Source organism: Pristiophorus japonicus, chromosome 19 (genome assembly GCF_044704955.1).
Source record: "Pristiophorus japonicus isolate sPriJap1 chromosome 19, sPriJap1.hap1, whole genome shotgun sequence".
Classification (NCBI taxonomy): Eukaryota; Metazoa; Chordata; class Chondrichthyes; family Pristiophoridae; genus Pristiophorus; species Pristiophorus japonicus.
The window spans coordinates 27,772,839-27,833,786 of NC_091995.1; the positions used below are offsets into that span (position 1 = coordinate 27,772,839).

The 60,948-nt window shown below is 45.0% G+C and overlaps 1 protein-coding gene and 1 pseudogene across 1 annotated transcript; both read right to left on the reverse strand.

Moving 5' to 3' along the window:
* Positions 1-29,520: 29,520 nt before the first annotated feature.
* Positions 29,521-29,847, reverse strand: LOC139230141 (histone H2A.V-like; the record flags this gene model as incomplete). Its single annotated transcript, XM_070861982.1, has 1 exon — positions 29,521-29,847. A coding segment is annotated over one exon (303 nt), but the record flags the coding sequence as incomplete, so codon positions are not given.
* A 12,632-nt stretch (positions 29,848-42,479) lies between these two features.
* On the reverse strand, positions 42,480-58,344 carry LOC139230401 (zinc-binding protein A33-like; annotated as a pseudogene).
* Positions 58,345-60,948: the final 2,604 nt, after the last annotated feature.

Genomic DNA, 60,948 nt, shown 5'->3' on the forward strand with positions numbered 1-60,948 from the left:
AGTGTCATAACCTGGAGCCTGGGGAATTTGTTTACATCAAAATCTTTAAAAGAAAAAGCAGTCTACAGCCAAAATTTGAAGGACCATACCAGGTCTTGCTGGCGACTAATACTGCAATCAAGGTAAAGGAAAGAACAACATGGATCCATGCGTCCCATTGCAAAAGGGCACCCAACCAAGAGGAAGGGAAGAAGGAACCAGAGGAACAGAAAAAGGAAGACTGAATAAGGAACTGTACGGACTATGGGGACTGATGGTGCTGGGCTTGACAGGGTTTTACTTTGCCTTATTGATTATACCAGGGGTACAGACACGCCACCGAAGGGAACTGCAAGTAAATGTATTTATGACACTGAGTCCTCAGTATGCTCAAGAAAGAAACTTGGCGAGTTGTTGGATATGTTCCCATGTACCTGTCCACTCCGAAGGGGGTATTCCCCTAAGATCTGTCCCCTTTAATGAATCAGAAATGGTAGAATGGTTGATAGTGCAAAATAGGACAAACCTAACCAAGGTGTCAGAAACGAAGGATCTAACAGAATGGAGGTCAGCAGGGTATAAACTTATAACCTTCCAGGGATGGTACCAGCCAAATTATAATAATAACCGTCAACCACCCTTCCTAAGTATTACTCGCGGAATAGGAAATCCTGAAGGTATAATATGCCTATTGAGTAATGAGACTAAAGGACCAGAAATGGGTCGCAGCAAGTGTTCCCAAATGACTAAATGGCAAGCCACAACTAATCCCACTGATGGGAGAAAGATAGCAACTGTTGGCTAACAAAGCCACAGGTGAAGGGTGGGAAGGTGAGACCACTCGAGTATGGATGGCGCGAAAGGAACAGGAGCTGACGTCCTATCATTGCACCTACTTTATTGTGGCCATAAAGCCTACCCATGGTTACCAGCCAACTGGACAGGGTCCTGTTACTTAGGATATGTGGTACCCTTTATCAGATCAATAAAGACTCTAAGGGATGCCTATGGAAGTCATAGATTTAAATGGGATTTGACCTGGCTAAATGGAATATTCAAGGTAATGGTGCCACCCTATGGAATAGCATCAACCGAATGGCAGTTACGGGAACTGGCTAACTTAGTTGAATCAGTAGCCAACGCAACTTCCCAAGCCTTCGAAGGTCTTCGCTCTGTATCTTTTATTTGTCTTGGTTAAGTGCTGCTGTGCCAGGCTGGGAAAAACCATGTTACCTCCCGAGACCACGGCTAGAGTTATAGTAGCAACAACTACTGAAAGCTCTTGTGTGGAAATGGAAATAGAAAGGCTGTACAAGATCAGAATAGATTAAGTTGTCCTTGTGAAGGACAAAATGAGGGAATGTGGAAATGTATTTTTATCTAAGCTGTACCACACGGTATTTTTGTGCCCCTTTTAATATATAACAAAATGGAGTCCTGGTCCTTCCAGAAATTTCTGCAACAAGCAGTTGGTTTGCATAAACAGCTAAACCTCGCTTGAAATGGCTGATAGCCACCAGACAGCTAGGAGACAAGTCCTGCTGAAGACAAGTACCATCCATGGTGCTCTCCTATTATCTATATGACACCAGTTCCACTCCACCCCACCCTTTTCGAAGTACTCAAACCACCTGCCATTATCTCTTGTACAGACCTCATTCATTTGATGCAAAAAGATAACTGACCAGGAAACTGGACCATCCTGACACAATGCAAGGCAGGTAATAGCTCATTACCACACTCTCATTGAGTAATGGCCGGCTGGCCAACTAATACCCCTGACAAAAGAAAATATCTCGAAACCATGACAGGACAAAGATGTAGTAATTAACTTTATCTGTATTCACTGACTGCGAGACAGAGCCAACACACAAGGAGAGGCTATAACTTGGGTTTTACTGTATAAATATCTCGTGAAATTTTTTTTAATTTAAAAATATACTTTATTCATATAAAAATTTGTACAGTACATTCAAAAGCAGTTCAGTACATGTATCTCGTGAAATTGTACCATTACGAAGGTGTTCACTTAGCCATTGACTGAGTGTGACTTTTCCCTTGCTACAAGTAAATTAAAGACATTTCTGCCGGAGCTGAAGGTGTCTGAGTCGTTTATCGGAGGTCGAGATTTCGACATGACCCAGCCTCCACAGTTCTCTGGGGCAGAGAATTCCATAGATTTACAACCCTCTGAGAGAAGAAATTTCTCATCATCTCAGTTTTAAATGGGCAGCCCCTTATTCTAAGACTGTCCCCTAATTTTAGTTTCCCCTATGAGTGGAAATATCCTCTCTTCATCCACCTTGTCGAGCCCCCTCATTATATTATAAATTTCAATATGATCACCTCTCATTCTTCTGAACTCCAATGTTTATCGGCCCAACCTACTCAACCTATCTTCATAAGTCAACCCCCTCATCTTCCACCAGTAGTGGAGGGAATAGAATACTAGTAGTAATAATCGATAGTACAGAAAGATGGAGTGTCAGACGTGGCTCAGTTGCTAGCCCTCTCACCTCTGAATCAGCGGTTTGTGCATGCAAATCCCACTCTGGAGGCTGGGTATCCTGGCCAATATTTATCTCTCAATCAACATCAAAACACAGATTTGTTTTCTCATTATCACACAGATGTATGTGGGAGCTTGCTGTGCACAGATTGGCTGCTGCGTTTCCCGCATTACAACAGTGACTACACTGTAAAAGTGCTTCATTGGCTGTCAAGCACTTTGGGACATCCTGAGATGCCATGAAAGATGCTATAGCAATGCAAGTCTTTCTTTACCAGTAGAAGTATTGGTAGACATAACAGATGTAGGGAAGTCTTTTTTGCACCTTCTCCCAGCCTCTATATCCATTTTTGTAATATGGAGACCAGCAGAACTGTTCACAGTACTCTAATCTAATCAAGGTAATATAGAAGTAGGAGGCCAAGTAGAATAGTAGATGTAGGCATAATACTAATTTTCAGCAGTGGCTCAGTGGTAGCATTCTCAGCTCTGAGTCAGAAGGCTGTGGGTTCAACTCCTGCTTCAGAGACTGGAGCACATAATGGTTGCAATTTTAACTTTGGGCAATATTGGATCGTCCACCCGTTATAGTTGACTTCAATCCGGTGGATTGTATAAGGAAAATTGGGAGAGGTGTATGTCCGATCAGTAGCACCTGTTTTACACTATGTTATTAATTACCCCCATGATATCTTGCTTGATATTGCACTGCAGCTCTGCAAGACTATGACATGTGCCTCCATTCTGGTGAGAAGGCCCCGCCTGCCTTCTCAGGGGCAGACAAGACATTCCCATGCACTGTTCAAAAAAGAGCAGAGGTGGGTGCGTGGATGGAATGTAACCTCCAGTGTCACAATGAATGAAATCTGATAAAGTACTTTTGAAGTGTAGTTATTGTTGTAATGCAGGAAAGGCAACAGCCATGCCCAGCAAGCTCCCACATAAATTAATGTGATAATGAGCAAAGTAATCTGTTTTTTGATGTTGATTGAGGGATAAATGTTGGCCAGGAGACTGGAGTATCAGCTTAGATTGTGGCGCTCAAGCCTCAATGGGACTTGAATGCACAAACCGCTGACTCAGATGAGAGTGCTACCCACTGAGCCGTCTGACACTCCATCTGTCTGTATTATTACTGCTTCTACTAATATCTATTATTACTACTAGTATTCTATTCCTTCCACTACTAGTGGCATTTCAAGTGGAAGTAAATGAATGAAGCAGATCTGGCGGTATTGGAAAATGCGGTGCAGAGAGCAGCGTGGCGATGAAGGAATCAGACAGCAGTCAAAACCGTGAAACGACCAAACTGCAATGACACAGACCTGACGAGCATTTAGCCAGAGCTGCCTTCCTGAATAAACATGTCCTTCCTGATTTAAAACACGCGAACACCCCTGCGCCGCTGACGCCCTGCAACATTTTCATTCACAACCGATCGGGAGCACTCCTCCCGTAACTATTCCGAGCAGCGGAATTTGCACAAAAGTCTCCTTCAACGTACCTGCGGCGGCGGCGGTGGCAACAAGTTCAACGAACAGAGCGAATTGAACAAACGTGGAGACTTTGAAGATGGACATTATTCAAAGAGCCGCGGTGTTCCGAACAACTTCTCGTTTCGCAACTTTATGAAAGCGGGCTGTAAATTGCAGGGCTCGCAAATGCCAGTTCTCGGCGCGCCATGCGCATGCGCCGCGGAAACCGGCTTTTGCAATCGGTCAAAATGTATTTTGACAGATCCAACCCATCCCCTGGAGGAGGGCACCCGCGGGGCAGAGATTGCACTATTTGCCCAGCGAATGTCCTTCAAACTCTTAAGCCTGGTAAACGCTTACTTTTACCAGCGTAAGAGTTTTAAAACATAGAATCAGAGTTACAACCATAGAAACTTACAGCACGGAAGGAGGCCATTTCGGCCAATTGTGTCCGCGCGGGCAGACCAAGAGCTATCCAGCCTAATCCCACTTTCCAGCTCTTGGTCCGGAGCCCTGGAGGTTCCGGCACTTTAAGTGCATATTCAAGTGTCTTTTAAATGTGATGAGGGTTTCTGCGTTCCAGACCCCCACCACCCTCTGGCTGAAGAAATGTCCCCTCATATCTCATCTAAACTTCCCCACAATTACTTTAAATCCATGCCCCCTGGTTGTTGACCCCTCTGCCAAGGGAAACAGGTCCTTCCTATCCACTCTATTATGGCCCCTCAATCAGGTTCCCCCTCAGCCTCCTCTGTTCCAAAGAAAACAGACCCAGTACCTCATAGCCAAAATGCTCCAGTCCAGGCAACATTCTTGTAAATAAAGAAAAATTCAATGTAATCACTTATTTTTATATTTAAAACCCTGTCCATTAAGGTAAGTTTATTTTTAACCCTATTAAAATATTTTTTTAAAAATTCAAAAAATATTTTTTTTCGAAAAGATTTAGTTAAATTCAATTTCAATTAATTTTAAATTTGTGAGATTTTTTTATTTATTATGTTATGCTGTGATTTTTGGGGGTATTCTCATTGATAGTTTGTATGAGCTCCCATTACTATCAGTGAGAATACTAGATGTTCATTGGTGGTCCAGGCCCACGTGATCCCAGGATACGCATACGATCCTGGAAGACATGTTCCCATATGTTCCCACTGCGAAATTAGGCCTTGGAGCGCAATCCTACATTCCTCCGGGACTACCAGGTATTTTTGTAAAAACAATTTTGGTCGGAGGTGTTCGCCCGCAGGAAGCCTCCGACCGCAATTTCCCCTGCCCCCCATTGTGTCAGCCGATTCAGTGGGTACCACCCTCATCTCTGAGTCAGAAGGTTATGGGTTCCCACTCCAGAGACGTCAGCACATACATTCAGGCTGACACCCTAGTGGAATGCTGCACTGTCTTTTGAATGAGAGGTGCTGTCTTTTGAATGAGAGCTTAAACCAAGTCCCTGTCTGCTCTCTCAGATGGACGTGAACGTTCCCAAAGCCACTATTTCCATGAGGACAGGGGAATTATCATAGTGTCCTGGCCAATATTTATCTCTCAATCAACATTAAAACTGATTTGGCGTGAAATCGCGGCCTCTCCGGGTGTGTACAATGTGTGCACGCACCCGGAGATGCCCCGCAAGTTCTGGGTTTAAGCGTGCACTGCGAATGTGCTTAAACCCGGCACTTCTTTTGACAGATCGCATGCATCCCCGGTAGAAGGGCCTTCGCGGGCAGAGATTTGGGTTATTGGCCCAACTTTTTCCCAGCGAATGTCCTTAAAACTCTTATCCCTGGTAAAATCAGGCATACAGGCCTGATTTTACCAGCGTAAGAGTTTTAAAAGATAGAAAAATAACATTTTATCTATAATTTTTATATTAAAAACCATGTCCATTAAAATACCCATATTAAAACATATTTAAAACATTTATTTTTTTTGTCTAAAACATTTAATTAAATTCAATTTCAATTAATTTTAATTATGTTAAGTGTTTTTCTTATTTATTTAAAATGTTAATGTGTTTTTGGGGTATGTCCTGTTTTTGGGGGAACTCACCATTACTATGAATGGGGATACACCATTTTCATTGGTTGATCCGGCCCACGTGATCCCAGGATGAGCATATGCTCCTGGGATGCGTGCGCCACTGCGCACCTAGGCCTCGGAGCTTCCGGGACCACCATGTACATTTGTAAATGTTATTGTAGTCAGAGGCATCCACAGGAAGCCTCCGACCGCAATTTCAGGGCCATAGTCTGGTCATTATCACATTGCTGTTTGTGGGACCTTGCTGTGCGCAAATTGGCTCCTGCATCTCCTACATTACCACAGTGACAACCCTTGAAAAAATGTACTTCATTGGCTGTAAAGGGCTTTGGGACGTCCGGTGGTTGTGAAAGATGCTATATAAATGCAAGCCTTTCTTTTTGTCTGCAATGGAGAATTTGTAATGTTCTGAGCCTATTCTTGGATGTCTCTCCCCCGCCACTGCCCCCCGCCCTCCCGTGCCCCCTGTTTCACCCTCCTATTAGATAATCAATCTTTGCTGTTAAAATCAGTGAGTATTAATACTTCCCCAGTGGCGGTCTAATAGGATTGCCAATTACTGACCTGCAATGCTCCTTCTAACATTTTAAAGAAAGAAAGACATGCGTTTATACAGTGCCTTTCACAACCTCAGGACATCCTGAAACGCTTTGCAGCCAATAAAATTAATTTGACGTGTAGTACTGTTGTAATGTAGGAAATGTAGTAGCCAATTTGTGTACAGCAAGCTCCTAAGAATAAATGTGATAATGACCAGATAACCTGCTTTCAGGTTTTGGTTGAGGGATAAATATTGGCCAGGACACTCGGGAGAAATCCGCAGCTCTTTTTCAAATTAGTGCCATGGAATCTTTTACGTCCACCTGAGAAAGAAAGAAGGAAAGAAAGATTTGCATTTATAATAGCACCTTTCACGACCACCAGACATTGCAAAACACTTTACAGCCAATGAAGTACTTTTGTAGTGTAGTCACTGTTTGTAATGTGGGAAACGTGGCAGCCAACAGCAATGTGATAATGACCAGATAATTTGTTTTTGTTGAGTTGATTGAGGGATAAATATTGGCCCAACCAAGCCAACATCCCCAGCACTACTGTCCGCATGCCAGACACAAGAGTCCCAAAGCAAGCGCTCTACTCGGAACTCCTTCATGGCAAACAAGCCAAAGGTGGGCAGAGGAAACATTGCAAGGACACCCTCAAAGCCTCCCTGATAAAGTGCAACATCCCCACCAACACCTGGGAGTCCCTGGCCAAAGACTGCCCATAAGTGGAAGAAGTGCATCCAGGAGGGTGCTGAGCGCCTCGAGTCTCATCACCGAGAGTGTGCAGAAATCAAACACAGGCAGCGGAAAGAGCATGCGGCAAATCAGTCCCACCCTCCCTTAACCTCAGCGACTATCTGTCCCACCTGTGTCTCTCGTATTGGACTGTTCAGCCACCTAAGGACTCATTTTAAGAGTGGAAGCAAGTCTTCTTCAGTTCCAAGGGACTGCCTATGATTGATTGATTGGCAAGCACACCAGGGATATCTCCCCTGCTCTTTGAAATAGTACCATGGTATCTTTTACATCCACTTGAGAGGGCACACAGGGCCTCAGTTTAACATCTCATCTGAAAAACAGCAGCTCTGCCAGTGCAGCATTCCCATTGTTTTAATGTGCTCAAGCTCCTGGAGTGGGACTTGAACCCATAACCTTCTGACCCAGAAGCAAGTGTGCTACTCACTGAGCCACAGCTGACACACTGATGGAAGAGGTGGACCTGTCAGGTTTAATGTCTCAACCGAGAGAGTTGTTTCCACGGAATAACTTTGTGAAACGTGCAATATAAATCCCCCTTTATATGGGTAGCAGAGTTTCTACTGCTCTTTCAGTAAATTACAGTGGCCTGGAATTTGCGATAGGTAATTACAGCGAACGAACAGCGTTCGCCGTCATTTCCCCTCTGAAACTGACCTTAACTTCAGGATATATGTGAAAATCCTGTTGCATTCAGTCGTTCACTGCACCGACACATGCTGTGTGATACAAAGATGGGTAGGAAAGCAAATTGTGAGGAGGACACAAAAAATCTGCAAAGGGATATAGACAGCCTAAGTGAGTGGGCAAAAAATTGGCAGATGGAGTATAATGTGGAAAAATGTGAGGTTATCCACTTTGGCAGAAATAATAGAAAAGCAAATTATAATTTAATTGAGAAAAATTGCAAAGTGCTGCAGTACAGAGAGACCTTGTGCATGAAACACTAAAAGTTAGTTTGCAGCTACAGCAAGTAATCAGGAAGGCAAATGGAATGTTGCCCTTTATTGCAAGAGGAATAGAGTAGAAAAGCAGATAAGTCCTGCTGCAACTGTACAGGGTATTGGTGAGACCACACCTGGACTACAGCATCCAGTTTTGGTCTCCGTATTTAAGGAAGGATATACTTGCATTGGAAGCTGTTCAGAGAAGGTTCACTAGGTTGAATCGGAGATGAGGGGGTTGACTTATGAGGATAGGTTGAGTAGGTTGGGCTTATACTCATTGGAGTTCAGGAGAATGAGAGGTGATCTTATTGAAACATAAGACAATGAGGGTCTCGACAAGGTGGATGCAGAGAAGATATTTCCACTCATAGGGGAAACTGAAACTAGGGGGACATGGACTTGGAATAAGGGGCCGCCCATTTAAAACTGAGATGAGGAGGAATTTCTTCTCTCAGAGGGTTGTAAACCTGTGGAATTCTCTGCCCCAGAGAGCTGTGGAGGCTGGGTCATTGAATATATTTAAGATGGAGTTAGACAGATTTTTGAGCGATAAGGGAGTAAAGGGTTATGGGGAGCGGGCAGGGAAGTGGAGCTGAATCCATGATCAGATCAGCCATGATCTTATTGAATGGCGGAGCAGGCACGAAGGGCCAAATGGCCTACTCCTGCTCCTATTTCTTATGTTCTTATGCTGTGCTGTGCACCCCCCACCATCATAGCTGGTAATCAGTGTCATCTGTTGAATCAGGGAAAGTGACAAAAACTTTGGCTCGTCTGCAGTAATACTGCTGTAAAATACCCCATTAAAAGTTAGGCCCCATTGAAATAGCTGTAACTAGGGTTTTAACAGTCGTTTGGCTGCTAAACAAACGTTACTGCCCTGAAAAACTAATTTTAATTTTGTGGGGTGTCAAATTTATCCATGTTAATAAAAATCTAAATTTTAAGAAGCTTCAAATTAAATGTTTAATTAAAAAAAATGTTTTCAGGTTTATTTCAGGTTTGTCTTTTTCCCATGTGAGAGCCCAAACTTTGTTTTGCTCTCTATAACATTTTTTAAAAGTTAGAATCAAAGGAGCTCCTTCACTTCCTGGTTCCCAGTCTGAGAGAAGTCTGCAATGTGATTGGCTGCTTAGAAATATAGAAACATAAAAAATAGGTGCAGGAGTAGGCCATTCAGCCCTTCGAGCCTGCATCGCCATTCATAGCTGATCATGGCTGATCATTCCCTCAGTACCCCTTTCCTGCTTTCTTTCCATACCCCTTGATTCCTTTAGCCGTAAAGGCCATATCTAACTCCCTCTTCAATATATCCAATGAACTGGCATCAACAACTCTCTGCGGCAGGGAATTTCACAGGTTAACAACTCTCTGAGTGAAGAAGTTTCTCCTCATCTCAGTCTTAAATGGCCTACCCCTTATCCTAAGACTATGTCCCCTGGTTCTGGACTTCCCCAACATCGGGAACATTCTTCCCGCATCTAACCTGTCCAGTCCCGTCAGAATCTTATAAATTTCTATGAGATCCCTTCTGATCCTTCTAAACTCCAGTGAATAAAGGCCCAGTTGATCCAGTCTCTCCTCATATGACAGTCCAGCCATCCCTGGAATTAGTCTGGTGAACCTTCGCTGCACTCCCTCAATAGCAAGAATGTCCTTCCTCAGATTAGGAGACCAAAACTGATCACAATATTCCAGGTGAGGCCTCACTAAGGCCCTGTACAACTGTAGTAAGACCTCCCTGCTCCAATACTCAAATCCCCTAGCTATGAAGGCCAACATACCATTTGCCTTCTTCACCGCCTGCTGTACCTGCATGCCAACTTTCAATGACTGATGAACCATGACACCCAGGTCTCATTGCACCTCCCTTTTTCCTAATCTGCCGCCATTCAGATAATATTCTGCCTTCGTGTTTTTGCCCCCAAAATGGATAACCTCACATTTATCCACATTATACTGCATCTGCCATGCATTTGCCTACTCACCTAACCTGTCCAAGTCAGCCTGCAGCCTCTTAGCTTCCCCCTCACAGCTCACACCACCACCTAGTTTAGTGTCATCTGTAAACTTGGAGATATTATACTCAATTCCTTCATCCAAATCGGTAATGTATATTGTAAAGAGCTGGGTCCCAGCACTGAGCCCAGCGGCACTCCACTAGTCACTGCCTGCCATTCTGAAAAGGATCCGTTTATCCCGACTCTCTGCTTCCTGTCTGTCAACCAGTTCTCTATCCATGTCAGTACATTACCCCCAATACCATGCGCTTTGACTTTGCACACCAATCTCTTGTGCGGGACCTTGTCAAAAGCCTTTTGAAAGTCCAAATACACCACATCCACTGGTTCTCCCTTGTCCACTCTGCTAGTTACATCCTCAAAAAATTCCAGAAGATTCGTCAAGCATGATTTCCCTTTCATAAATCCATGCTGACTTGGACCGATCCTGTCACTGCTTTCCAAATGCGCTGCTATTTCATCCTTAATGATTGATTCCAACATTTTCCCCACTACTGATGTCAGGCTAACCGGTCTATAATTACCCATTTTCTTTCTCCCTCCTTTTTTAAAAAGTGCTGTTACATTAGCTACGCTCCAGTCCATAGGAACTGATCCAGAGTTGATAGACTGTTGGAAAATGATCACCAATGCATCCACTATTTCTAGGGCCACTTCCTTAAACACTTTGGGATGCAGACTATCAGGCCCCAGGGATTTATCAGCCTTCAATCCCATCAATTTCCCTAACAAAATTTCCCGCCTAATAAGGATATCCTTCAGTTCCATCTTCTCACTAGACCCACTGTCCCCTAGTACATTTGGAAGGTTATTCGTGTCTTCCTTCGTGAAGACAGAACCGAAGTATTTGTTCAATTGGTCTGCCATTTCTTTGTTCCCCATTGTAAATTCACCTGAATCCTACTGCAAGGGACCTACATTTGTCTTCACTAATCTTCTTCTCTTCACATATTTATAGAAGCTTTTGCAGTCAGTTTTTATGTACTCTATTTTCCCCCTCTTAATTAAACCCTTAGTCCTCCTCTGTTGAATTCTAAATTTCTCCCAGTCCTCAGATTTGTTACTTTTTCTAGCCAATTTACATGCCTCTTCCTTGGTTTTAACACTATCCTTAATTTCCCTTGTTAGCCACGGTTGAGCCACCTTCCCCATTTTATTTTTTACTCCAGACAGGGATGTACAATTGTTGAAGTTCATCCATGTAATCTTTTAATGTTTGCCATTGCTTATCCACCGTCAACCCTTTAAGTATCCTTTGACAGTCTATTCTAGCCAATTCACGCCTCATACCGTCAAAGTTACCTTTCCTCAAGTTCAGGACCCTAGTTTCCGAATTAACTGTGTCACTCTCCATCTTAATAAAGAATTCTACCATATTATGGTCACTCTTCCCCAAGGGCCCTCGCACAACAAGATTGCTAATTAGACAGCTTGTGGACGTCGCAGCAGCTCGCATTTGGGATTCCCCATTAACTTACGATGATTTGAATTACACGTCAGAAAAGCCAAACTTCTCGCCACAGAGATTGCGAGATCTTTGTGGGATGCTTATTTCGGGGCCAATGGCAAACATTTTTGCTTCGCCACTGACCGCAAATTCCAGGCCCATGTAGCAAATCACTGACAATGCTTTGAGATTCCAGTTTGCAGGCCTCACACCAAGGGTGGCACTGTGGCGAGCGACCCAGGAGCATCCACTGTGATCCAAAAGCTAATCACTGCAGATGCTGGAAATCTGAAATAAAAGCGGAAAGTTTTGTAAATACTCAACAAGTCAGGCAGCATCCGCAGAGCAAGAAACAGGATTAATGTTTCAGGTCTGTTTCTCACTCCACAAATGCTGCTTGACCTGCTGAGTATTTCCAGCATTTTCTGTTTTTGTAATCACCATTATGTTTTGTCTTGCTTTGCTTGCAGGTAAGTTTCAATTTTCATTATGTCCATTTCTTTTGAGCTTTTAATTTTAGGAACATAGGAACTGGAGTAGGCCATTCAGCCTGCTCTGCCATTCCATGAGATCATGGCTGATCTGTGACCTAACTCCACCTGTCCTCCTTTGGTACATATCCCTTAATACCTTTGGTTAACAAAAATCTATCATTCTTTGATTTAAAATTAACAATTGGTCTGTCATTTGTGGAAGAGAATTCAAAACTTCTACCATGCTTTGTGTGTAGAAGTCTTTCCTAATTTCACTCCTGCAAGGTCTGGCTCTATTATTTAGACTATGCCCCCTAGTCCTAGAATCCCGAAACAGCAGAAATAGTTTATTTCTATCTGCCCTATCTGTTCCCCATAATATCTTGAAAACTTCAATCAGATCACCTCTTAACCTTCAAAATTTTAGGGAATACAATCCTAGTTTGTGTAATCGGTCCTCGTAATTTAATCCTTGAAGTCCAGGTATCATTTTGGTAAACCTCGCTTTTATATATCTATTTTGATTTATTTTAGTCACAAAGTTTGATGGGGTTGGTTCTTCAAACAGCAGTATCTGTAAAGACCAGTGTTCTTAAGTTGCTCCACATCAGCGGATCAAATACTCAAGTCATCACAGTGCTGAGCACAGTGTTCCCGCTCAGCCTCGATAAATAAACCCTTGTGCTTGATTTGCTTTTTTTATGGCCTTGCTAACCTGGTTATCGCTGTAAATATGACATCGCCCGTTAGCAATAACCCCACTCCTGAAGTTTGGATGTACTCGGTAACTCCCGGTTACTTTAACCAATATGTAGCCTTCAGATGTGTTTCACCAAAGCGACACTGAGGGGCAATGTTCCCTGTCATTTCTTTTTTGGCATTCAATTTCTCGCACTTTTGCAGTTATTTCCATTCAAAAGCCGGTGAACGGCCTGCATGGGAGCTCCAGACCGCTCCGCGACTACGGAGCTTAGTGGGAACTTTGCTGAGGGGATCATTTTAACCTAAGTCACCGGATGGGAATCCCACGGGATCTGGTGGAACGTTGGTTTTACATCCCGCCCCAATTTTAATCTTCACTGACTTCAGCGGAGAGTAAAATCAGGCGGGTTGTAAAATCATCGTCTCTCCCGATCCCGTCATTTTCCCGACGGGCAGGGTAGGTTGAAATTTCCCCCTAGAAGGGACAGGTTAGGCACTTAATCCACTCCCATCCATCAGCCTTTTCTGATTCTATTATTGCCAGCAACTTTGCCCCTCACCCATCCTCAGGACCTTCCTACCCACCACTGCCACCTCTCCCTCCCTCCAGCAGTGATTGCATTCTGCGTTTGATTATATAATGCTCCTGTCCTCCCAAAATAAAGGGGAGATGAGAAGAACTTTGTTTATGCAGTGGGCTGATACCATGTGGAATGCACTGCCTGAAAGGGTGGTGGAAGCAGATTCAATCGTAAATTCAAAAGGGAATCGATATATTCTTGAATAGGAATAATTTTTCAGTGCTATGGGGATAGACAAGGGCGGAGTCGATGGGGGTGGGGGTGGTGGTGTGCAGTGAGACTAACAGGATAGCTCTTTCAAATAGCCGGCACAGATATGATGGGCTGAATGGCTTCCTCCTGTAAGATTCTACGATCCCCCTATACTGGTGGAACTACCGTCGGGAGACTGCTAGAAAACTGGCTAACTCCCCGAAAACCCACTTGCCAGCCAAGGGTGAGTAGCAACCTATCCGCACCACAGTTCCACCAGAACTACTATCGAAAAGGAAAATTTATGGCCACTGTCATTGGGATGCTTCTGAGGATCCTGGTAGAATGAGGCCCATAGATACAGCAAAATGGTCAGCTTCCTAACTGTAATCAACTGCCTCTCTATGCAAAGAACATCCAAATGTTTTCAAATCCCACTCCAGGCACTTGAGCACATAAATCTAGGCTGACGCTCCAGTGCAGTGCTGAGGGAGAGCTGCACTGTTGGAGGTGCCATTTTTAGGATGAGACGTTAAACCGAGGCATCGTGTGCTCTCTCAGGTGGACGTAAAAGATCCTATGGCACTATTGCAAAGGAGAGCAGGGGAATTCTCCCCCGGTGTCCTGGGCCAATATTTATCCCTCAATCATCATAACAAAAACAGATTAAATGGTCATTATCACATTGCTGTTTGTGGGAGCTTGCTGTGCCAAATTGGCTGCTGCATTTCCCACATTACAACAGTGACTGCACTTCAAAACTACTTCATTGGCTGTAAAGCACTTTGAGACATCCGGTGGTCGTGAAAGGCACTATATAAATGCAAGTCTTTCTATTTTAACATTAGTAGGAACCTGGATCAGACAGTCACAGCATATTGATGGCCCAAAGTCCCACTCTGCTCCCCAAGGCAGAGGACAACCCATATCTCAGCCAAGGTGCAGTAGAAAAGTTTAAAGTTAACCTATGTATTCGGGAACAGGCCACAGGGCCGAAGGACTGCGTGTTCAAAAGGTAATTTTTGGATTGTAATCACCAATTTAAAGATGGGTTTAAAGATTGCATCCATTATGTGCGTAGCATTAAGTCAACTACGCGATGTGTTTCCACCTTGGGGTACCTCGCCAAGGTCAAGGCAGACCTGCTATTCTTGCAGGAGTGCAGCCTGCACTCCAGCAGTTACCGGCAGTGGTCCCACTCTGGTCAGGAGGCAACGATTGCCGTTCCTCCGGCCTGGGCATTCTGCTGCGGGGAGGCCACTTCACCATCACCGAAGTTAAGGAGGTGTTGGGCGGCCGCCTCCTCGTAGCAGATGTATTGTATAAAAATGTTCCTCTAAGGCTAATTAACGTGTATGCCTCGCCTCTCAGAAGCGAGCGGCTGGCCTTACTACAGCAGCTCCCACTGCTGCTGGCGACATCCAGACTGGTCATTCTGGGCGATGATTTCAACTGCATCATCGATGCGGCTGGACGATCCAGCAGAGCCGACAGCAAACTGGACACCTTGTCCAAACTCCTGATGGACATGGTAAAAGATGCCAAAGTGTGCGACGTCTTCAGCAACCCTGCAGATGGAGCACCGCGCAGATACACCTGGTCGAGACCAGACGGGTCCGTCCGTTCCAGAATAGACTTCCTGTTTGTGTCCCACATGCTCAAGGTCAGATCCACTGACGTCACACCAGTGTTCTTCTCTGACCACTGCCTCCTACTGGCCGACTGCCTCCCACAGGAAGACCAGAAAGTTGGCAGGGGGATATGGAAGCTCAACGTGAAACTGTTGACCCCGGAAAACGTTGAGGAACTCAAGAGGGATTACAAAGGTTGGAGAACCGTAAAACCTCTCTGTGATTCCCCGATGCACTGGTGGGAAAGAATCAAGACAAACATCAAGAGGTTCTTCATCCTCAAAGGTGTTCAGGATGCGAGAGGGAGACAGAGGGAATTGTCCCAACTCCATAAGAGTATGCAAAACCTGCTCCTGGGGGTCGATGTCGCGGAGGAACTCCAAGAGGTGAAGGGCCAGCAAGCCTCGCTCTTTGCCTCAGAGTCCTCCAAAATCATTTTCCGCTCCAGAGTCCGCTCCGTCGAGCAGGATGAGACATATTCGCATTTCTTCTTCCAAAAGATACACAGCAGCCTAAAGGAAGAATATGGTTCTGCGACGCCTTCACAGCCTGACATGCTTGAGGATCAGCAAATCCTTCTATGCCGGGCTGTACGACGTCAAGCCCACAGACCACGTGGCCTCTCTGTCTTTCCTGTCGTCTATCTCAGAGTTCTTAGACGACAGCGAGCAGGAGAGTCTGGACCACCCGCTAACTCTGGATGAGATGACAAAGGCCGTCCGGTCCCTCGCGACGAGTAAAACTCCCGGAAGTGACGGCTTACCGGTCGAGTTGTATTCGGCTCTGTGGGACTGGATAGGCCCAGACCTGCTGGAAGTGTGTTAGATCTCTTAATTTCCAATGAAATACGAACTCCGATTGTAGTTTTAATGTAACTTTATTTCTGGCAGACAGCAACAAGCTCTTGGCTTTAAGCCAGATCTTTGTCCTTCTGAGACCACATGGTCAAAATGGCTGTACTTATATCTGGATCAATTTACAGAAAAGAACTCGCCTTCTTTGACCTTATTGGTTCAATTAATAGTCTTTTAACCTTTTAATTGGCTTGCTACCCAAAGTCCTAAAATGTCAAGTTGATTGATGACTTAATGCAACATGCTCCCAGTCATGTAGCATCTCTGACTTGTTGTCTGTGAGTTTTCACAGCCTGTCTAAATGGAGCCTGTTTGAATTCTCTATCAATCCCCCCTTTGATTCTTTCACAAACTGAATCATAAAACATCAGGTGTCACTGGTTAAACATTCTACAAAATAATTTCATACATATCCTTCTAAAATTTGTTGATGTGTTTCGCCACATGTCCGGACTAGTAGCTTCCACACAAATTTACACGAACCCGAGTTCCATCGTGGCCACAATGGAAGTCTGGTTTTAGTAGGTTAGTTAACCTTATTCCAATTTAATCCAAATCAATATCTTAATTCAGCCAGTAAATAACTTTCCCTTAAGCATAACATACCCCTGTGCCACGTACAGACAGTCCGCTGGGACCTGCAAGGTGTCTCACATGCAGGACAGCAGCTTCAGCCGCCTGGTCGCAAAAACATTTAATCAACATAAACGAACAATATAAAAATAAAATAATTACATCAAATAGAATTAAACCTTCCACCAATGAAGTTCCTATTGAACCTAGCCATTCAGTGGCTCCGCTCCACAAAGTGAATGATGGGGGTTGCTTAAGTTTTTCTACCTCCTTTTGGATATGCTCCGCTAAGTGGGTAATTTCTTCGGAGCTATCTGGGATATATGTGCAACACTCAGTTCCGAGTAGGGCGCAAGTACCTCCCTTTTCAGCCAGGATGTAATCAAGGGCCAGTCTATTCTGTAGGGCTAATGTGCGGATTGCTACCATTTCTGCATTGATTTTAACTAGGGCCTCTGAGGTATCATTGGCTACCCGTTCCACAACGGATGCCATGTTAATGGATTCCCTTGCCAGTCTGGGGATCAGAATGGCAAAGATCCTCTCTGTTCCTGTGATAGCTCTCTTAGGACGGTGTAAATGTTCCGATAGTGACTTTATACGATACATATAAGGCACAATGTAGGCGAAATAGCAGGATCCCGTCCAATTCTGGGACAGCCAAGGGTAGGCCTTGTGGCCCGACACCAATAGGTGCCATTATAGGCAATGAATGTTAGCTGTTTCTTTGTCAGCAACACTCCGGGGCCTCTCCAGGCTTTTCCATCTGTTTTATTCAGAATCCCCGTTACGTTAAGAATTCCCACATCGGCCCAGTTTGGACGGTTCCATGGCTTGATTATATTATAATTCCGGGAGCAGTTACTATACCCCATATTTTGGCCTCCTTTGATGTTTCTAATCAGACAGACTGATTCCCCCGGTCTTCCTATTCCCGTTGTATTAGTGATAACAAAAAATGGGGGCTGTTTGGAATTATTGTAGCACGGTTGGTATCCCCCTTCAAAGGTAGTCATATTGTAACCTGCTGACTTCCATTTACGTGCCCAGTTTTCCGTATCCTGAAACGCTTTGCCTGTTTTGTTTTGATTAATTATCCACTCAGCCATTTCCGAGATATTCAAGGGAACTGGCCTCAAGGGAATTCCTCCCTTTGAGTGAATAGGAATATGCGCACACACCCAACACCTAGAAATGTTACCTTGTTTGGCATAAATGTATGACATATATAAAAAGGTATTTACATGTAATTCCCTTGCTACCCTACTATTTCTCTTTGGTGCAGAGGGTCGGCTAGTAAGAAGTAGGCCTATGCCTAGAATACCTATAGTCAGTAATACAGTAAATTTATACATTTTCGCAAAAAATAATTGTCCTTAATAGATTTCAGCTTCAGTTATGGGTGCTCGTTTAACATGTGAAGCATGGATCCAGGCTTTCTTACCTTGGACTTTAACAGCTGCCTGGGTGGTCAATAACACTTGATAAGGTCCCTCCCACTTGGCACCCAAAGGTTCTTTATGCAACTTTTTCACATACACCCAGACTCCCGGAATGATGTCATGTCCTCCTTCGGGTGGATTACCCCAAGCTGCCAATACCTGTCAGGAAACAGAACTAATAGCATTGGTTAAGTTCTGACAGTATGATAACAAAGTGTCACTCATTAAGTGAACATCAGCTTTCCTTAAATCGATAGTTCCTGGCAGCGACATGGGTCTTCCTGTTATAATTTCAAATGGGCTTAGACCTGTAGTTCTGTTCGGGGTTGCCCTAATGCTACATAGCACTATTGGTAGTGCCTGGGGCCATGGTGTTCCTTCTTGGTGATATTTGGCAAGCCGTTGTTTCAGAGTTCGATTCATTCGCTCTACTTGTCCTGATGATTGTGGATGATAAGGACAGTGTAAATCCCATGTAATGTTCAGTAACCTACAGACTTCTTGGCAGACAGCACCTGTGAAGTGTGTTCCCTGATCTGAGTCAATGCTACTCGGGACTCCCCATCGGGAAATGTAATCCTTACACAAGACCTTTGCAGTGTGATTGGCTGTGGCTCTTTCAGTTGGGACAGCTTCTACCCATCTAGAGAATCTGTCGACCATGACAAGAATGTTAGTGTATCCTTGGCATGAAGGAAGAGATATATAATCAACCTGCAGATGCTGGAATGGTCCGACAGGGGCAGGGGACTTCAGTTGGGGCATTACCGTGAAGGGTCCAGAATTATTTTTCTGGCAGACCACACAGCGGTCTGTTACCAGCTGGGCATGTTTTATAAATCCCCGACCCCACCAGTTTTCTGGAACCGTGCCGTCATCTGTTGTGAGGCCAAGTGTCCCCACGAGTGGATCTGTTGGGTTAAAAAAGGCATAAGCGCTTGTGGCGCGACTGGCTTGTCGGTAACTCTTTGTCTCCAGACACCATCTTCACACAGCTTAATTCCTGCCTCAATCCATGTCCATTTTTCCTTTCGGGAGCACTTGCCTTGCATTGTTTGATGGTCTTGTGTCAGAGTCCTGAGTGCTTTCAATCTGCAGATCTGTGTTGGTTCTTCTGGAGGAACGCCCTGTCAGGCAGCATCTTTTGCTGCCTGGTCGGCTAGGGCATTTCCCTGTGCTTCTATGGTATTTTCCTTGGTATGGGCCTTACACTTCAGGATGGACACTTCCTGAGGTAATTGTATGGCCTCCGGTAAGTCTCGGACTTCTTTTCCATTTTGGATAGGTGTACCAGCAGCAGTGAGGAAACCCCTTTTCCGCCATAACAGACCAAAGTCGTGAACTACTCCAAAAGCATAACGCGAATCTGTGTAGACATTCGCTGTCTGTCCTTCTGCTATTCGACATGCTTCTGACAGGGCCAGTAACTCGGCCTGTTGTGCTGACGTTCCTGAGGGTAAACATCCTTTTGCCACTACCTCATATAAGGTTGTAACTGCCCATCCTGCTTTTCTGGTACCATTGTCAACAAAGGAGGAACCATCTGTAAACAGGATGAGGTCTGGGTTGTGCAGAGGCTCCTCTGCTGATAAGGCTGCTTCTTCTGTTTCTTTTAAAATCTCCACGCAGTCATGTTCTTCACATTCTCCCCTCTCTTGCTCCCTCGATTCTGACATCGGCAGCATAGTTGCAGGATTAACCGGGCTGGCTCGGACGATATGGAGATTAGGAGCTTCCAAAACTGCTGTCCAGCGGGTCCATCTTGCTGCCGTCACCTGAGACATTCTATTCATAGACAGCAAAGCATGTGCGGTGTGGGGACACTTGACAATCAGCTTTTGGATGAGGACTAGACCCGCAGTGATCATTACTGCTCGACATGTAGCTTCCATGGCCCTTAGGCATCTTCCCCATCCGAGGGCTACCGCATCCAGTTTTGCCGAATAATAGCCAATAGGTCTTTGCCGATCCCCATGTTCTTGTGTCAGTATAGCTGTCATATATCCTTCTTTCTCATGGACAAACAGGGTAAATGGCTTACCACTGTCGGGGATTCCCAGAGCCGGTGCCGAACACAAAGCCTTTTTCAACTCAGGAAGGCCTCTTGCTGTTCCTTAGTGAGGCTGATGGCTTCTTTAGAGGCATGTTTCCCCTTTAAAATATCATTCAATGGCTGAGCAAGCTGTGTGAAGGAGTCAATCCAATTTCTGTTAAAGTTACACAATCCCAAAAAAGACCTTCGTTCCTGAATAGTGGTGGGTTTTTTAGCAGCCCGAATGGCTGTAGTTCTATCCTGGGTAAGTTCTCTCTTTCCTTGTGAAATCTTTTGTCCCAGGTATACAACCTCTTCTTGGGATATTTGTGCTTTGTTGATGCTGGCTTTATGTCCTTTCAGCTGAAGGTGGTCCAGCAAAGCTCATAAATCTTGTTCATGCTGTTCTTCCGTGTTTGAAGCTAGCAAGATATTGTCCACACATTGGATGACTGTGGATGACAGGGGAGGTAATTCTCGCAAATGGCTTTGTAAAGCCATGTGGAATACCGTAGGGCTGTTGTGGAAACCCTGCGGTAACTGGGTCCAAGTATACTGTTGTCCTTGGACAGTGAAAGAAAATCACTGTCGAATGTCCGGTGCCAGGGGCACCAACCAAAATCCGTTGGCCATATCTATAACCGAGAAATATTTATGTTCCGGTTTGAGGGCATTAAAAATGGTGGAGGGATCTGCGACCAAAGGAGCTTTTTGATCAATACATTGGTTAGCTTTCCTATAATCGACAGTCAAACACCAAGTCTCATTAGATTTCTGTACCGGCGACACGGGGCTATTGGAGGAGCTATGCGTTTTAATATGCACCCCTTGTTTCTCCAATTGCTGAATAACCGGTAAGATTCCTGCGATGACAGTTGGACTTATGGGATACTGTTTAGTGCATGGAGGCTTGGTCCCGGTAAATGACGCAGGCTCCATCTGGAGTAGGCCACAATCATTCTTATCTTTAGCCATATCGGGTGTTTCTTCAATTCTACTTTCTTCAAAGTTAAAATTGACCATGTCACCCGACCATCCTCGAAATGCAACGATGAATCTATTTGGATTAGAACGTCCATTCCCAAAAGGGGTTGATCTACTGGGCCTATCCAGACCGGCGTGGTTAGTTCATGTGGACCCAGCCCTATAAGTACCGGTGTTGTCCTTCTAATTTCCATTTTATGGCCCCCAACTCCATAGGCTGTATGTGCCCTACCATCCGACAGCAAAAAGTTTCCATATTGTAGGTGTAAGCATGTTAATTCCGCCCCTGTGTCTAAAAGACAGTCCACATCCTTATCGCCCACCCTCACAGTTATATATAGCCCATCTCCCCTCTGTTGTATTAATGCGAGGAGGGGGGGCCAGGGTGGGCTCTAATCGTTTTTTGCTATCCCAAGTAACTCCTTCTGTTGTTGTATTGTCAGTCACTTAAATTAGGTCGTTATCTTGTGACAAGCCTGGTTTGTTGGCTGAATTGTATCCCTGGCTGAGTCCTCTTCCCCAACCACTACCTTGCTGTTTTGCCCTGCACGTCTTGGCCCAGTGACCTTCTTTCCCACAATAATGAAATTTTCCGGGTAATTTTCCTAATGACTGTTTATCGGAATTCTGGGATTTCCATCCCATAGCCTGCACAGCTCAGACTTTAGCTCCGATATCCCGATCTAATTGGTTACATCGATCCACCAATGCTGCAAAGGTAGTCTCTCTACCTTCCCAGTCTGATAACACTACCTTAAGCATTTTGGACAGTTCTGGCTTTTGACCTGCCACGAAAGCTGCTTTCAGGGGTCCAAACACTTGTTCATCCATTTCCTCATCCGTATTATTCAAACCCGAATGTTCTAGCCACGTGCATCTAAACCGCTCGTCATACTCCAGGACCTCCTCTGTTCCTTTCTGTTGGCAGGCTGCAATTTTTCTCCAGTCTGTCTTAGCTGGACTGAAGGCTTGAAGCCAGTGTTTAATCGCCTCCCATCCTGCGTCTAATTCTTGCTTATCCTGCCCCAAAGCTTCTTCTACCTTATCGTGCAATTTTCTTCCCTGTGTTTTTGGCACCATTATGGTCAAAATTTGCACTCCGTCCCAGGGATGAAGTTGATATATATTTCTTAAGCGGTCCAATTGGTCCCACGTTTTTACTCCCCCTTTCTTTGGATTGGGCAATTCCTTGGACCATTTATCAATTTTCTCTGGGTCTGCCGGATCATGAACTAAGTATTTTTCGTACACCCTTTTCCTCGTTTTTTTGGTTCCGCCCTCATCCGCAGTCTCTTCTGATTTGACTACAACTCGTCTTTTTTTAAACGGGGCAAAGCGCACCCTTAATTCTTCATCCTCCGACCCTGTATCGTCGGAGGATTCAGAATTTGTATCTATTCCTCGGTCGTGTCTTCGGGTTTGCACTTTTAATTTATCCAAACATGGGTACCCTGGGAATTGACCGATACATTTTCCTTTTCCTATTACTGTCTCTTGACCTAATGATTTTTTCCATTCTTTAATTTCACCTTTAAGATCTTTAACTTCTGCTTCCGACTTTTCAAGTTCAAGTTTTTTATGTCGGAGCTGTTCACAAACAGCTTGCAATTGATCCTTTGTACTGGTCAGTTCTCGATCATGTTGGGAACGCATTATAATTTCATTCCGCTTTTGAATCTGTCCCATAACCGCTAGGGACCATCTAGTTCGCTCTTTATTTTTCATACGGATTATTTTTCCCCAGACCCTTTTAATCTCGTCCAAGGACCATTGTCGTTTGGAGGTTCAGTACTTTTGTTCGATCTTAATACAGGTTTTAGATAAGTTGAATTGTTGCTCTATGTATTCTTTCAACTGTTCGAGAATTTTATCTAGCGAAACCTCAGGTGGTACTTGCCCACCTTTAACAGTTGGAGGCAATTCTTTGCTCTTATTTCCTGCTGCCATAATACTGATTTCTTTACTGGGGTCTCGAGTCTTAGGCTTTCTAGCTGATCAATAGGTCAGTGATTAATTAACTAACACACTGCCGAAGTTTAGACATCTATGGGACCTCGAGCCGAATACCAACCGGAGGGTTCGCAAACCGGAGGCTTTCGGAATCGCGTAGAAGGAGAGGCGAATTTAGACTTTTGACCCGAGGACTTTTATAAAGAGAAGTCCTTACCTCAGTTTGTAGGTCCGATGTCCAAAATTCAGTTTCTTTCCTCAGCGATCGTGTTCGTGACGCCAAAATTGTTAGATCTCTTAATTTCCAATGAAATACGAACTCCGATTGTAGTTTTAATGTAACTTTATTTCTGGCAGACAGCAACAAGCTCTTGGCTTTAAACCAGGTCTTTGTCTTTCTGATATCACATGGTCAAAATGGCTGTACTTATATCTGGATCAATTTACAGAAAAGAACTCGCCTTCTTTGACCTTATTGGCTCAATTAATAGTCTTTTAACCTTTTAATTGGCTCACTACCCAAAGTCCTAAAATATCAAGTTGATTGATGACTTAATGCAACATGCTCCCACTCATGTAGCATCTCTGACTTGTCTGTGAATTTTCACAGCCTGTCTAAATGCAGCCTGTTTGAATTCTCTATCAAAGTGTACGGGGGTATGCTTCTGGCCGGCAGTATGTCAGAATCAAAGAGGAAAGGCATCATCACCCTCATCTACAAGCAGAAGGGGGAGAGGGAGGAAATTAAAAACTGGCGGCCCATTTCGCTGCTCAGTTTGGTCTACAAGACCCTGTTGAAGGTCATCGCAAACAGGGTCAAGTCTGCTCTGGAGCTGGTGGTCCACCCGGACCAGACCTGCGCTGTCCGCGGCAGGAAGATCTCCGATAGCCTCGCGCTACTCAGGGATATGATCGCCTATGTGCGGGACAGTAGGGTGGCACCTGTTTATTCAGCTTGGACCAGGAGAAGACCTTTGACAAGATATCGCACACGTACCTGATGGACGTGCTCTACAAGATGAGGTTTGGTGAGGGTATCCGCAATTGGATCCAACTGCTCTACACAGACATCAGTAACACAGTTCTAATCAACGGGTGGGAAACTGAAAGTTTTCCGATCAGGTCTGGAGTCAGGCAAGGCTGTCCCCTCTCCTCTGTCTTGTTTTTGTGCTGTATCAAGCCCTTTGCTGAGTCCATCAGGAAGGATGCGGGCATTAGTGGGGTGACGATCCCAGGCAGCAGAGGCGCTCAGGTCAAGACCTGCCTGTACATGGACGACGTCACGGTCTTTTGCTCAGATCCGCAGTTGGTCCGCAGATTGCTCACAATCTGCGACCAGTTTTAACTGGCCTCGGGAGCGAAGATAAATCGCAGCAAAAGCGAGGCCATGTTCTTTGGAAGCTGGTCCGTCCGATCCTTTATTCCCTTCACTGTGAAGTCAGATTACCTGAAGGTTTTGGGAATATGGTTCGGAGCGGACGGGGCGTGCGCCAAAAACTGGAAGGAGCATATCGCTAAAGCGAAACATAAACTGGGATAGTGGAAGCTGCGCTCCCTCAACATTGCAGGAAAGAACCTGGTCACCAGGAGTGAGGTGCTCTTGCTGTTGTTGTACCTGCTGCAGGTCTGGCCCATACCCCGCTCCTGTACCGTGGTAATCACCTGAGCCGTCTTCCACTTCGTCTGGAGATTGAAAATAGACCGTGTCCGCAGAGACACGATGTACAAATCTCTGGACAAGGGGGGAAAGGACGTTCCGAACGTGGCCCTCATCCTGATAGCCACCCTTGTGTGTGGCTGCGTCAAGCTGTGCATAGACCCTTCGTATGCAAACGGCAAGTGTCAGTACTTGCTGAGATTCTATCTGTCCCCGGTGTTGTGAAGGATGGATCTGGCCAGCCTGCCGCGGAATGCTCCGAGCAGTTGAACCATGCCTCAGCACCTGTCCTTCGTGGAAACGTTTTTCAAGAAAAACACTTTTGACCACAAGGCCATAAATCAGTGGTCGGCATGCAAGGTCCTGGACGCCCTACAAAAGAAGGCGATGATGGATCCTGTCGGACGGTTACCCGAGCAGACTGTCGAACTCATTTGGCAGAATGTCTCATCGCCAGAGCTTTCACACAAGCACCAAGACGTAGCTTGGTTGGCGGTGAGAAGGGCCCTACCCGTCAGATCCTTCATGCACAGCCGGGGTTTCAGAGACACGGCACTCTGCCCCCGAGTTGGTTGTGGTGCGGACGAGACTGTCATCCACCTCCTTTGGGACTGTCCCTTTGCAAGGCAGGTCTGGAAGGAGATGCAGTGGTTGCTGTCGAGGTTCATCCCAAGCAGCTCCGTAACACAGGACTCTGTGCTCTACAGACTGTTCCCAGGGACACACGCCGAGACAGACATCATCTGCTGCTGGAGGGCCATCAACTCGGTGAAAGACGCACTTTGGTCTTGCCAAAATTTGCTGGTCTTCCAGAGCAAGGAGATGTCCATGTCTGTGTGTTGCAGACTGGCGCAATCCAAGATCCAGGAGTACGTGCTGAGGGATGCACTAAAAATTGATGCAGTCGCCGCAAAGGCATGGTGGGGAAGAGCCACAGTTTAAAGCCCTTTCGCCATGGTAAAACCAGGGGCTGGAATCAGTATAAAACTCCCCTCAGGCTGTACTTGTAAACCTTTGTATACATAGAGCACCATGATTTGAAAACACCTATGCAGTGCCATGTATAATGCAAGTTCAGCAACTGTTTAGTAATGTATGTTGTAAAGAAATGTAACTGTACCCTCACTCATTCCATGTACTGTATAGCGCCACATGTAATGTAATTTGATGACTGTATTACAATGTATTCTGGATTGTACTGAATTGTACCCTGAAATATAAAGCAAGCAAATGTATTGAACGGAACTGCCGTCAGCATCCAAATGTATTGTACGGAATTGCTGACTGCATCCAAAAGCACTGAACTGCCTTCCAATGTATCGTGCAAATTTTTATATCCTTAAAACTAGGACTCCCAGGGTTAGATTAGGAGGAGAAATTACATAAACTTTGTTCTTATTTGTTCATGGGATGTTGGCGTCGCTGGCAAGGCCAGCATTTATTGTCCATCCCTAATTGCCCTGGAGAAGATGGTGGTGAGCCGCCTTCTTCAACTGCTGCAGTTCTTGTGATGATGGTACTCCCACAGTGCTATTAGGGGGGAGTTCTAGGATTTTGACCCAGTTACGATGAAGGAACGGCGATATGGTATGTGATGGTATGTGACTTGGAGGTGAATGTGCAGGTGGTGGTGTTCCCATGTGCTTGCTGCCCTTGTCCTTCTAGGTGGTAGAGGTCGCAGGTTTTGGAGGTGCTGCCAAAGAAGCCTTGGCGAGTTGCTACAGTGAATCTTGTAGATGGTACACACTGGAGCCACAGTACACTGGCACTCCATCCACCACCTTAAACATCCACTCCCTCCACCACCAATCAAGTGGGCTGCTTTGTCCTGGGTGATGTCGAGCTTCTTGAGTGTTATTGGAGCTGCACTCATCCACTCAAGTGGAGAGTATTCCATCATACTCCTGACTTGTGCCTTGTAGATGGTGGAAACGCTTTGGGGAGTCAGGAGGTGAGACACTTGCTGCAGAATACCCAGCTTCTGACCTGCTCTTGATGCCACAATTTTTGTGTGGCTGGTCCAATTAAGTTTCTGGTCAATGGTGACCCCCAGGATGTTGATGGTGGGGAATTCAGCAATGGTAATCCCATTGAATGTTAAGGGGCAGTGGTTAGACTCTCGCTTGTTGGAGATAGTCATTGCCTGGCACTTGTGTGACGCGAATGCTACTTGCCACTTATCAGCCCAGACCTGAATGTTGTCCAGGTCTTGCTGTATACGGGCATGGACTGCCCCATTATCTGAGGAGTTGCGAATGGAACTGAACACTGCAGTCATCAGTGAACATCCCCACTTCTGACCTTATGATGGAACGGAAGATGGTTGGGCCAGGGCCGGCACAAGGGTAATTGGCGCCTGGCCAATCCCCTCCAGCTCAACTCAAGTTTCCGAGATGTACTGGACCTCGTCGATGGCTTTCTCGGTGGTGGGCAGGCAAAGCAAGCTGCTCGATCGCTGGGACCAGGATCCCTGCAACCTAACTGTGCAAGACCTGACCAAGCCAAATGGTCCCAATGCGCAGGACTATCAAAAAGGCAGCTTCTGGGTCGGGGGAAATGTTTTTCGCTGAGCGATCTGTTCACAAAGGATGGGATCGGGTGCCCAAAAGCAGTAGAGTCTGCGTCAAAGCCAGGCGGTGGCAGTGGAGAGACGCTGATGGGGGATGGAGCGAGTGGGCTTGGCGAATCTCTGCTGGATCTGGGTGGGATGCCCACCTAGTTGGGCTGGATGTGATTTCTGGAGAGCGTTGCCTCCCCCGGGTCCACTTTCCTCTCTAACCACACCCAGTGGGATCCCAGCCATCGGTACATCAGGGTGCCTGTTTATTGATTTATCTTAAGGGCGGGTATTTTCTGATTGTTTTTTATAAGGCAGCGCCTCTGTTCGACGACTGGCTGAGCTCATCTCCATATTTGTACTGTAATGCACGAAAGGCAGGAATTAAATAACCTGCTAAAGGGGGATTAAGTCGGGTGAAACCGAAGGGGAGAGAAGCGGGGACAAGCCGAGTGAAGGACCATCAACGGGAACTTTCTTACAGAAATGTCAAATCATGTTCTGCACAAACTTCTACCCACTGCCCTCAATATAAATCCCCATTCCCAATCTCACAAGGGCGCCTGGGTTAGGTACTATTTTGGTCAAATTAATCAGGGTAGCTTGACATTTGACATTTTAATAATGGATCGCAATAAATATGTTTTCTTTCCGTTTTATTTTTGTGTACATATTTTAACGTGCGCTCACTGTTGTATCGCTTTTAATGGCTTGCTTTTGACTTTCGGGCTATACATGTTTTTCTCAAATAAAAGCATAGAAAACTAGTACCAGCGGCTCATTACACTGAGCACCCTGATTACTAGGCACAAGCTGTCCCTTTCCTCACAAGACTGGCGCTATTAGCCAGTTTGGAATTCAAGTATATGAGTACGGATGTGATGCACCGCAGTTTCACAATCTATCACATGATTCCTCCAAACATGTGATTGTTTTATTCCCTGTCATGTCATTCCGACTGAAAGAAAGGCAAATACAAAATGGTGCAGGAGTGAAACAAAGCCCCAGAAGCGACGCGATATCAACGATTACCCTTTAACTAGAGTAACTGCAGGGAATGGAAACAATGCAGCTTTGGATCGCAGATAAACACCTGCCCGAATAACCCAGTAAAGTTAATGCTCAGAAACCATATAGAAGAACCCAGCAAGTAAAACAACAGAATCACCTTGGGTGGCTGGAGACATTCGGGAATGGTCCCCAAGAGATTATACATAATTACTCATAATCTGACTTCAGAATACGGTCAACCCATTGTCCCTGTTTCAATTAGTTCCTTGTCCCAAGTTGCTTGCTCCTTTTAAACGCATAGGGAAGTGATTTAGTCAGCTTAACCGAAAACAACAAGTATTTGAAAAGTGATAAATTTTGTGTGAGAAAAAAATCTCCTTAAGATTCTGATCTATAATGGATAGTTCAGTCAAGATTTGGAAGTTATCCATGTTATCTGCCATGCATAGAAATCCAGATTCAAATGTAATCTTGGTTCAAGCGGAACATTAATTGCCCTTATTAAGATTAAACAGTGGTGTATCTCGAGAATTTGGAGAAACGCATCTAGTGTAAAGAGGGATCTATCTGTTTTTGCATTTGATTGTACATTAAAGGAGTCATGATTCATGCATGATCAAAGCATGGTCCCAAAATGGCGTTGGGTATGTAGGACTGCTGCTGTGAAAAGGTAATTGGTCTAATAATAAAAATCAGTAACAATATCATATGAGAAGAAGCCACGTTGTTTTTTTTGTTGTTTCTAGACTGTCGGTTGTCCTGAAAGGTAGCAGCAGGCACCAATTCCTGTGCATCATCCGCAGGAGAAGAAACTGACATTGTGGGTGAGTTACGTGGAAATCAAGAGATGCAGGAGGAGGGCCATGAGATTGTCTGCCCGAGTCAGCCTTCTCTCTGTTGAGTCAGAGGTTGCACAATCCCGTTAACCCGTGAATTGCTTTAATTGTATAAAACACACTTGTGTAGGCTAGTTGTTGACAAACTGCTGTATTTTCTAGTTATATTTTCATACAGCTTCAAATCTAAACTGTAAGACATACAAACGGGTCTCAGATTATATTGAACACTAAAGTAATCTCCTAAAACTCTTCCATTTTATTTTAACTACTCGTTTAAAAAAAAATAGTCAAGTATTCCCAGGTTTCTTCTGTCCAAAGGAGGAAGAGGGTAGGTTCAAAACTGGGCTTTAGGCAGTTTTCTGCTGTCCCTTCTTCCCAATCAGAGACTTGTGGATGTGGGGGATCACACCGCCACCAGCAATGGTTGCCTTGATCAGCGAATCCAGCTCCTCATCACCTCGGATGGCCAACTGCAAGTGACGTGCCGTGATGCGCTTTACTTTCAGGTCCTTCGATGCATTTCCTGCCGACTCCAACACCTCAGCAGTGAGATACTCCAGGATAGCTGCACTGTACACTGCAGCTGTAGCACCTACCCGTCCATAGCTAGTGGTACGAGTCTTCAAATGTCTATGAATACGACCTACAGGAAACGAGTGAAGTTAAAATAACTGCATGCTGAAAATACCAAAAGCAACAGGTTTAGATAGTGCTAAGAAGATAAAGCCGAAGCGTTTCCAAACATCTTTAGTCTAACGTGCTGACACTACTTGATCTTTTTCCCCCTTCATAGATGCCGGTGTCCAGCTAATTCAGTTGACTCTGGCATTAAGCAGCTTAGCGTTAGCCTGTGAAACTCTTTTGAGTTTACCTGAAAATAAACATAAACATTAAACCGTGCCACCCGCCTGGGTGACACAGCAGACATTTTCAAGGCCCCTTTTTTTTTCCTTTTTTTTTGTTTTTTTTTTGGGGCGCTAAAATCAAAATTTTTCCAGTGCCCCCTATAAAAGGGGAGGGGGACACTAAAAGCACCGGCAATTAAAACAAATTAAACTTTAAAACGTAAAATCAAATTAAAATTTGGTTGCCAGGCGTGATGATGCACTCCAGTCCCTCCGGTGCCCACCTCTCGCGGAAGGCCGCGAGCGTACCGGTGGACACCGCGTGCTCCATCTCCAAGGACACCCTGGACCGCGTTAGCCCGTGAAACTTCAGCCAGGCTTAAACAGCTGCTCCGGGGCTAGAACCATTTAGGACGGCCTTCTGCGAGAGGGACTGGAGTGCATCATCACCCCCGGCAACCAAATTTTAATTTGATTTTATGTTTTAAAGTTTAATTTGTTTTAATTGCCGATGTTTTTTTTGTGTCCCCCTCCCCTTTTATAGGGGGCACTTGTAAATTATATGGTTTTAATGCCCCCCCAAAAAAAGCACAAAAAACCCCCCCCCAAAAAAACAAAAAAAAAGAGGGCAGTTAATAGTGTTTGGAGTGTCCCCCAGATCGGGGGGCACTCGATCTAATGTTTATTTGTTCTGTCGAAATCTCGACCTCCGAAAAGAATGACTCCGACACTTACAGCTCCGATAGAAGTTTCCTTTTTAATTTACTTGCTCGCAAGGGGTAGGTTTCACTCAGTCAAGGGCTAAATGAACACCTCCGCAATGGTACAGCTTCACAAGATATTTATACAGTAAAACCCAAGTTCTGGCCTCTCCCTGTGTATTTCTCTGTCTCACAGTCAGTGAATACAGATAAAGGGTTAATTACTATATCCTGGTCCTGACATGGTTTACAGATATTTCCTTTTGTCAGGGTTATCAGAAAGCCAAACGGCCATTACTCCATGAGTCATAGGTAATGGGCTATCACCTGTCTTGTATTGTGTCAGGATTATCCAATTTCCTGGTCAGTTTACCTGTTTGCTTCAAATGGATGAGGTAAAGGAACAGAGATAATGGCTAGAAGATAAGGGTGGGGTGACATGGAACTCCTGTAGTGTAGACAATAGGAGAGCACCATGGGGGTTACTTGTCTCAGCATGACTTGTCTCCAAGCTGTCTGATAACCATCAGCCATCTAACAGCAGGTTTAGCTGTTTATGCAAGCTGGCTGCTAAAATGCAGAAAGTTCTGGAAGGGCCAGGACTCCATTTTAATCAAAAGGCACACAAATACCGTATGGTATCAGCTTAGATAAAAATACATTTCCACATTCCCCCATTTTGTCCTTCACAAGGACAACTCAATCCATTCTGATCTTGTACAGTCTCTCCATTTCCATTTCTTTAGTTTCATTACTCACTAGGCATATTATACCTTCAGGATTTCTTATTCTGGGAGTAATGCTTAGGAAGGGAGGCTGATGGTTATTATCATAATTGGGCTGGTACCATCCCTGGAAGGCTGTGAGTTTATATCCTGCCGACCTCCATTCTGTTTGCTCCTTCGTTTCTGGCCCCTTAGTTAGTTTTGTCCTGTTTTGCACTGTCAACCATTCTACCATTTCTGATTCGTTAAAGGGGACAGATCTCAGGGGAATACCCCCCCTGGAGTGGACAGGTACATGGGAACATATCCAACAACTCGACAAGTTTCTTTCTTGAGCATAACTATGACTCAGTGCCATAAATACGTTTACGTGCAATTCCCTTCGGTGGTGGGTCTGTACCCCTGGTGTAATCAATAATGTGAAGTAAAACCCTGTCAAGCCCAGCACCATCAGTCCCCATAGTCCATACAGTTCCTTATTCAGTCTTCCTTTTTCTGTTCCTCTGATTCCTTCGTCCCTTCCTCCTGGTCGGGTGCCCGTTTGCAATGGGATGCGTGGATCCATGTTGGTCTTTCCTTTACCTTGATTGCAGTATTGGTCGCCAGCAAGACCTGGTATGGTCCTTCGAATCTTGGCTGTAGACTGCTTTTCCTTTTAAAAATCTTGATGTAAACGAATTCCCCTGGCTCCAGGTTATGACACTTCCCTTCCGCTGGCTTGACTTGGGCTTCCTTTACCTGTGAATGAAAGCTGGAAATACATTTGGTTAGTGCAATACAATAATTCAACATATTTTCCTCCATTTTGTGGATGTCCATCTGTTTTGCAGTAAATGGTGCTGTAAAGGGTAGTCGTTGGGGACATCCCATAACTATCTCATGCGGTGACAGGCCTGTTGTTCTGTTGGTTGCAGATCGCATTACCATCAAAGCTAAGGGCAGCAGTTCTGTCCATTTCAGTCCAGTGTCATTGCATAGTTTTGCCAGCTTATTTTTAAGCATTCCATTATATCTTTCAACAAGTCCAGCTGATTGTGGATGATAACTGCAATGAAAACGTTGATTAATCTGTAAAGCTTTACACATTTCTCTTATAACAGTTCCCGTGAAATGTGACCCGTTATCACTGGAAAGCTTAGCAGGAATTCCGAAGCGCGGTACAATTTCTTTTAACAAACATTTAGCAACAGTAGTGGCATCGGCCTTTTTACATGGAAAGGCTTCAATCCATCTAGAGAACACATCTACAATAACTAATACATACTTGAATCCCATACACATAGGTAATTCAATAAAATCCATTTGTAAATGTACAAAAGGCCCGACTGGATTTGGGTGGGAGGCAGATTCTACTTTTTCCGTCTTACCCGGATTCATTGTCTGACAGGTAACACAATTTTCACAGATTTGTTTTGCAATTGCCGAAATACCTGGTGCATACCAAGTTGCCAAAATATAATCTGCCAATCCCCCTTTGCCTGCATGTGTGAATGTATGAACACATCGGGCAATCCATGGAAGTAAGGACGCGGCCGTCATGGTGAACCCATATTCCTTCTGGATTTTTATAACATTGATCCTTCGTCCAGGTCACCACCTCCTCCGTACTGGCCTGTGTCTGAAAGGCCAGCACGTCATTAATAGTGGGTGGCGGGTCTGAGCAATTATTTTTCCTTAGTGGGAACAATGACACCTGCATCCCCCCTTTCGACAGAGCTGCTGACTTAGCTGCATTATCAGCTCTGGCATTCCCAAGTGCCACCTCATTCGACTGGCCTGTATGTGCTTGGCATTTGATAATGGCAAGTTTTAAGGGGCATTGAATGGCTCGCAGGAGATTTTCCACTTGTTCTGCATTTTTGATAGGGGTTCCTGAAGAAGTCAGGTACCCGCGAATCTTCCAAATTTGTCCATAGAACTGTCGAAATCTCGACCTCCGAAAAGAATGACTCCGACACTTACAGCTCCGACAGAAGTTTCCTTTTTAATTTACTTGCTCGCAAGGGGTAGGTTTCACTCAGTCAAGGGCTAAATGAACACCTCCGCAATGGTACAGCTTCACAAGATATTTATACAGTAAAACCCAAGTTCTGGCCTCTCCCTGTGTATTTCTCTGTCTCACAGTCAGTGAATACAGATAAAGAGTTAATTACTATATCCTGGTCCTGACATGGTTTACAGATATTTCCTTTTGTCAGGGTTATCAGAAAGCCAAACGGCCATTACTCCATGAGTCATAGGTAATGGGCTATCACCTGTCTTGTATTGTGTCAGGATTATCCAATTTCCTGGTCAGTTTACCTGTTTGCTTCAAATGGATGAGGTAAAGGAACAGAGATAATGGCTAGAAGATAAGGGTGGGGTGACATGGAACTCCTGTAGTGTAGACAATAGGAGAGCACCATGGGGGTTACTTGTCTCAGCATGACTTGTCTCCAAGCTGTCTGATAACCATCAGCCATCTAACAGCAGGTTTAGCTGTTTATGCAAGCTGGCTGCTAAAATGCAGAAAGTTCTGGAAGGGCCAGGACTCCATTTTAATCAAAAGGCACACAAATACCGTATGGTATCAGCTTAGATAAAAATACATTTCCACATTCCCCCATTTTGTCCTTCACAAGGACAACTCAATCCATTCTGATCTTCTCAGTCTCTCCATTTCCATTTCTTTAGTTTCATTACTCACTAGGCATATTATACCTTCAGGATTTCTTATTCTGGGAGTAATGCTTAGGAAGGGAGGCTGATGGTTATTATCATAATTGGGCTGGTACCATCCCTGGAAGGCTGTGAGTTTATACCCTGCCGACCTCCATTCTGTTTGCTCCTTCGTTTCTGGCCCCTTAGTTAGTTTTGTCCTGTTTTGCACTGTCAACCATTCTACCATTTCTGATTCGTTAAAGGGGACAGATCTCAGGGGAATACCCCCCCTGGAGTGGACAGGTACATGGGAACATATCCAACAACTCGACAAGTTTCTTTCTTGAGCATAACTATGACTCAGTGCCATAAATACGTTTATGTGCAATTCCCTTCGGTGGCGGGTCTGTACCCCTGGTGTAATCAATAATGTGAAGTAAAACCCTGTCAAGCCCAGCACCATCAGTCCCCATAGTCCATACAGTTCCTTATTCAGTCTTCCTTTTTCTGTTCCTCTGATTCCTTCGTCCCTTCCTCCTGGTCGGGTGCCCGTTTGCAATGGGATGCGTGGATCCATGTTGGTCTTTCCTTTACCTTGATTGCAGTATTGGTCGCCAGCAAGACCTGGTATGGTCCTTCGAATCTTGGCTGTAGACTGCTTTTACTTTTAAAAATCTTGATGTAAACGAATTCCCCTGGCTCCAGGTTATGACACTTCCCTTCCGCTGGCTTGACTTGGGCTTCCTTTACCTGTGAATGAAAGCTGGAAATACATTTGGTTAGTGCAATACAATAATTCAACATATTTTCCTCCATTTTGTGGATGTCCATCTGTTTTGCAGTAAATGGTGCTGTAAAGGGTAGTCGTTGGGGACGTCCCATAACTATCTCATGCGGTGACAGGCCTGTTGTTCTGTTGGTTGCAGATCGCATTACCATCAAAGCTAAGGGCAGCAGTTCTGTCCATTTCAGTCCAGTGTCATTGCATAGTTTTGCCAGCTTATTTTTAAGCATTCCATTATATCTTTCAACAAGTCCAGCTGATTGTGGATGATAACTGCAATGAAAACGTTGATTAATCTGTAAAGCTTTACACATTTCTCTTATGACAGTTCCCGTGAAATGTGACCCGTTATCACTGGAAAGCTTAGCAGGGATTCCAAAGCGCGGTACAATTTCTTTTAACAAACATTTAGCAACAGTAGTGGCATCGGCCTTTTTACATGGAAAGGCTTCAATCCATCTAGAGAGCACATCTACAATAACTAATACATACTTGAATCCCATGGTGACAGATTAGGAAAAGGGAAGGTGCAACGAGACCTGGGTGTCATGGTACATCAGTCATTGAAGGTTGGCATGCAGGTACAGCAGGCGGTTAAGAAAGCAAATGGCATGTTGGCCTTCATAGCGAGGGGATTTGAATACAGGGGCAGGGAGGTGTTGCTACAGTTGTACAGGGCCTTGGTGAGGCCACACCTGGAGTATTGTGTACAGTTTTGGTCTCCTAACTTGAGGAAGGACATTCTTGCTATTGAGGGAGTGCAGCGAAGGTTCACCAGACAGATTCCCGGGATGGCGGGACTGACCTATCAAGAAAGATTGGATCAATTGGGATTGTATTCACTGGAGTTCAGAAGAATGAGAGGGGACCTCATAGAAACGTTTAAAATTCTGACGGGTTTAGACAGGTTAGATGCAGAAAGAATGTTCCCAATGTTGGGGAAGTCCAGAACCAGGGGTCACAGTCTGAGGATAAGGGGTAAGCCATTTAGGACCGAGATGAGGAGAAACTTCTTCACCCAGAGAGTGGTGAACCTGTGGAATTCTCTACCACAGAAAGTAGTTGAGGCCAATTCACTAAATATATTCAAAAGGGAGTTAGATGAAGTCCTTACTACTCGGGGGATCAAGGGTTATGGCGAGAAAGCAGGAAGGGGGTACTGAAGTTTCATGTTCAGCCATGAACTCATTGAATGGCGGTGCAGGCTAGAAGGTCTGAATGGCCGGCTCCTGCACCTATTTTCTATGTTTCTATGTTTCTATACACATAGGTAATTCAATAAAATCTATTTGTAAATGTACAAAAGGCCCGACTGGATTTGGGTGGAAGGCAGATTCTACTTTTTCCGTCTTACCCGGATTCATTGTCTGACAGGTAACACAATTTTCACAGATTTGTTTTGCAATTGCCGAAATACCTGGTGCATACCAAGTTGCCAAAATATAATCTGCCAATCCCCCTTTGCCTGCATGTGTGAATGTATGAACACATCGGGCAATCCATGGAAGTAAGGATCTAGGGGCCACCACGCGGCCGTCATGGTGAATCCATATTCCTTCATGGATTTTTATAACATTGATCCTTCGTCCAGGTCACCACCTCCTCCGTACTGGCCTGTGTCTGAAAGGCCAGCACGTCATTAATAGTGGGTGGCGGGTCTGAGCAATTATTTTTCCTTAGTGGGAACAATGACACCTGCATCCCCCCTTTCGACAGAGCTGCTGACTTAGCTGCATTATCAGCTCTGGCATTCCCAAGTGCCACCTCATTCGACTGGCCTGTATGTGCTTGGCATTTGATAATGGCAAGTTTTAAGGGGCATTGAATGGCTCGCAGGAGATTTTCCACTTGTTCTGCATTTTTGATAGGGGTTCCTGAAGAAGTCAGGTACCCGCGAATCTTCCAAATTTGTCCATAGAACTGTCGAAATCTCGACCTCCGAAAAGAATGACTCCGACACTTACAGCTCCGACAGAAGTTTCCTTTTTAATTTACTTGCTCGCAAGGGGTAGGTTTCACTCAGTCAAGGGCTAAATGAACACCTCCGCAATGGTACAGCTTCACAAGATATTTATACAGTAAAACCCAAGTTCTGGCCTCTCCCTGTGTATTTCTCTGTCTCACAGTCAGTGAATACAGATAAAGAGTTAATTACTATATCCTGGTCCTGACATGGTTTACAGATATTTCCTTTTGTCAGGGTTATCAGAAAGCCAAACGGCCATTACTCCATGAGTCATAGGTAATGGGCTATCACCTGTCTTGTATTGTGTCCGGATTATCCAATTTCCTGGTCAGTTTACCTGTTTGCTTCAAATGGATGAGGTAAAGGAACAGAGATAATGGCTAGAAGATAAGGGTGGGGTGACATGGAACTCCTGTAGTGTAGACAATAGGAGAGCACCATGGGGGTTACTTGTCTCAGCATGACTTGTCTCCAAGCTGTCTGATAACCATCAGCCATCTAACAGCAGGTTTAGCTGTTTATGCAAGCTGGCTGCTAAAATGCAGAAAGTTCTGGAAGGGTCAGGACTCCATTTTAATCAAAAGGCACACAAATACCGTATGGTATCAGCTTAGATAAAAATACATTTCCACAGTTCCCCCCCCCCCCCCAAAAGAGTTAGGACGGCCTTCTGCGAGAGGGACTGGAGTGTATCATTACCCCTTAATTTGTTTTAATTGCCGGTTTTAGTGTCCCCCTCCCCTTTTATAGGGGGCACTTGTACATATATATATCTGTGGTTTTACTGCCCAAAAAAACCCTAAAAAACCCCATAAAAATCACCCCAAAAAAACAAAAAAAAGGGCACGTGAAAAGTGTTTGGAGTGTCCCCCAGATGCGGGGGGGGCACGATTTAATGTTTATTTTGCTTCCCGAGAACCATTAGGACACACAATTAGGACATATTAAATGGTGCCGTCTCCGCCGACTAAGACATTCAATTAAAATAAACTATCTCATTAATACGGCCAACCGTTCAAAGATCAACGCCCTGTATTGTTATTTTAAAAGTGTAACTTGTGTTGGAAGCAATCGTTTAGTTTCAGGTGAATTGTTCCCGAGTTTGTTCGGCGCAACAACCCGTGAAGCTACAAAGTAAACTGTTGTAAGATCTGATCCACGCCATTTTTTGGCGCCCCCCCAAATTTTGGTGCCCTAGGCGAGCGCCTAGTTTGCTTAATGGTTGTGCTGGCCCTAGGTTGGGCCTATGTCACTGCCTTGACGAACTCCTGCAGCGATGTCCTGGGGCTCCAGCCACCACAACCATCTTCCTTTGTGCCAGGTATGACTCCAGTCAGTGGCAAGTTTTCACCCTGATTCCCAGTGACTTCAGTTTTACTAGGGTTTCTTCGTGCCACACTCGGTCAAATGCTGTCTTAATGTCGAGGGCACTCACTCTCACCTCACTTTTGGAATTCAGCTCTTTTGCCCATGTTTGGATCAAGGATATAATGAAGTCGGGAACCGAGTGGTCCTGGCGGAACCCAAACTGGGCTTCAGTGATTGGTAAGTGCCGCTTGATAGCATTGTTGACGACACCTTCCATCACTTTGCTGATGATTGAAAGTAGACTAATGGGGTGGTAATTGGCCGGATTGGATTTGAATTGTTTTTTGTGGACAGGATATACCTGGGCAGTTTTCCACATTGTTGGATAGATGCCAGTGTTGTAGCTGTACTGGAACAGCTTGGCTAGAGGCTAGTTCTGGAGCACAAGTCTTCAGCACAACAGCCGGAATGTTGTCGAGGCCCATAGCCTTTGCTGTTCCACTGCGTATTCCCTGGAATATAAGTGGTTTGATTGAGGTTTTTAGGATTTTGAAAGGAATTGATAGGGTCGATTGAGAGAATCGTTTTCTGCTGGTGGGGCTCTTGGACAAGGGGACATCACATAGAAACATAGAAAATAGTGCAGGAGTAGGCCATTTGGCCCTTCTAGCCTGCACCACCATTCAATGAGTTCATGGCTGAACATGCAACTTCAGTACCCTATTCCTGCTTTCTCGCCATACCCCTTGATCCCCCTAGTAGTAAGGACTTCATCTAACTCCTTTTTGAATATATTTAGTGAATTGGCCTCAACAACTTTCTGTGGTAGAGAATTCCACAGGTTCACCACTCTCTGGGTGAAGAAGTTTCTCTCATCTCGGTCCTAAATGGCTTACCCCTTATCCTTAGACTGTGACCCCTGGTTCTGGACTTCCCCAACATTGGGAACATTCTTCCTGCATCTAACCTGTCTAAACCCATCAGAATTTTAAACGTTTCTATGAGGTCCCCTCTCATTCTTCTGAACTTCAGTGAATACAAGCCCAGTTGATCCAGTCTTTCTTGATAGGTCAGTCCCGCCATCCCGGGAATCAGTCTGGTGAACCTTCGCTGCACTGCCTCAATAGCAAGAATGTCCTTCCCCAGGTTAGGTGTCCTTCCTCAGGTTAAAATCAGAAGTTACGAAACATTGCTTCAAGCAATGGGTGGTAGAAATGTGGAACTCTCTCCTGCAAAAAGCAATAGAAGCTAGCTCAATTAATAATTTAAAATCTGAGAGCAATAGATTTTTGCTAGCCAAGGGTATAAAAGGATATGGAGCCAAGGCAGATGGAAGGATGATCTCATTGAATGGCAGAACAGGCTCGAAGGGCTGAATGGCCTCCTCCTATTCCTATGTTATCTCCTTGACCAAGCTTTTGGTCATCTGTCCCAATATCTCCTTAAGCGGCTTGGCGTCCTATTGTCTGATAACGCTCCTGTGAAGCACTTTGGGATGTTTTACTATGTTAAAGGCGCTGTATAAATGCAGGATCTTGTTATTGGGAAAGCATCCCACGACACATTACGTGCCCTTAATGCCGTAGCAATGGTGGGCATTCGGAACGTAGCACTCAATCAGTCAGCAATGTTCAATGATCTCCTTCACTCCTTCAGCTGCCCTGGTGACAGTGGGCCACACTCTGCTGTCACTGGTGCCCGAGGCCTGTATCAGCGATGGTTCTACTCCACCCACCCCCACCACCGCCCGATCCAGTGGGGAAAGGTGAAGATTTCTTTACACGGCGAGTTGTTGTGATCTGGAACGCACTGCCTGAAAGGGCGGTGGAAGCAGATTCAATAGTAAATTTCAAAAGAGAATTGGATGTAGACTTGATAAGGAACATCTTGACAAGACTGTGGGGAAAGAGCAGGGAGAGTGGGACTAATCGGATAGTTCTTTCAAAGAGTCGGCAAAGGCATGGTAGGCCGAATGGCCTCCTTCATTGCTTTAAGATTCTAATCTGACTGCTCCACAGCCACCAGAAAGGTTAGATGTTAAGGTGGCTGCTTTCACCACATGCCTGGGGAACTCCGATCCTTTTTAAGAGGAAGAATGCTGAACGGGAATCCTTGCACAAATTCCAGCGGGTGGCACTGGCCTGTCCGGTTGTAGCCCTGGCGATTCTACAGTGGCTGTAGAACAGACTGGGTGAGTCCCGGTAACAGGAGAGGAGCCTGAATGGCAATGAGTGATTCCGGCAGGGAGGGATGAATTCCAGTGGCACCAGGTGATTTAAGACACAAGGTGGGAAAGATTGGGTAGAAGGGGGCTGTCACAAGGGAGGAAAGGAGAGTTGGGTTGAGACCCAAGGCTGTTGAACCAGGCCACAGGGCTCCTGAGGTAGGCTAGCTTTGGAGAACTGAGCCACTATATTTGGACTTTGCAGTTAAAGGCAATAATCATTAAAGACCCGAGTGAGAGTCTTGGCTGCAGTAGCATGTGGGACAGGCAGAGAAGATGAAGTGAGAGCCTTGTTACTTTGCACAAAAAAAAGGGCCAACCTGGGCTGGGGGTGGGGGGTGGCAGAGGGGGAATAACACACCGATATCATTATATAAAACCAAAAACATAAAAATCTCAAATTTAAAGCATCAAAATAAATCTGATTCAGTTCCAAAAAAATAAATAAAGCTGACACTGGACCTGGCAGGAACAGTTCAGCGAATTGTGTCCCAGAGCCACCCAGTGTTCCAATTATGCAGTTACAAATCCTGACAGGTTTATATCACCAAATCGCATCATCACTTTGCAACAGTGACTGCACTCCAAAAGTCCTTAATTGGCTGGAAAGTGCTTTGAATCGTCCAGTGGTCGTGAAAGGCGCAAGTCTTTCTTTTTTCTATAGGAACTTACAATGGTAAAAAAAATGGGACAAAAGTGAGACAAAATGGGACAACAAGACTTGACATTTTATAGACAGAAAGTTTGTGCAGATGTAAGATTTGATTTTTTGATATTTGATAAGAGCAAACACCGGGAAACCACATTCTCATAACACACACATAATATAACTCTTTAAAGCAGAAGATCCCACACCCACTGCTTGTCCCTTTCTTACTTGCATTAGTGTCTTCAGTTTTATATTTCAGCTTCACATTGTACCAAACATTTAAACTCCACATTAAAGTGGGGGTAGAGTTTCCATTGCAGCGCCAGGAGAAATTCAGAAACGCGCTGTCCATGACTTTCCGTTTGTTAAAACTAATCGATGGAAAGCTGGGAGCAACTCCTGCCCGAATGGGTCATAATTACTTTGGAACATAGGAACAGGAGTGTAACATTCAGCTCCTCGAGCCTGTTCCGCCATTCAATGAGATCCTGGCTGATCTGTATCTCAACTCCATTTACCCGCCTTGGTTTTGTAATCCTTAATACTCTCAGCTAACAAAAATCTATCAAACTCCGTTTTGAAATTTTCAATTGACACTCAACCTCACAGCTTTTTGGGGAGAGATTTACAGATTTCTACGACCCTTTGTGTGAAGACATGACCCTTGTGACTGACAGTTTGTGTGCCTGGGCCTTGTGATTTTCAACACTTCCTTTATTCCCAAATTCTTCTACAGTAAGGGGAGAAGTTTCAGTGGGGGCAAAATAGCCCCGTTTTATATCCTCCGGAGGGTGCTAACAATTTTTGCCTGGGGAAGTGGGTGCTACCGCCTCCTGAGACAGCCATGCAACCGGCGATGACATCATCGCCATGCGCAGTGAACTCTCACTGCCCCGCGCTGACCCTTTAACGCCCTGTGGGAGAAATTAGTGCAAGTGGATGTCAACGGCAGCTTCATGTGAAGCTGGCCGACATCTGCTCTCGGGACTCTAGTTAAAGGAGAGGGCACAAGCTCTCCAGGCCGCCATCTTTTTTTTCAGCCAACTCTCGGGTCGGCTCAATGATGGCAGTCCTAGCATCGTGCAGCCCAGCACTCCATCTTGGGTGCCGGGCTGCAGGCCCAGTCGCATACTGCCCTGGTGGCCTAGTGGAGGCCACCAGAGGCCTTGCAGAGTGTTCAGCGGCCCTCCTCTTTAATCGAAGGGGAGGGGTGTTGAAGCGCATCAGTGCTACGCGGAGCCTCTGCATAGTGCTTCCTTCAGCGCCCCAGTAGTGCCCCGGTTATCACCCTCAAAGGAAGTGGAGCATACAAGGTTGTGCTCTGCTTCCTTTTGAGGGGCGGTAAGGGCAATTCCACAGCGGGGGTGGGACTTCTAAAAGTCCCGGCCCCAGAAGGTTACTGCCCCCAATTGGGGCACTGGGCCATTTCTGCTCCCAGTGTCTCTCCACTACAGGAATTGCAGGTGCCTTATAATAATAAACTATTTATTACCCCTGTAATGGAAGCAGTTTCAGTGGTGTCCCATTACAGGCACTGCGGGGGTCTGATAATAATTAAATGATCCTTATCCCAGTAACGGGAGCAGCTTCAGGGACTCCCCTGCATTGCTTGTTAACAGAAAAGGATAGAGTTTTTCTGTGAATGTATCAGTGAAAGTGTACAGGTGGGACATGTCATTAGCATTGTACATTGACACCTGTCCTTGCTCATAGTCCAGGTAAATTCCCAGTTTCTGGAATTTTGTTCTCAGGGAGAGGGCGATACGAGATGAGGTCATAGCTTTATATTGATCTTCCAACTTTATCACAGTCCAGAATCTAGCCTTGGGCTCCACGATGAATTTCTCCTTCTTTGGCACAGACTCTGTGGCCACTCCTACAACCCAGGCTGTGCTCTTCCCCACCTGCACCTCCCAGTAGTGTCTCCCTGATGTGAATCCCTCAGACCCCAGGACACAGGGCCAGTGATTGAATCTTTCTGGATTATCAGAATCCAGCTTTTCATGGTTATTGTATGTCACCTGGGTTTGATTATCAGACACGACGAGATTAGGATGTGCTGTTTTTGGATCCAGAGTCAGAGGAACTGGAACTGAAACAAAGAGACTGTTAAAATGCTGCTACTTGTGAGTTCAAATAGTTTGACAGATATTTATTCTCTATACATTTAGCCGGGACTACAAATCAGGGCAGGTTTATGAACAGGACTTCCTGTAAAGTCCCACTCAATGGTTGAAGGTGCCATGGTGATGTCTTCCATCTAAGGTCAGGAAGGAGTCACTGGTATCGACCTCCGAGCAGAATTATTGAAACTCCCCCATTGTCCGCTCATTATTTCAGACAGGGAAGAAATTAGATCTTAAGAATTATAGTCCCATCATTTTGGCTGCTGGTTTTAGGGATGTTGCTGGAAGACATTACACAGGATTTTGATCAAAGAGTTCTGCGCTTATTAATAATTCAGGTTTGAGAGGTCCTCCTTACTAAACTGACTGTGCTCTTTGTGGAAGTGACCAATGTTGTAGTGTAAAGTAGCCAAGTTTGCTGATGATACAAAGATGGGTGGAAAAGCAAGTTGTGAAGAGGACACAAAGAATCTGAAATAGAATATAGACAGGTTAAGTGAGTGGGCAAAAATTTGGTCGATGGAGTATAATGTGGGAAAGTTTGAGGATATCCACTTTGGCAGGAAAAATAAAAAAGCAAATTATTATTTAAATGGAGAGCGATTACAAAATGCTGCAGTACAGAGGGACCTTTGGGTCCTTGTGCATGAAACACAAAAAGTTTGCATACAGGTACAGCAAGTAATCAGGAAGGCAAATGGAATATTGGCCTTTATTGCAAGGGGATAGAGTATGAAAGCAGAGAAGTCCTGCTACATCTGTACAGAGTATTGCTGAGGCCACACCTAGAGTACTGAGTACAGTTATGCTCTCCTTATTTAAGAGGGGTATACTTGCATTGAAGGCAGTTCAGAGAAGGTTCACTAGGTTGATTTTTGAGATGAAGGGATGGACTTATGAAGAAAGGTTGAGCAGGTTGGGCCTTTATTCATTGGAGTTTAGAAGAATGAGATGTGATCTTATTGAAACATAAAAGATGCTGAGAGGGCGTGACAAGGTCGATGCAGAGAGAATGTTTCCACTCGTGGGGGAATCTAGAATTGGGGGCATAGTTTCAGAATAAGGAGTCATCCATTTAGAACTGGGATGAGGAGTAATTTCTTCTGAGTGTCGTAAATCTGTAGAATTCTCTACCCCAGAGAGCCGAGGAGACTGAGTCTTTGAATAATTTTAAGTTGAACGATAAGGGAGTGAAGAGTTATGGGGAGCGGGCAGGGAAGTGGAGCTGAACCCAAGATCAGATCGGCTATGATCTCATTAAATGGTGGAACAGGCTCGAGGTTTCCAATGGCCTACTCCTGCTCTTATTTCTTATGTTCTTGTGACCAGATAAGTGAACAATAGCACCTTTGTTGTAGTTTCTGGAATTCCTTCCCTAAACTTCGCTGCCTCTCTCTCCTCCTTAAAGACATGCCTGAAACCGTACCTCTTTGACCAATCTTTTGGTCACCTGTCCGAATATCTCCTTATGTGGCTCGGTGTCAATTTTTTGTTTGATAACGCTCCTGTGATGTGCCATGGGATGTTTTTCTACATTAAAGGCACTATATGAATGCAAATTGTTAATATTTACATTCCAAAAAGCCTCGGACAGGGTGCTGCAGATAATGTTATAGGAACAAGTCAGAGCATATGGAGTTATAGAAGAGGTTTCAACCTGGACAGAGAAATGCTTAAAATCTGATAGGGAGAGGTTAAACGTGAGAACAGGTTTCCTGAACTTGGCTTGTACTCCCTTGAGTTCAAGGTGTTTAAAATTAATAAGTGATTCAGTTGCGTGGATACATCGGCTGGATTTTCAGCTTTGATGATTTCGGGGCAGTAATGACGGCGGGGCGGTAAAGTTTGCAACCGGGAACAGTTTACGCGACAGTCATTAAAATTGGGTGTCTGGGCCCTGAGTCTGGGGCGCACCTCTCTTAAGGAACTGGGCCAGCTGAGCATGGGAAAATCCCGAGCTAAAGAGCCGGCCCGAGAGCGGTGCGAGAGAGGTCTGGGGCGAAAAAAAAAACCCATAAAAGCATTCCCAAAACATAGCCCACGCCACCACAACATAAATCGCAAAAAAATTAAAAGAAGAAACAATCACATTTACCTTAGGACATTACTTACCTCACTACAGCCGGTATAGGTGGACTGCCTGTTCAGGCAGTCACTGCAGGGCGCGTTGTGGGGCGTACGTCAAAAAACGGGAGTAAAAAAACGGGCCGGTGTCGCAACCAGGGGCGTTACACACCAGCCAAACTCTTCCGGGTGGTACTGCTCTGCACCGCCACAAAACCGAGGGATCACTGCGGGGCGCTGGAGGCTGACCGCCCGCCCAGAAGACTTCACCACCGCCATTACCGTCCCTCCGGGGCAAAAGACGCATGCAATAGAATGGAAAATCGTCCCCATAAAAGCTCTGGTAATCCAGTAATAAGAGAGCATAATCTTAAAAGTAGAGGTTCCTCAGGAGCATGAATGAGAAAACCTGCATCGCCCCCAGATAACAGCATGGTGAGGGGTACGGTAATGAAGTGCTTATCTTACTGGGCTAATAACCCAGTAGGCCTCGATTTAATAACATTGAGATACTTCAGTTCAAATCCCACCATGGTAAGTTGAGCATTTTAATACAGTTTTAAAAATGTGGCGTCAGTAAAAGTAACATTGAAGATGCTGGATTGCCCCAACTGGTTCACTAATGTCCTCCAGGAAGGAAACCTGCCGTCCTTACCCGGTTTGGCCAATATGTGACTTCAGTCCCACAGCAATGACACTGACTCTTAACTGTCCTCTGAAATAGCTGAGCGAGCCACTCAGTTGTACCAAACCACTACAAACAGTGGTTCAAGAGAAGGCCTCTCACCACCTTCTCGGGGTGAAGAGGGATGGGCAATAAATGCCGGCCTTGCCTTATCCTGAGAATGAATTAGAAGAGGAAGGAGTTGTCCGATAATAATATACAGAGAAAGATACCTGGTGAAATCATTGCTCTCATTTCCCTCCACACCTTGATGTATTTCAATGGTCCGCCAATTAGATCCATAGGTAGCTCAGTGGAGACAGCTTCAGGATTGAGAACCTCGATCTGACACCTGTAAAAGTGGGGCTGGGAATTAATCAGTGTTGGAGAGGCAGCAATGAGCAGATCACAGAACAGCTTTTTAAATCTGCTTACCTGTTCAAAAGGGCGTGAATGTCCTGAGGGGAAAGGAATAGAATAAACATTACTGACTCAGATTACAGAGCTGCTGCTACAAATCTCACCATGGACCTTTAATGAGGGATGGAATCGAAATACCAAGGAATCAGTTAGAAGGGCAATGTAGGGCAGAGTATAAATCAGGAAATTAAAGGTGCATGTAACAAGGGCAAGACAGTAATCATGGGGGTCTTTAATCTACATATACACTGGGCAAACCAAATTTGCAGTAATTGCATGGCAGACAAGTTCATGGAATGTATAGAAGATAGTTTTCTAGATCAGTATGTTGAGGAACCAACTCGGGAATATGCTATTTTAGATCTTGTGCAATGAGAAAGCGTTCCTAGAAACATAGAAATTAGGTGCCGGAGTAGGACATTCGACCCTTCGAGCCTGCACCACCATTCAATAAGATCATGGCTGATCATTCAACCTCAGTACCCCTTTCCTGCTTTCTCACCATACCCCTTGATCCCTTTAGCCGTAAGGGCCATATCTAGCTCCCTTTTAAATATGTCTAACGAATTGGCCTCAACAACGTTCTGCTCTCGAGAATTTCACAGGTTAACCACTCTCTGAGTAAAGATGTTTCTCCTCATCTCGGTTCTAAATGGCTTACCCCTTATCCTTAGACTGTGACCCCTGGTTCTGGACTTCCCCAGCATCGGGAACATTCTTCTTGCCTCTAACCTGTCCAATCCGGTCAGAATTTTATATGTTTCTATGAGATCCCCTCTCATCCTTTTAAACTCCAGTGAATACAAGCCCAGTCGATCCAGTCTCTCCTCATATGTCAGTCCTGCCATCCCGGGAATCAGTCTGGTGAACCTTCGCTGCACTCCCTCAATAGCAAGAACGTCCTTCCTCAGATTAGGAGACCAAAACTGAACACAATATTCCAGGTGTGGCCTCACCACCATCCTGCACAATTGCACTAATACCTCCCTGCTCCTATACTCAATTCCTCTCGCTATGAAGGCCAACATGCCATTTGCCTTCTTCACCGCTTGCTGCACCTGCAGGCCAACTTTCAATGACTGATGTAGCATGACACTCAGGTCTCGTTGCACCTCCGCCTTTCCTAATCTGTCACTATTCATTAATAACATTATAGTAAAGGGACCTTTAGGGAAGAGTGAACATAATATGATAGAATTTTATATTGAGTTTGAAAGTGATTTAGTTAAATCCGAAGCTGGGGTCTTAAATCTAAACAAAGCAAACTATGTAAGTATGAGGGACTAATTACCTAAGGTAGATTGGAAAACAAGATTAAAAGGTATGATGGTAATCAAGCAATTGCTAGCATTTAAAGAATTAATGCATAATTTACAACAAATACACATTCCTTTAAGGCACAAAAACCTCACAGGAAAAGTGGTCCAACCATGACTAACAAGAGAAGTTATAGTATTAAATCAAAGGGAGGCTTATAATGTTGCCAAAAAAGTAGTAAGCTTGAGGATTGGGAGGATTTTAAAATTCAGCAAAGGAGGACTAAGAAATTGATCAGAGAAAAAAGAATATGAGAGTAAATTAGCAAGAGACATAACAGTTTCTATAGGTATGTAAATAGGAAGAGATTAGTGACAGTAAACATGAGCCCATTAGAGGCAGAGACAGGAGAAATTATAATAACATAAGAAATAGGAATAGGAGTAAGCCATACAGCCCCGCAAGCCTGTTCCGCCATTCAATAAGATCATGGCTGATCTGATCATGGACTCAGCTCCACTTCTCAGCCCACTCCCCATAATACCTTATCCCCTTATCGTTTAAGAAACTATTTCTGTCTTAAATTTATTCAATGTCCCAGCTTCCACAGCTCTCTGAGGCAGCCAATTCCACAGATTTACAACCCTCTGAGAGAAGAAATTTCTCCTCATCTCTGTTTTAAATGGGCGGCCCCTTATTCTAAGATCATGCCCTCTAGTTCTAGACTCCCCCATCAGTGGAAACATCCTCTCTGCATTCACCCTCATAATCTTATACGTTTCGATAAGATCGTCTCTCATGCTTCTGAATTCCAGTGAGTAGAGACCCAACCTACTCAACCTTTCCTCATATGTCAACCCCCTCATCTCTGGAATCAACCTAATGAACCTTCTCTGAACTGCTTCCAAAGCAAGTATATCCTTTCTTAAATATGGAAACCAAAACTGCACGCAGTATTCCAGGTGTGGCCTCATCAATACCCTGTATAGCTGTAGCAAGACTTCCCTGCTTTTATACTCCATCCCCTTTGCAATAAAGGCCAAGATTCCATTGGCCTTCCTGATCACTTGCTGTACCTGCATGTTTCATGCACAAGTACCCCCAGGTCCCGCAGTACTGCAGCACTTTGCAATCTTTCTCCATTTGAATACCAACTTGCTCTCTGATTTTGTTTCTGCCAAAGTGCATGACCTCACACTTTCCAACATGATACTCCATCTGCCAAATTGTTCCCACTCACTTCGCCTGTCTATGTCGTTTTGCAGATTTTTTGTGTCAATGGTCAATAAGAAATGGCAGAGACAATAAACAAATACTTTGTATCTGTTTTCATGGTAGAAGACACAAAAAACATTTCAGAATGAATGGGGAACTAAGGGTCGAGAGAGAATGAGGAACTTAAAGAAATCAGTATAAGTAAAGACCTTAGGGGCTCGCTTTTCGGGTCTTCGGTGCTCTCCTTTTTTGCCCCGGAGCGGCAGTAGTGGTAACAGTGAGGTATTTTGGCCAGGCGGTCGGCCTCCAGCGCCTCGCAGTGATCCTCGGGTCCGGTTTTGCAACGGCACGGAGCAGCACCACCCGGAACAGCTACACTGCTGTGCGTCACCCCTGGTTGGTGCGTGTTTGAACTCCTGCCCGACCCGTCCGCCCCTAAGTGCACCTCGCAATGACCACCTGCAAAATCAGGGCAGCTCAACTCGCCCGTTGGCGAAGAGGTGAGTAATGGACGCCTACGGTAAGTGTGATTGTTTTTTCTTTTAATTTCTTTTTGCAATTTGTGTTGCGGTGGCATGGGCAATGTTTTGGGAATGTTTTGGTAGGGTTTTTTTTTTAGGCCCTCCCCCCCCCCTCTCCCGGATGTCTCTCGGAGTGCTCCTGAACCAGCTCTTTAGCTTGGGAGTTTCCCACCGTAGCGCCAAGAGAGGTGTACAACGCTGTGCTCCCTGATGCAGGGACCAGCTGCCCAAGCTTACCTACTGAGGCGCAAACTATTCCCGGGCGCGAGCTTTCCTGCCCTGCCGCCATTATCGCTCCAAAAACATAAAAGGCCAAAATCCAGCCCATAGTACTGGAGAAATTAATGGGACTAAGTAGCGACAAATTCCCTGGACCTGACAGCCTGCATCCTAGGGTTTTTAAAAGAGGTAGCTGCAGAGATGGTGGATGCACTGGTATAAATCTTCCAGAATTCCCAAGCTTCCACATAGTGGGGTTATAACCAATAGTGGGGTTATGTCCCAAGCAAACATAACCCCACTATTTAAGGATTGGGAGGATTTTAAAATTCAGCAATTTGTTGTTTTCTGATATCAGTAGTAGAGAAAATGCTAGTATCTATTATTATTAGGGACATGGTAACAGGGCACTTAGAAAATCATAATATAATTAGGCAGAGTCAACATGAAAGGGAAATCGTGTTTGACAAATCTGTTGGAGCTTTTTGAAGATGTAACTGGTAGGATGGATAAGGGGGAGCCAGTGGATGTAGTGTATTTGGATTTTCAAAAAGCATTCGATAAGGTGCCACACAAGAGGTTATTGCACAAAATTAGGACTCATGGGATTGGGTGTAATATATTAGCATGGATTGAAGATTGGTTGATGAACAGAAAACAGAGTAGGAATAACCGGATTTTTTCAGGTTGTTAGGCTGTAACTAGCGGGGTACCGCAAGGATCAGTGCTTGGGCCTCAGCTATTTACAATCCATATTAATTACTTAGATGAAGGGACTGAGTGTAACATATTCAAGTTTGCTGATGATACAAAGTTAAGTGGGAAAGTAAGCTGTGAGGAGGACATAACGAGGCTGCAGAGAGATTTTGACAGGTTGACTGACATGGCAAATGGAATACAATGTGGGGAAGTGTGAAATTATCCACTTTGATAGGAAGAATGGAGAAGCAGAATATTTTTTGAATGGTGAGAGTCTGGGAAATGTTTGCATTCAGAGAGACCTGGGTGTCCTTGTACATGAATCACAGAAAGTTACGTGCAGGTACAGCAGGAATTAGGAAAGCAAATGGTATGTTAGCTTTTGTTACAAAGGGATTCGAGTGTAAGAGTAAAGAAATACAGAACATTGGTGAGGCTACACCTGGAGTAGTTCTTGTCTCCTTACCTAAGGAAAGACATACTTGCCTTAGAGGAAGTGCAACGAAGGTTCACAAGGCAAGTTCCTAGGATGAGGGGATTGCCCAAGAGGAAAGACTGAGTAGACTAGGCCTATAATCTCTAGAGTTTAGAAGAATGAGAGGCGACCTAATTGAAACATATAAAATTCTTAAGGGGTTTGACAGGGTGAATGGTGAGAAAATGTTTCCCCTGGCTGGGGAATCTAGAACACGGGGTCACTGTCTCAGAATAAAGGGTCGCGGCCATTTAGGACTGAGATGGGAAAAAATTTCATCACTCAAAGGGTTGTGAATCTTTGGAATTCTCTAACCCAGAGAAGTGTGATGCTCAGTCATTGAGTATATTCAAGACAGAGGTCGATAAATTTTGGGGATATTAAGGGATATGGGAATAATGCGGGAAGGTGGAGTTGAGATTAATGATCAGCCATGATCTTGTTGAATGGCGGAGCAGGCCGAAGGGCCAATTGGCCGACTCCAGCTCCTATTTCTTATGTTCTTACATAAAATGACTCGCCAACTTGAGAAAACTGTTACATTTATTTCCAGCTTTTCCTGAGTACCTTCTTGCGAATTAACTTTTGGGTTCAACAGGATGAGGGATGTCAATCAGTGCCGGACAGTGGAATGTTATGGTCAATTCCCAAATCGAGCATTCTCGGTGCTGAGTGGCACTCGTAAAGAGCGGAGTATAAAAATTGCAGGCCGACAGGCATTGGTTACTGCACATTAAGAGAAGTTGACCTGCGATTTCCTGACCAGTGCTTCCTGGTAATGCTTCTCCCCGTTCTTCAGGCAACCTGACTTCTTTAAATTTACAGTTCTGGCCCTGGGTGTCAGCATCAAGCACTCCCAGCGTCAGGGGCAGAACCAGCAATAGAGCAAAGTCCCTCCTTACTTCTCCCTGACAATGTACCTTATCCACATTTTCAGAAGAGCCCCACCAGCACTAAGATAAACTTTTCTATGTCCCACACCAGCACATCTGTAGCCTCTTTCAGTCTGATTGACAATTAGTGCTGGTTTTATGCTGGGAGATCATGCCCAGTAGGATCTGCACTGACATTTCCACAAACTGATTTTCCACTGGACCCTTAGGGGGAAAAATGCGGGGTGTTTGCGCCTCCTGTTAGCGCCCCTGGGGAGACGGTAACGGGGTGCAAATGACTTTTTGCCTGGGCGCGGTGCCGCTACCGACACCCGCAAAATTCTGCAGGGGTTTAACGGCGGTGGTAACCGGGTAGCGCCCTGCTCCTACCGACAGTGCCCCGCTCCACTGCGTCGACGATGGCAATGTCATCACCGTGCGCAGCAACCCGTTTACTACCCAGAGCGAAAATTCGATCGCGCCCCCCGAAGCTGCCCCAGGCTCTAGGTCACTTGCTGGGTGACCATTAAAGGGGAGGTGGGGAAGGAAATAAAAAATGGTTGACTTGTAGTCGATTGCTGCAGTTGACCTGCCCTCACTGAGAGGGCTGGCTGGCTCCCATTTACCCTTTAGATCAATTCCACTGACAGATATTTTACTGTCCATTTGGATTCCCTGTACAAGGAGGAGAGACATTTTAGGTTAGATTTTCGGCTTTGCTGAATTTGGGGTGGTAAAGTTTGTGCCCGGGTACAATTTGCGCCTCAGTCACCAAAATTGGGCAGCTGGGCCCTGAGTGTGGGGCGGAGCACTAAGGGAGCTGCTGTACACCTCACTTAGGGTGCTGGGCCGGCTGAGCATGCGAAAATCCCGCGCTAAAGAGCCTGCCCAGGAACACTCTGAGATAGGCCTGGGGAGGAAAAAAAACACTTGAGAAAAACCCAACAAAAACATTTGCAATAGATAGCCCATGCCACCACAACATAAATTGCAAATAAACATAAAAGCAAAAACAAACAATCACAGGTGGACATATCCGAGGTGGACATTACTTATCTCACTGCAGCCAGTATAGGTCAGACTGCCCGTTTTCACAGCAGGACGCTCTACGCAGCACTACGGGTCAGGCGGGAGTCAAAAAGTGAGCCGGTGTCACAACCAGGGGCGCTGCACACTGGCTTGCCTCTTCCAGGCGGTAATGCTAGGTGTCCCGCCGAAACCGGCCCGGAATCCCCGGTGGGGTGCTGAAAGCTGAATGCCCACCCAGAAGAGCTCACCACTGCCATTGCCGCCCCTCCAGGGCAAAAACAGAGGCAGACAGCACTGGAAAATGCAGCCCCAAATACCTTTAGGAGCTCTGGGGCGTCTTGTATCTTCAGCCTCGGTTGTAAATCTCTTATGCCTCATTCAAGAGAAAACATTTCCTTGAAGGTTCTCTTTAAATTGTTCTCCATTTCCTTCAATATTTCAGCTGATTTTATCTCCAGCTCTGCTTCCATCAGCTCTTCCTTCTCAGACAGGGACTTGTGCGCCTTTTCAAACTCAGTCTTGATTTCTCTTCTCAGGTTGTTAACTTGGGCCTGGAATCGATTGAATAATGAACAGAACAAACAATATTTATGATCGCAGTGTCACTGGGCTCTGTGTGTCTTCTAAAGAATAAAAGTCTTGTATCCATCACACGTATTGCCATATTCTTTGTCACACTGTAAGTCGCACAGTCTGACAGCCGACTTTGATTTTCTAATTATATTAATAAAAGACCAACAATTCGCAACAAACCACTGTCAACATAACAGTTTAACTAAATAATGGATACCTGGGAGTGAGTTACAGACTGGAATCTAATCGAGGGGTTCAGGTGGTTTATATATAGAATAATGGATACCTGGGAGTGAGTTACAGACTGGAATCTAATCGAGGGGTTCAGGTGGTTTATATATAGAATAATGGATACCCGGGAGTGAGTAACTGACTGGAATCTAATTGTCAGATATTTAATAACTGATGCATGAAACTGATTAAAATGAGTGAATCAAATCAAAAGACTTTAATCGTTATGGGAAAATAAAGAAAGATTGGCTCTCTTAATGTTGCAAGAGTTAACTGAGGAACAGTTGCATCTCACTGAATCTGTGATTTCTGCTTAGAATTTAGGGGTTGACTAGTTAGGGATGACCCTAAAGCTCAGAGTTGATACAAGACTGGAAGATATTCAGCTGCAAGAGGGGATCGTTGTCACACGTACACTTTGTTTGGGTTCCACTAGGACCATTCTGCTCTAGATGTCATTACAGCCTTGGTGCAAACATGGACAAAAGAGATGAATTTAGGAGGTGAGGTGGGAGTGATTCACATTGACATCAAGGCAGCATTTGACGTCGTGTGGGATCAAGGAGTCCTTGTAAAATTTAAGTCAATAGAAATGGGCTGGATTTTCGGCTTTACTGATTGGAGGGCGGTAATGGGGGCGGGGCAATCCTGATGCCACCTGGAAAAAGTTTGCGCCTTCATTTGCAAATTTCACCAAAAAATGAGGTTCCATGATCAGGGTCGCTAAATCAAGTGTTACGCAATGAACTTTGAACGCCCTAGCTGAAAATCATGGTGTTAAAAAGGGTCGCCTTTTTGCGCATGCGCAGACGTGTTTTAATTTTCCCGGTCGCATTCGGTAGTTTAGTGCGCGGCGGTTTCCGGCAGCGTGCCAGATTAATCTCTGCAGAGGCTGCTGAGGCCTTAGTGCAGGCCATTGAAAGGAGGTAGTCTGCACACCATCTGTTTGGGGGAGGGAGGCCGTTGCCCAGCCTTTTCAAGAGAATCTGGAGGGAGATCGCACAGGAGGTGTCATCGGCAGACAAGGTAGCCAGAACTGGCGCACAATGCCGCAAGAAGTTCAACGACCTCACGAGGTTCATCAGAATATCTTTCACATTTATGTAGGCCTGCCATGCTTCCAAGATCAATGTCACACACAATTTTTTGATGGAACTGCCCCTTCTCAATGTGTTGAAGGCAATGGTGTGGGTTGCAGAATGCAGCAGAAAGCTGAAGGCTCAATTTTCCAGCCATTGCCTCTGCATTCAGGATGCACCTACCATCTTGTACCCTAATCATGGTCAAGCCTCCTTGCACTTCGTATCCTTTGTCCCATGCCCTTCCCTTTGGCACTGAAACATTTGTGAGATACTTCTCTCATGCAAGATGAAAGCATTATGTGCACTCCCTGGATAGCGGGCATTCACTGCGAGGATGTCACACACCAGCTGGACGTTTGGGGAGTAGTATCCCTTTCGGTTTCTGAATACCTCTGCATTGTCAAATGGTGCTCGCAAGGTCACATGTGTGCAGTCAATGGCTCCTTGAACCCTCTGGAACCCTTCAATTCTGCCAAACCCACATGTCCTCTCACTCTGGCTCTCCCTGTTCATTGGGAACTTTATGAAGTCCATTCTGACGTGGTGAATGTAGCGATGTGCAGTGTATTGAGAGATACTGCATATGTCCCCTGCTGCTGCCTGGAAGGAGCCAGAGGCATAGAAGGCCAGCGCCACAGTCACCTTCACTGCAAAGGGCAGCGGAGTCCTATTGGCACTGGAAGGCTGTAGGTCTGTCTGTAGGAGATGACATATCTCTGTCAGCAAGATGACATATCTCTGTCATCATTTCCTTTCAGAAGCACAGCCTTCTCATACACTGCTCCTCAGAGAGCTGTAGGAATGAGCAATGGTGCCTGTAAACCCGTGGGGGGGTAAGCCCTGCTCCCCAGATGTCTTCGGCCTCTCCTCATCTGTGACCCGACATGGCCAGCAGCCCTTCTAGCTTGAGGCCACCTGGCAATTGCAACCATCATGATATGTTGGCAAACTAGTAATGTCCCCATTAAATTTTCTCACTAACCTTGTAAGGACACTGTAAGGACAGATAAAAATGCCGTTTGCAAGTCGGAGCTTCGTGCTGCGTGGTGCAAAATCAATGTGACCTGCAATGTAGGATCCTCATCCCTCCATTTAAATACAACGTCAATACTGCCTGCTGCACTTGGCAATGGCTGTTTTTTCAGACATTTGCTGGGTTGGGCGTTTAATCAGGTGTTAGTGCCTAATTTTGCATCCGGAGTGGAATGTTGCACAACAATTGACGTCATGATCTCAGTGAAACTAGAGATCGGGGCAGTAAATTTTGCGCTGCCGCAAACCATTTGCTGGTAAAAGCTGGATGCCCGGTGTTATGCCTAGAAACACCTTTTACCGCCCCTCCGAGGCACAAACAGAGGTCCAACTGAGCTGAAAATCCTGCCCCAGAACTTTCCACTGGCTGGAGTCATACCTAGCACAAAGGAAGATGGTTGTGGTTGTTGAAGGCCAATCATCGCAGTCCTAGGACATCTCATGGCAATGTCCTAGGCTCAAGCATCTTCAGCTCCTTCACAAGTGACCTTCCCTCCAACATAAGGTCAAAAGTGGAGATGTTCTCTGATGACTGCACAGTGTTCAGTTCCAATCACAACTCTTCGGATAATGAAGCAGTCCGTGTCCATATGCAGCAAGATCTGGACAACATTCAGGCTTGGGTTGTTAAGTGGCAAGTCACATTTGCACCATGCAAGTGTCAGGCAATGACTATCTCCAAAAAGAGAGAGTCTAACCACCGCTCCTTGATATTCAACAGCATTACCATTGCCGAAACCCCCACCATCAACATCCTGCGGGGTCACCATTGACCAAAACCTTAACTGGACAAGCCACATAAATATTGTGACGAGCAGGTAAGAGGCTGGTTATTCTGTGGTGAGTGACTCACCGCTTGATTCTCCAAAGCCTTTCCATCATCTAATAATCACAAGTCAGATGTGTGATGGAATACTCTCCACTTGCCTGGATGAGTGCATTCCCACAACACTCAAGAAGCTCGACACCATCCAGGGCAAAGCAGCCCGCTTGGTTGCCACCCCATCCACCACCTTAAACATTCACTCCCCGCACCGTGGCTGCAGTGTGTACCATCTACAAGATGCACTGCAGCAACTCGCCAAGGCTTCTTCGGTAGCACCTCCCAAACCCGTGACCTCTACCGCCTAGAAGGACAAGGGCAGCAGGTGCATGGGAACATCACCATGCTGACTTGAAAATATATCGCCGTTCTTTCATCGTCATTCAGTCAAAATCCTGGAACTCCCTACCTGTGGGAGTACCTTCACCACATGGACTGCAGCAGTTCAATGAGACACACCACCTTCTCAAGGACATCTTGGGATGGACAATAAATGCTGGCCGTGCCAGCGACGCCCACAGCCCATGAATGATTAAAAAAAAACATTTTCATTTAGAAAGGTATCAACTGCCAGGATGGTTGCAGTCAGCATTTCGGATAAGATGGGAATTAACATGCTTTCCACATTTTAAACAAAGATTTCAGTTTATGGACGGTCCCTCTTGCTGCAGTTTAGTAAGCAGCCTGCAGTGTGCTGGGCTGGATCAGAAAGCAATAAAACTCTCTTTCACTGTGTTAAACACTCATTCAGTCAGTTACAACACAAACCCGTAAAGGACACTCCTATATCTTTATCTGCAAGAGCCCATTCTCATGTCCTCTTGTCATAAATCTCAGGAACACTACAGGAACAACTTGCATTTATATAGCACCTTTAATCTAGTAAGACGCCTCACAGGAGCATAATCAGAGAAAAACTTAACACTTGAGGAGATATTAGGAGAGGGTACCAAAAGCTTGGTCAATAGGTAGGTTTTAAGGAGTGTCTTCAAGGAGGAGAGGGAGAGGTTTAGGGAGGGTATTCCACGAGCCTCACCTACCTTTATCAGTATAATCCTATCCTTGCCTTCTGTGTTACTTTGAACATCAAGATCCAGTTGCTTTTGCAGAAACTCCAGTGATGTTTTCATTTTTTCCTTAAATACAAAAACACATCAAGTTTCAAAAAGCAATAATTCGTTGTCTCCCTGACAGTGAGACACAATGTTAGAACAGTGAGTGGGAAATATTCCCTGTGTCCCTGACAGTGAGACACAATGTTAGAACAGGGCAGGGCGATACTAACAAGGGAGGTCGGGCAGTGAAATGTTGCCAGTTTGTGAGCCGGCACACACTCAGATTATTGGCACAAAGAGCGAATGAAATACAAGGGCTCCTTAAGTCCAACTGTTCTCCGGTAACTAAACATTCACATATAAACGTACAATACGGTCTGTGGATAATTATTATTTTGATTTACGTGTTGGTCATTTATGCTGAATTTAGGGTGAAGCAGCTTCCTGTTGTATATTCATCAAATAAATTGACACCAATATCCCGTTGTCAGTACCTGAGTTCCAGATGTGTTTAAAGGTGATACAGGTACAGATTGTATTTCAAATTAAATCAGTGGCAGACATACAGAGAGTTCAGTGACCCAGTACCTGGTATATCTGGGTGGCCTGCTTTATAGGGAGCACATTGTGAATTTGATGCTCTGAGCTCCAGCAATCCACACAGATCGCTTCCTGCTCCTCTTCACAGAACAGTTTCAGCTTCTCCCCGTGGTCCTCGCAGTAAAACTCCTCCTCCCGCTCTGTCGCCTTCATCTTCAGCAGTCTGAGCCTCTCCACGATGTCGCCCGGTGTCCGAGCGGGCCTGGTGTTACTCTGATTGAAGACCTGCTGACACTTGGGGCAGGAGACATCTGCCGGGACCTCCTCCCGACATTGAGACACTAGGTCGGTGAAGATCTCCAGGCAGATGGGACAGGTTAGTTCATGTGTTAGACCTGCAGTCGCCATCTCGGTGCTCCCAGTCTCTCTCCTTCCCTGTCCAGTACTTTCACTTTCAACTCTTGGTCAGTGCTGCAATTCTTGGCTTTGATTTCACATGTCCAGGGACAAACTCAGACTAAACTGTATCAGCTCTCACTGCAAGAATTTAAACCACACCCATCATATCCATTTAAAACAAACTGTTTAACTAATATTCATAATCTTTCATGTCCAGTGTTGTATATTTTATAATCAAATCAAATGACAGTTTATTATGGACATTTGTCAGTTATTTTTTATTCTCGTGATGTCGGGTTCGCTGACACGCCAGGATTTATTACTCGCCCCCAATTGCCTTTGAGAATGTGGTGGTGAGCCGTCTCTTGAACCGCTGCAGTCTGTGTGGTGAAGGTGCTCCCACAGTGCTGTTGGGGAGGGAGGTCCAAGATTTTGACCCAGCGAAAATGAAGGAACGGTGATATATTTCGAAGTCGGAATGGTGTATATAATCCCAGTCTCCGTGTGTCTTCTATAGCATTAAATCTTTGTATCCAATATGGATTTGTCACACTTCAAAGTGCCACATTGCGTGTCAAATGTGTTCGTCATAGTGTACGTCACTCCTAATGTCACATAGTTTGTTACCCAAGCTCGACTAGATAAGCAGATTCATAAAACATAAAACAAATAACAACACCTCACTGCTGACTAAACAATTCAACTTAATATTGGATACATGGGAATGAGTTACAAGCCAAACACAATTAAGTGATTCAAATGCTTACTGATTAAATAATGGATATTGGGGAGTGAGTTACAGGCCAGAATATAATCGAGGGGCTCAGATGGGTTATATATAGAATAGCGGATACCTGGGAATGAGTTACAGGCCGGAATCTAATCGAGGGGTTCAGTTGATTTACATATAGAATAATGGATACCTGGGAGTGAGTTACAGACTGGAATCTAATCGAGGGATTCAGGTGGTTTATATATAGAATAATGGATACCTGGGAGTGAGTTACAGACTGGAATCTAATCGAGGGGTTCAGGTGGTTTATATATAGAATAATGGATACCTGGGAGTGAGTTACAGACTGGAACCTAATCGAGGGGTTCAGATGGTTTATATATAGAATAATGGATACCTGAGAGTGAGTTAGAAACTGGAATCTAATCGAGGGGTTCAGGTGGTTTATATTTAGAATAATGGATATCTGGGAGTGAGTTACAGACTGGAATCTAATCGAGGGGTTTGTAGGGTTTATATATAGAATAATGGATACCCAGGAGTGAAAATCATAGAATCATAGAAATTTACAGCACGGAATGAGGCCATTTCGGCTTTTTGTGTCCATGCTGGCCAACAAGAGGCTATCCAGCCTAATCCCACTTTCCAGCTCTCGGTCCATAATCTGCAGGTTACAGCACTTGAGGTGCACGTTCAAGTACTTGTTAAATGTGGTGAGGGTTTCTGCCTCTACCACCCTTTCAGGCAGTGAGTTCCAGATCCCCCGGAACTCTGAATGAAGAAATTTCCCCTCAAGTCCCCGCTAAACCTTCTACCAATTACTTTAAATTTATGCCCCCTGGTTATTGACCCCTCCGCTAAGGGAAATAGGCTCTTTCTCTCCACTATATCTAGGCCGCTTATAATTTTAAACCTTAATGAGGCCTCCCCTCAGCCTCCTCTGTTCCAATGAAAACAAATCCAACCTATCAAATCTGTCCTCATAGTTTAGATTCTCCAATCCTGGCAACATCGTCGTAAATCTCCTGTGTACCCTCTCCAGTGCAATCACATCCTTCCTGTAATGCGTTGCCCAGAACTACATGCAGTACTCCAGCTGTGGCCTAACCAGTGTTTTATACAGTTCAAGCATAACCGCCCCCCCCCCACCTCTGCTCTTGTATTCTGTGCCTCGGCTAATAAAGGGACCTGCACTCCAAGGTCCCTTTGTTCCTCTACACTTCTCAGTATCCTATCATTTAATGTGTATTCCCTTTTCTTGTTAGCCCTCCCAAAATGCATCACCTCACACTTCTCTGGATTAAATTCCATTTGCCAGTGTTCTGCCCACCTGACCAGATCAATATCTTCCTGCAGTCCGCAGCTTTCTTCTTCATTATCAACCACGCAGCCAATTTTAGTATCATCTGCAAACTTCTCAATCATACTCCCTATATTCAAGTCTAGATCATTGATGTATACCACAGTTACAGCAGGAATGTAATCGAGGGGTTCAGTTGGTTTATATATAGAATAATGGATACCTGGGAGTGAGTTACAGACTGGAATCTAATCAAGAGGTTCAGGTGGTTTATATATAGAATAATGGATACCCGGGAGAGAGTTACAGACTGGAATCTAATCGAGGGATTCAGGTAGTTTATATATAGAATAATGTATACCTGGGAGTGATTTACAGACTGGAATCTAATTGAGGGGTTCAGATGGTTTATATATAGAATAATGGATACCTGGGAGTGAGCTACAGACTGGAATCTAATCGAGGGATTCAGGTGGTTTATATATAGAATAATGGATACCTGAGAGTTACAGACTGGAATGTAATCGAGGGGTTCAGGTGGTTTATATATAGAATAATGGATACCCAGGATTGATTTACA